At 36.9% G+C, this 72,089-nt stretch overlaps 3 protein-coding genes across 4 annotated transcripts; 2 read left to right on the plus strand and 1 right to left on the minus strand.

Moving 5' to 3' along the window:
- Positions 1–17,276: 17,276 nt before the first annotated feature.
- LOC112911034 (olfactory receptor 2T33-like) lies at positions 17,277–27,187 on the plus strand. 2 transcript variants are annotated; one of them, XM_072762664.1, is made up of 2 exons: positions 17,277–18,180; positions 27,156–27,187. In XM_072762664.1, exons 1-2 carry the CDS (start codon positions 17,277–17,279, stop codon positions 27,185–27,187), a joined length of 936 nt encoding a protein of 311 aa, XP_072618765.1. The 2 variants fall into 2 exon arrangements, with proteins under 2 accessions (XP_072618765.1, XP_025843136.2); XM_025987351.2 differs by lacking the exon at positions 27,156–27,187 and having other exon boundaries at positions 17,277–18,215.
- A 13,693-nt stretch (positions 27,188–40,880) lies between these two features.
- On the plus strand, positions 40,881–61,145 carry LOC112911024 (olfactory receptor 2T33-like). Its single transcript, XM_072762709.1, has 3 exons — positions 40,881–41,784; positions 47,640–47,713; positions 61,068–61,145. The coding sequence occupies exons 1-3, from the start codon at positions 40,881–40,883 to the stop codon at positions 61,143–61,145; spliced, it is 1,056 nt and encodes a 351-aa protein (XP_072618810.1).
- A 7,515-nt stretch (positions 61,146–68,660) lies between these two features.
- On the minus strand, positions 68,661–69,653 carry LOC112911025 (olfactory receptor 2L13). The gene has a single exon (XM_025987343.2). The coding sequence runs from the start codon at positions 69,651–69,653 to the stop codon at positions 68,661–68,663; it is 993 nt and encodes a 330-aa protein (XP_025843128.2).
- Positions 69,654–72,089: the final 2,436 nt, after the last annotated feature.

Here is a 72,089-nt window from a genome sequence, read left to right on the forward strand (position 1 = left end):
ATTTATTTATTCATGAGAGATTCACACACAGAGGCAGAGACGTCGGCAGAGGGAGAAGCAGGCTCCATGCAGGGAATCTGATGTGGGATTCAATCTCAGGACTCTGGGGTCACACCCTGAGCCAAAGGCAGATGCTCAACCACTGAACCAACCAGGCATCCCAGGAGACATATTTTAGATATAAAATAACATACAAATGTAAAGGGAAATAATGGGAAAAAAGACATACCATGTAAATACAAGTACAAAGAAAGGCATGGTAATGGTAGCAATGCTTACATTTGACAAAATAGGCTTTAAGAAAAAAGACTAATAATAGACAAAGAATGACATTACATAATGGTACAGTGCTCAATCCAACCATAGGTTATAAAATTAAAAATATCTCAGCACTGGAGCACCTCAATATAGAAAGCAATTTTAACAGCCAACAAGGGAGAAATTGATAGTAGCACAAAAATATAGCTGACTTTAACAACCCACTTGCATCAATGGGAAGATCATTTGAACAGAAAATCAATAAGAAAGAGGGTCATTAAAACACAATTTACCAGATAACATCTAGAGATATATATGGTTCATTTCCCCCTCACAACTGAAGGCATGTTATTTTTAAGTGCACATAAAACAATCTGAAGGATAGAATACAGCAGAGGCTACAAAACAGCCTTACTAAACTTTAGAATGTTGAAATCATGATATGGCATGATAATTTCATACCTGACCACATAGGTATGAAATTAGAAATCAATCACAAGGAAAAAAATGGAATAAAAACAAAAATTCAGAAATGCTAAGCAAGTTATTAAACAGCTAATGGCTCAATAAAGAAATCACAGAAGACATGAAAAAACACAGGGAGATATATGAAAATGAAAACATGATGGTAAAAATTATGGAGATACAGCATCACCAGTTCTAAGAAGGAAATTTATAGTGTCATAAGATTGCCTTAAGAAATAAGAATAATGCCAATAAAAAATATAACCTTACAATTAAAGCTAAAGAAAAATTAATACAAATTGGGTTTTCATCAAGATACAATTTTTTTCACAGCAAAAGAATCAGTTGACAAAACTAAAAGACAACCAACAAAATGGGAAAAGATATTTGCAAAGATCTTACCACATAAAAAGCAAGTACCAAAATCTATAAAGAACCCATCAAATAAATATCCCAAAACAAAACAAAGCCACAACAAACACAGTTGAGAAATAGGAAAAAGACATAAACATACATTACTCCAAAGATGATGATATACAAATTGCCAATAGACACATGAGAAAAAATCCTCAAAATCATTGCATCACAGAAATACAAAACAAACCACAATGAGATACCACCTTATACCAGTCAGAATGGCTAAAATTAATAATTCAGGAATAAGCATATGTTGACAAGGATGTGCAGAAAGGAACTCCTCTTACACGCTTGGTAGAAATGCAAACTGGTACAGCCTGCCTGGAGAACAGTATAAAGGCTCCCTAAAAATTTAAAAATGGAGTTATCCTGACCCAACAATTGCACTACTAGGATTTATGCAGATACAAGCGTAGTGATTGAAAGGGGCACATGCACCCTAATGTTTATAGCAGCAATGTTCACAATAGCCAAAATGTGTGTGTGTGTATGTGTGTGTGTATATATATATATACATATATATATAATAAGAATATATATTCTGATTAATTTCTAATTCATACTTATGTGGAATATATAATATATATAACAATATTATATATATAATGGAATATTACTTAGCTATCAAAAAGAAGGAAACCTTGCCATTTGCAACTATATAATCAGAACTAGTGGGTATTGTGCTGAACAGAATAAATAAATCAGAGACAGAAAAATATGATTTCACTCGTGTGGAATTTAAAAACAAAAGAGATTAACATAGGGGGAGGGAAATAAAAATAAATTAAGATGAATTGAGAGAGGAAGAGAAACCATAAGAGACTTTTAACTCTAGGAAACAAACTAAGGGTTTTTGAAGGGGAGTTGGATGGCAGGATGTGGTAACTAGGTAATGGGCTTTAGGGAGTCCACTTAATGGAAACTGCACTGGGTTTTACGTGCAACTGATGAACAACTAAATATTGCCTCTGAAAACTAAAATATTCTGCATGTTAATTAAATTGTTTTTTTTTATAAAAAAGAGGGAAAAGATCAATGAAATCAAAACCTTGTTCTTTGAAAAAATAAATACATTTGTTAATTCTTTACTCAGACTCATCAAAAACATTGAGAACAGACATCAATACCTTCAGAAACTAAACAGAGGAAATAACCATCGTCTACCACAAAAATACAAATAATTATAAGACGCTCCCAGGCAATAACATATAGAAACAAATTGGACAATCTAAAAGAAATATATAAATATTTAAAAACATACAATCAAAAAAAAAATAAAATAAAAAAAAATAAAAACATACAATCTTCCGAGCTGAATCAGGCAGAAATAGAAAATTTGAGTTGATTAATTATTTAATAATTAAATTACACTCAAATGATAATTTTTGAACACTAACTCTGAAATCAATTACGTACTATATGTTGTCTAATTGAATTTAAATTAAAAAATAAAATATAAAAAAACTAAGTAAATATATTGAATCAATAATCAAAAACACGGGATCACTGGGTGGCTTAGCCCAGGGCGTGATTCTGGAGTCCTGGGATCAAGTCCCACATTGGGCTCCCTGCACCGAGCCTGCTTCTCCCTCTGCCTGTGTCTCTGCCTCTCTCGCTCTGTCTCTCTCAGGAATAAATAAATAAATAAATAAATAAAATCTTTTAAAAAATAATCAAAAGAAACAAAATACTCTGGACTTTGTCTATATACATACCATATGTCACTTATCTCTAAGTATTGATGGATAATTAGATTGCTTCCATGTCTTCATTGCAGTTAATAATGCTACAGTAAATACAGGATTGGTATTTTCTTTCTTGGCTATAAACTCAATAGTGGGATTATTGTATCATACACTAGTTCTATTTTTAAGGTGGCTGGGGATAAGGAATTGGGCTAAATGGATGAAGGGTAATGGGAGATATGCTGTTCCAGTTATGGAATGAATTAATTATGGCAATAAAAGACATGACATGAGGAGTATATTTATTGATACTGTCATAGCAAAATATGGACACGGATGGTAACTACACTCATGGTGAGCATGGTTGTGCCCAAGATTGTGAATCTGAGAAAACCACCAAGGAGTCGATACCGATGCAAACACACGAGGGTTTATTTACAAGCTCGAGCTTGGGTCCAAAAATAGCTGACACAGCCGAACAGGGACTTGGACCCTGAAGTGAGTTACAGCTGGGTCTTATTAGCAAGCTCGAGCTTGGGTCCAAGTATATCCCACACAACAGAGCAGGAACTTGGACCACGAGGGGGGTTACAGCTGGGTTTTTATAGGCTTTTCTAGGGGATTTTCAGAAGGGGTGGAGGAATTTATTAAGCTCTGTTTTCATTCCAGTATGGGACTTTCTGTCTCTGTCAAGGGCGTTCTAAGCTCTGTTCTCATTCTGATATGGGATTTTCTGTCAAGGGCATTAAACTCTGTTCTTATCCTGTTATGGGACTCTCTGTCAAGGGTGTTCTGCGGTTTTTCCTGTGAAGTTCAGCTCTTATTCACAGGGGCCTGAGATGGCTATATTTGTGCTAATGCTAAACTTGAGGTGTAATGGCCTTAATTTTCTCGGCCTCCACAAGCACAATAAAATTTGTAAATTTGTCAAATAAATATGGCATCCACTTGAAACTAATGTAACACTATAAGCCAACTATACTCAAAATAAAAATAAAAATTTAACAATGAAAAATTAAAACAAAACATAACAAAACAACAATCTCCCAACAAATGATGGTCAGGTAAAAATGCCTTCATAGGTGAATTCTACCAAACATTTAGAGAGGAGGGAAACTCTATTCTAATTATATCAAAAAATAAAAGAGTTACTTCCTAATTCATTCTATCAAGCTAGAATTACTCTAATACTAAGATTAGACAAAACTATTACAGAAAAATTCTAGATGAATATCCCTGATGAATGCAAATGCAAACTCCTTAACTAAATATTAGCAATTCACATTTAACAATACCTTGAAGTGCTCATTCATCACAGTTAAATGAAATGTATGCCAGGGATGGAGGAATTGGTCAGTTTTTGCAGTTCAATCAACACAATATATCACATCAATAAAATAAAAACATCTTATGATTATCTCAATAGGTGTGACCAAAACATTGGCAAAATTCATTAATAATAAAAATATTGATTCATAATAAAAACTAAAGTGGGGTTACAGTCTACATAGCACAGTATGATAAAGGATATATTGAAAAATAAGCAAACAATCACAACAACAACAAAACAGTTAACATCATACTCAATTGTATAAAAGTGAGCTTTTCTCAAAGATCTGGAACAAGACATAGATATCTACCATACCACTTTCTTGCCAACATAGTACTAGAAGTCCTAGCCACAGTAATCAGGCAGGAAAATGAAATAAATGTCATCCAAACTGATAAGGAAGCAATTAAACCGCCATCAATTTTGAACATTATACTACATATAGAAAACACTAAAAACTGAAACGGAACACCATGAGATGTGACAAATGAATTCATTCAGGTTAAGAATACAAAATTTATATACAGTAATTGGTTGTGTTTCTGCACACTAATAAAGAAATATTAGACAGAGAAATTAAGGGATGTCTGAGTAGCTCAGTGGTTGAGTGTCTGCCTTTGGCTTAGAGGGTGATCCCAGAGTCCTGGGACCCAGTCCCACATTGGTATCCTGGCATAGAGCCTGCTTCTCCCTCTGCCTATGTCTCTGCTTCTCTCTCTGTCTCTCATGAATAAATAAATGAAATATTTTTAAAAAAGAAAGGGAGATTAAGAAAATAATTGTATTTACAATTGTCCACAAAGAATGGAATATCTAGGGATAAGATTAACCAAGTTGGTGAAAGCTCTATGTTTTGAAAATTATAAAACACTGCTGAAAGAAATTTAAGAGGACAAAAACATTTGTTTTTGCAAATGATTGCAAATGTTACAAAGATATTGCCTGCTATGCATTATTGTTAATATGTCTATAAAATATCCAACACAATCCTCATACTTAATGTAATACATACCAGTTTTCAAAGAACTACAACACATAATTTGAAAATTTGTATTGGAATCACAAAGACTTTGAATAGCCAAAACAATATTTTTTTAAAATAATTTTTATTGGTGTTCAATTTACCAACATACAGAATAACACCCAGTGCTCCTCCCGTCAAGCAGCCAAAACAATCTTGAGAAGAAGAACAAAGCTGTTTATACCACAAACCCACATTTCAAGATATAGTACAAAGTTGTGTAATCAAGAGTATTGTATGGGGCAGCCTCAGTGGCTCAGCGGTTTAGCGCCGCCTGCAGCCCGGGGTGTGATCCTGGAGACCCAGCATCCAGTCCCATGTTGGCTCCCTGCATGGAGCGGGCTTCTCCCTCTGCCCGTGTCTCTACATCCCTCTCTCTCTCTCTCTCGTTCTGTGTGTCTCTATGAATAAATAAATAAAATATTTAAAAATAAAAAAGGAATATTGAACTAGTACACAAATAGAAAAATAAAATAATGGACCAGAATAGAAAGATTCAAAATAAACCCGTGTTTATACGGTCAGTTCATCTGTGGCATGGAAGGGAAAAATATTTATTTATTTATTATTTTTTTATAAATTTATTTTCATTGATTTTCAATTTGCCAACATATAGAAAAACACCCAGTGCTCACCCGTCAAGTGCCCCCCTCAGTGCCCGTCACCCAGTCACCCCCACCCCCCGCCCACCTCCCCTTCCACCACCAAGTTCCTTTCCCAGACGAAGGAATATTTCATGTTCTGTCTCCCTTTCTGATATTTCACACTCATTTTTTGTCCTTTCCTCTTTATTCCCTTTCAGTACTTTTTATATTCCCCAAATGAATGAGACCATATAATGTTTGTCCTTCTCCGATTGACTTATTTCACTCAGCATAATACCCTCCAGTTCCATCCATGTTGAAGCAAATGGTGGGTATTTGTCGTTTCTAATGGCTGAGTAACATTCCACTGTATCCATAAACCACATCTTCTTTATCCATCATCTTTCGATAGACACCGAGGCTCCTTCCACAATTTGGCTATTGTGAACATTCCTGTTATAAACATCGGGGTGCAGGTGTCCCGGCGTTTCATTGCATCTGCATCTTTGGGGTAAATCCCCAACAGTGCAATTACTGGGTCGTAGGGCAGGTCTATTTTTAACTCTTTGAGGCACCTCCACACAGTTTTCCAGAGTGGCTGCACCAGTTCACATTCCCACCAACAGTGTAAGAGGGTTCCCTTTTCTCCGCAACCTCTCCAACATTGGTGGTTTCCTGCCTTGTTAATTTTGCCCCATTCTCACAGGTGTAAGGTGGTATCTCATTGTGGTTTTGAGTTGTATTTCCCTGATGGCAAATGATGCAGAGCATTTTCTCATGTGCATGTTGGCCATGTCTACGTCTTCCTCTGTGAGATTTCTGTTCATGTCTTTTGCCCATTTCATAATTGGAATGATTGTTTCTTTGCTATTGAGTTTAATAAGTTCTTTATAGATCTTGGAAACTAGCCCTTTATCTGATACGTCACTTGCAAATATCTTCTCCCATTCTGAAGGTTGTCTTTAAGTTTTGTTAACGGTATCTTTTGCTGTACAAAAGCTTCTATCTTGATGAATTCCCAATAGTTCATTTTTGCTTTTTGTTTCTCTTGCCTTCATGGATGTATCTTGCAATAAGTTACTGTGGCCGAGTTCTAAAAGGGTGTTGGCTGTGTTCTCCTCTAGGATTTTGATGGAATCTTGTCTCACATTAATTATCTTTCACCAATTTGGTTTGATCTTTGCGTTTGGTGCAAGAGAATGGTCTAGTTTCATTCTTCTGCATGTGGATGTCCAATTTTCCCAGCACCATTTATTGAAGAGGCTGTCTTTTTTTTTTTTTCCAGTGGATGGTCTTTCCTGCTTTGTCGAATATTACTTGACCATAAAGTTGAGGGTCCACTTCTGGGTTCTCTCTTCTGTTCCATTGATCTATGTGTCTGTTTTTGTGCCAGTACCACACTGTCTTGTTGACCACAGCTTTGTAGTACAACCTGAAATCTGGCATTGTGATGCCCCCAGCTATGGTTTTCTTTTTTAATATTCTCCTGGCTATTTCGGGTCTTTTCTGATTCCACACAAATCTTAATGATTTGTTCCAACTCTCTGAAGAAAGTCCATGGTATTTTGAAGGGATTGCACTAAACGTGTAAATTGCCCTGTGTAGCATGGACATTTTCATAATATTAATTCTTCCAATCCATGAGCATGGAATTTTTTCCCATCTCTTTGTGTCTTCCTCGATTTCTTTGAAAGTCTTCTGTAGTTTTTAGGTTATAGATCCTTTACCTATTTGGTTAGGTTTATTCCTAGGTATCTTATGCTTTTGGATGCAATTGTAAATGGGAATAACTACTTAATTTCTTTCTTCGGTCTCATTGTTAGTGTATAGAAATGCCACCGATTCTGGGCATTGATTTTGTATCCTGCCACACTACCGAATTGCTGTATGATTTCTAGCAATCTTGGGATGGAGTCTTTTGGGTTTTCTATGTAGAATATCATGTCATTGGCGAAGAGGGAGAGCTTGACTTCTTCTTTGCCAATTTGTTTTTTTTTTAATTTTTTTTAAATTTTTTATTTATTTATGATAGTCACACAGAGAGAGAGAGAGGCAGAGACACAGGCAGAGGGAGAAGCAGGCTCCATGCACCGGGAGCCTGATGTGGGATTCGATCCCGGGTCTCCAGGATCGCGCCCCAGGCCAAAGGCAGGCGCCAAACCGCTGCGCCACCCAGGGATCCCTTCTTTGCCAGTTTGAATGCCTTTTATTTCTTTTTTGTTGCCTGATTGCTGATGCTAGGACTTCTAGTACTATGTTGAATAGCTGTGGTGACAGTGGACATCCCTGTCTTGTTCCTGATCTTAGGAGAAAAGCTCCCAGTATTTCCCCATTGAGAATGATATTTGCTGTGGGCTTTTCGTAGATCACTTTTAAGATGCTGAGGAATTTTCACTCTATCCTTATACTCTCAAGAATTTGATCAGGAATGGATGCTGTATTTTGTCAAATGCTTTCTCTGCATCCACTGAGAGGATTCTATGGTTCTTGTTTTTTCTCTTGCTGATACAATGAATCACATTGATTGCTTTACGAGTGTTGAACCAGCCTTGCATCCCGGGGATAAATCCTACTTGGTCATGGTGAATAATTTTCTTAATGTACCGTTGGATCCTATTGCCCTAGTATCTTGTTGAGAATTTTTGCATCCATGTTCATCAGGGATATTGGTCTATAATTCTCCTTTTTGGTGGGGTGTTTTGGAATTAAGGTGATGGAGGCCTCATAGAATGAGTTTGGAAGTATTCCAACTCTTTCTATCTTTCGGAACAGATTTAGTAGAATAGGTATTGTTTTTTCTTTAAACGTTTGATAGAATTCCCTGGGAAGCCATTGGGCCTGGACTCTTGTGTCTTGGGAAGTTTTTGATGACTGCTTCAACTTCCTTACTGGTTATTGGCCTGTTCAGGTTTTCTATTTATCCTGTTCCACTTTTGGTAGTTTTTGGTTTTCCAGAAATATGTTATTTCTTCTAGATCGCTTAATTTATTGGCGTACAGCTGCTCATAATAAGTTTTTAAAATCGTTTGTATTTCCTTGGTGTTGGTGGTGATCTCTCCTTTTTTTATTTATGATTTAATTAATTTGAGTCTTCTCTTCTTTTTAATAAGGCTGGCTAATCGTTTATCTATCTTATTCTTTCAAAGAACCAACTCTTGGTTTTGTTAATGAGTTCCACATTTCTTCTTGTATCTATTTCATTCTGTTCTGCATGATTCTTTATTACTTCTCTTCTTCTGCTGGATGTAGGATCTATTTGCTTTTTTTTTCTCCATCTCCTTTAGGTGCAAGGTTCGCTTTTGTATTTGAGTTATTTCCATTTTGTGGATGGATGCTTGTATTGCGATGTATTTCCCCCTCAGGACTGCTTTTGCTGTATCCCAAAGGTTTTGAACATTTGCATCTTCATTCTCATTAGTTTCCATGAATCTTTTTAATTCTTCCTTAATTTCCTGGTTGACCCTTTCATCTTTTAGCAGGATGGTCCTTAACCTCCATGTGTTTGAAATCCTTCCAAACTTCTTCTTGTGATTTAGTTCTAGTTTCAAAGCATTATGGTCTGAAAATATGCAGAGGATGATCCCAATCTTTTGGTATCAGTTAAGATCTGATTTGTGACACAGTATGTGGTCTATTCTCGAGAAAGTTCCATGTGCACTTGAAAAGAATCTGTATTCAGTTGCATTTGGATGTAAAGTTCTGTAAATATCTGTGAAATCCATCTGGCCCAGTGTATCATATAAAGCTCTTTTTCTTGGAGTGATTGTGCTTAGAAGATCTGTCGATTGTAGAAAGCACTGCTTCATGTTACAAAGTATATTATTATCTAAGTATGTCTTAACTTTGGTTATTAATTGATTGCTATACTTGGCAGCTCTAACATTTGGGGCATAAATATTGATGATTGTTAGACCCTCTTGTTGGATAGATCCTTTAAGCATGATGTGGTGTCCTTCTTCATGTCTTACTACAGTCTTTGTGATAAACTTTATCTGATACAAGTATGGCTACCTCCGCTTTCTTTTGAGGAACATTTGAATGGTAAATTGTTCTCCAACCTTTTATTTTCAGGCTGTAGGTGTCTTTATGTCAAAATGAGTCTCTTATAAACAGCAAATAAATGGTCTTGCTTTGTTATCCAGTCTGAAACCCTGTGCCTTTTGATGGGGTCATTAAGCCCATTCATGTTCAGAGTTACTATTGAAATATATGAGTTTAGTGTTATCAGTCCCTGTTTTTGTGGATTGTTTCCTTGGACTTCCACTTTCTTTTACAGGGTTCCCCTTAATAATTCTTCCAGAGCCAGTTTGGTGGTCACATATTCTTTCAGTTTCTGCCTGTCTTGGAAGCTCTTTATCTCTCCTTCTATTCTGAATGAGAGCCTTGCAGGATAACGTATTATTGGCTGCATGTTCTTCTCATTTAGGACCCTGAATATATCTTGCCAGCCCTTTCTGCCCTCCACATCTCTGTGGAGAGGTCTGCTGTTATTCTCGTACTTCTCTCTATAAAGGTTATGGATTCCTTTTCTCTTGCTGCTTTAAGGATCTTCTCTTTATCTTTGGAATTTACAAGCTTCACTATTAAATGTCGATTCATTGATTAGTTTTTTTTTTATTTGGGGGGGTGGTCTCTCTATCTCCTGGATCTGAATGCCTGTTCCCCTTCCCAAGTTTGGGGAGTTCTCAGCTATGATTTGTTCAAATACAGTCTCTGGACCTCTGTCCCTCTCGGCGCCCTCGGGAACCTCAATTAAACGTAGATTTTTCCTCCCGAGGCTGTCATTTATTTCCCTTAACCTATCCTCATGATCTTTTCATTGTTTTTATCTTTTTTCCTCAGCTTCCTTCGTTGCCATCAACTTGTCTTCTATGTCACCCACTCATTGTTCTACCTCGTTAACCCTCATCGTTAGGACCTCCAGTTTGGATTGCATCTCATTTAATTGATTTTTAATTTCTGCCTGATTAGACCTAAATTCTGCAGTCATGAAGTCTGTTTCATTCTTTAAGCTTTTTTCTAGAGCCACCAGTAGATTTATAATTGTGCTTCTAAATTGTCTTTCTGACATTGAATTGTAATCCAAATTTTGTAACTCTGTGGGAGAAAAGACTCTTTCTGTTTCTTTCTTTTGTGGTGAGTTTTTCCTTTTAGTCATTTTGCTCAGTATAGAGTGGCCAAAAACAAGTTGTACTGGTAAAAAGGAAAAAGAGGGGAAAAAAGGGGAAAAAAAGAAAAAAAGGGTAGTGGAACAAACAGAAAACAAAAAACAAGGTGGGGTACCCTCTGATTCTAAAGCAACTTATTAGTTGCTTTTCCTCTGTCCTTCTAGCTTGTCGTCTGGGGGAGGGGCCTGCTGTGCTGATTCTTAGGTGTGTGCACCTGGGGGAGATGCCCAGCTCCCTTCCAGGTGCAGGGCTCAGTCAGAGCTATTTATCCTATGAGGCCCCTGTTCAGTCCCAGGTGCAGGGTGACACCAGAAGGAACAACATGGTGGCAGCCAGAACTCCAGCCTGGAGTCAGCTCCCGTAGTAACTACCACAGCTCCCAGTCCTCAGTGACCCAGATGTTCCAGGGTAGGGGCTTCCCTGTGGCAGGACCATCCTTGCTGTCCTGTGTCCTCCCGGCCTCGGCCTGTCCTGGCCGGGGCGCGGGGGCGGGGGGGCGAGCGCCAGATCTTGGGCTGTGTCTTCCAGCGCCTTGGGCTCCAGGCCTGCACCGCTGGAATTTTGCTCCCCGGGCCTCGGAGCCTCCTCTGAGCTACAGCATGCCAACTTCTGTGGACTGAATCCAAGAGTCCCCTTCACTGTGACTTCTGATCGAGTGTAGCTCATGGATTGTGGTGTCAAAACATCCTGTTGCTAATATGGAGGTCTGGTACAACCTCTTTATGGGTTCCCACAGTTATACTCACCCATTTATCAGTCCTAAATTAATGTCAATTTAGACACCCAGGTTCTTTATATTTTAAATGTAATTTTCTTATATAGTTCTGAGTTGTCTGTGACTTTCCTGCTCTGTCTTGAAAATTATCTCTTCCTCATTTTCCTGTACATGGAGAATCTGCAGAGCATTTGATCTATATAGCACACAGTCTATTTGCCCTATCACACAGCGGCAGCCCTGTTTTACTAGAGCGTTGTTTGACAGCCCATTGGCCTGAGGCACAGCCAAGCCCAAAAAAGAATAAAAACTGAATTATTACTGAAAATTATAATCCCACACATGCTGAAAACCTTACTTATAACTTTATACTACCTATCATTACTTCTCAGACTTGGCTAGGGGCCTGTATATTTGTCCAGAAAATATTAAAGCTTGACTTATTGTAGATTTCACTCAGGCGGTCCATATGTTGTAAACCTGAGTAGAATTTGCCACTTTTTAAGATACCAATCTGAGGCAGAAACTTAACTAAAATCTACCATGTGCTTCCCTCCTAGTCAAATAAATGACATCTTACATCTCACATGAATTAAACAATTATTATCTCACATTTGTACTTAGGCAGAATTTTCTATCAACTATATAATGAGATTCTCTTTCAATTTTACAATTATGGAATGTTTTTTATATATATAGTGATTATATTATATATATTATATATATTATATATATATAACTTCTTAAAGTTCTTATTTAAATTCCAGTAAATTAATGTACAGTATAATATTAGTTTCAGAGATTCAACACTTCTGTACAACATCTGGTGCTCATCACAAAAATAATGTTCTCCTTATCTCTAATTGTTATATGTAGTCTTAGGTCAACCACGGCAAATGATGAGGTAAAAGTGTAGCCAGCAACCAAGGTTTTCTTAGAAACTGAAGATACGTAGTACTAACAATAAAAATCTTTAAAAATAAGCCATGTTAAAAAATGGAAAGGAATTGATGCAATAAATGCATTCTGCTCTCTTGATGTGATCCTAGATTTTACAACTTACCTACAAATACAATAAAAAATGAAATTGTAAATATACTAGCTAACAAATTTATAACACAATGATCAAATTAAGTTTAACTAGAAAAAATAGTTATTTTACCATGAGCTTCATCATTTTAATTATAACCAAATAATGATAAAAGTTAATTTGACAAAAGTTAGTCCCTCAATAATGCACTCAGTAACCTTCACCATCAAAGTTTTCAAAGTAGATCAAGTATCACATTAATTCATTCATTTGAATATTTTAATTCATTACTTTTCATAGACACTTATTTACATTTTACTTTTGCTTGTGGATGTATCTTAATTTAATATTTCTTTATTCTTTTGAGAGAGAGATAGAGGGAAAGAGAAAGAGCAAGCAAGGAGAGGGACAGAGGAAGAGGGAGACATAATCTCCAGCAGACCCCACATTGATTGGAGAATGAGAAGTGGGGCTTGATCCCATGGTCCTGAGATTATGATCTGATCTAAAACCAAGAGTTCAAGCCTTAACTAATTAGGTCAACCAAGTGTCCCTCTCTTATTTTAATTTTAGTGAATCACAGCTTTCTGAAAGGATGTAGGTATCTGGAAATCCTTTAAATATTTGAAAATTAAACTTTGTTTTTTCATCTAAAGATTCAAATTGATGCAGGTCTGCTATACTAATAAGGTAGCATTTTTAGCAAAAGGTGTCAATAGGACACACCCCTGAAGTGTAGACACTGGTCTGAGTAAGTTTGATGCTACCAGACTCTATAAGATCCTTCCTCCTCCTGAGAGATATTTTAGAATAACCTTGTTCAGAGGGGATACAGATTCAGCTTGTTGAAGTCATCATCTTTATCTATGTGAGTAGGTCATAGTCATCTCTAATGTTTAGTAATTTATCAGTTTTGAACTCTAGAAATCCAAAGATACATGACTTTGTCTATGTAGTTTTACAAATAAAATTATTGTTTTATCTTACAATTTGAAAAACTAAAAGGTATGCTAGACGATGCAATCATCATGAAAATCCATGCAGTAACTTTTCAATTTGGTCACATAAATGATTTAGCTGTTATTACATTATTAACTATTGACTGGTTTGTCATCCCAATATTCTGAGGGGAAAATATTACAGTTTTTAGATTAGGTTTGGGCAATGGGGATCAGAAAAATATGGAAGCAATATTAACAGTGTGCTCAACTTTACTGTTATTATACTGAGAAAACAAAGGAATATGTATATATATATTTTCTATTAGAACAAAAAAATATCTTATAATTAAAGACACAAAATTTCATTGTCATTGGTAGTAAAGGACTAAAAAAACAAGAAATGATAGCTGTTTTATACCAGAGAAGGAAAAAAAATCAGACTACTACATTTTGCAATTCCTACACAAGTCAGTTTATACCTTTCTGTCTTCCAATTAATGACATTTTAGATATTTTATTTATAGGATAAATTAATTTATCATCTGGATTTTCAATCACTATATATACATAGTTAATTAGGAGATATCCTGTAGAATCATATTTCATTAGATTTATAAATATTTTAACTATGAAAATTGTGTCTATTGTATAATACTGAAATAACAGTTAAGAATTCTAATTCAACACATAATTTAACATTATTATTTCTTGGAAAAATATGATTTCCTGACATTGATTTTAATTAAATGATGCCTTTAGTTGATTTCTGGTATCAGAAAATATCATAAAACAAATATCATGTTGAATAGACAATTAGATATTATCCTATATGTTGGCAAATTGAACACCAATAAAAAATAAATATGTAAACAAAAAATAAAATAAAGTGAAAAAGATATATAATGATGATTTTTTTATACATATAATAAAACTTAAGCTAATTCATAGGTACATATCTAACTCCATTCAAAAGTTAAACACTAATATTTCCATATTCAAAAGAAACACAAAATTAGAAACTACAAAAAAATAAGAAAAAGTACACTCCCTAAATTAAATTTTCTTGCATGTGTGTCAAAAAGTAAAAACAAAATATAGCTCTATTATTAGATATATTTGTTCATATTGATTTTTTTAAATACCAAGGATTTCATTAAATTTAACATTAAATAGAGAATTGACGTGAATGGAAGCAGCTCAAATATCCATAGATAGATTGAGTTAATAAAGGCAATATTGTATGTACATGTAAAGGAATATTATTCTCCTTAAAACAGAAGGAAATTATAACACATGATACCACATGAAAGACTTTTGAGGACATGATGTTGTCAAACAAGCCAATCACAAGAAGACAAATTCTGTGGAAGCCCACTTATCTCAGGATCCTCTAGGTAGTCAAATTTTTAGAGCTAGAGTAGCAGAATGGTGGTTGCCAGTTCCTAGGGACATGGTGAAACAGGAAATCATTGCTTAATGGATCTAGAGTTTCTGTTATAGAGTCCTGGAGTTATATATTTGTCAAGGTTGCAGAATAATGTAAATATACATAATGACACTATAGTGACATACATTTAAAGACAGGTAAGATTATAGCAAAAGTTATATTAAGAAACTTGCCCAACAATTAAATTACAGCTTGACTTTAAGCTAGGTTAATTACAGCTTGACTTTAAGCTAGGTTTATGTGTTTAAGATTTTATTTATTTATTCATGAGATATGGAGAGAGAGAGAGAGAGAGCCAGAGAGAAATACAGGCAGAGGAGAAGCAGGCTCCTCCCAGGCAGCCCAATGTGGACTGGGTCCCAGACCCAGGGATCATATCCTGAGCCAAAGGCAGATACTCAACTGCTGAGCCACCCAGGTGTACCCTAGTTTTATGTTTTAACATTTTTCAAAAATGAGAAAGTTTAGAATAGTGGAAATAAGAAAGCTTTGAGTCAAATAAAAGAGCTAGAAGGGTTTTAATTTTTCAAGAAAGCAGTAGAGAGATCCATAATTAGAGAGTCCATAGAGTTACTAGGTGTGCAGGGTCCAAGTGTTACTAATATGAGGGTGTGCAGATAATAATGGTTTGGGAAATGCAGTGAGGAGGAAGTGTGCTTCCATTTAGAATGTTTAACTTTGAAACAACCAACCCTGATGTAGAATGCTGTCAGAACACTAATGATTCTGAAGCAATGGATTTAGGGATTGAGTGAGCCCTTTTCACTTTCTATGTCTTGATTGGCATTCTAGTACTGGAGGCATATGGAAAATGCAGACAAACTAATTGACCATAAAAGAGATGGAATCCTTCCAGGCCCTTTCATTATTAATTTGGAATGTATCTCTGAGATTGAATTAACATCTTCATCTCCTCAACTATGATCCTATTTATTCATCATTCTAGAACAATTTCAGGACTTTCAGATCAGGAATGAAAATGCCTGTGGAGATGTAGATTGTCTTAGGAAATAAGAAAATGAATTTTTAAAAAAATATTTTATTTATTTATTCATGAGAGACACACAGAGAGAGAGGGGCAGAGACACAGGCAGAGGGAGAAGCAGGCTCCACGCAGGGAGCCCGATGTGGGACTGGATCCTGGGTCTCCAGGATCACCCCCTAGGCTGAAGGTGGCGCTAAACCACTGAGCCACCCAGGAAGCCCTAAGAAAATGAATTTATCTCTGTATTGGTTACTAATAAGTTTTATATTTACATTTTCCCTGAAAAGATCATGTACCTGTGACTTTCAGGAGAAACAAAATCATTATACAAAATCCCTTTATATAGTTAATGAATTACTGCATGTAGTATCATAATCTTTCTTTGGGGGAACATATCCTAATAAGGAATTTACTATATTCTTTTCATAACTTGATAAAATCAAACTAAATACATTAAAATTTCCAAATTAAGTAATTTTTCTATCTATTCTCAGCATCTGAGAATATTACTTACCTGTTTTGGAAAGTAAAATGCCTTCCCAAATTATTTAATATCAAGAAAATGATCCAATTTTAGTGATTTCAAAAACTTATGATATGTTAGATGCATAGCTCTCATTAATAAGCATCTAGCGTTTATAATGCTGATCACATTGATTTAATTCAGCTGCTAAGAATGTTGACTATGTATGATAAAAGCACACTAAGGAAAATTACAAAGTGAATATTTCATTTCATTATGTTGATATCAAGTAGCATAAGATGTGCTGAAAACTTACATTAAATTTATCAAGAAACTTTATTCATGATTCCAATTAAGCAAATAAAAATCTGAGAAGTGTTTCTTGTGAAAAAATTTTTTTAAAGTGGATTTAATTTTGTGCCCAAGTAAAAAAGATCTTGCAGACCTCTGATGAAGTATTAGGAATAGGTTTCAATTTTTTTAAAGATTTTACTTATTTATTCATGAAAGAGAAAAAGAGAAGCAGAGATATAGGTAGAGGAGGAAGCAGGCTCCCTGCAGGAAGCCTCATTCAGGATTCAGTCTCTGGAATCCAGATAACTCCTTGAGCCAAAGGCAGATGTTCAACCACTGAGTCACTCAGGTGTCCTGGTATGAACATTTCAACACAATTTTTGTCATGAAAGATATAACTGAATAGAGCATTGAAAATGATGAAAACTCTGTCAACTATTTCTGCATTTGCAGTGGTATTCCTTTATGAAATCATGAAAATTGGGAACTCCACCTCAGATTTCATTCTCCTGGGACTCTTTAACTACACAGAAGCCCACCTGTTTCTCTTTGTGATGATTCTGACAATTGCTTTCAGCTCCCTGGTGGGCAATGCCCTCATGATTCTCCTGATTCACCAAGATTTCCATCTCCACACACCCATGTACTTCCTACTGAGTCAACTCTCCCTCATGGACATGATGCTGATCTCCACCATTGTGCCCAAAATGGCAGCTGACTACTTGAGTGGCAAGAAGTCCATCTCCCCTGCTGGCTGTGGGTTGCAGATATTTGTCTTCCTTACTTTGGCAGGGGGCGAGTGCTTCCTCTTAGCAGCCATGTCCTATGACCGCTATGTGGCTGTTTGCCACCCACTGAGGTACCCCACTCTCATGAGCTGGCAATTATGTCGGAGAATGACCATGGGGTCCTGGTTCTTGGGGGCAGCTGATGGGCTCATGCAGGCTGCTGCCACCCTGAGTTTTCCATTCTGTGATGCACATGAGATCAATCATTTCTTCTGTGAGGCCCCCACTCTGGTGCGTTTGGCTTGTGCTGACACGTTTGTTTTTGAGTATGTCATGTATATCTGCTGTGTATTAATGCTGCTGGTTCCATTTTCTCTCATCCTGGTTTCCTATAGCCTCATCCTTGCTGTGGTTCTCCAGATGCGTTCTAGAGAAGCCCGCAAGAAGGCTTTTGCCACCTGCTCCTCACATCTGACTGTGGTGGGACTCTTTTATGGAGCAGCTATTTTTATTTACATGAGACCCAAATCCTACAGGTCAGCTAACCATGATAAAGTGGTGTCAGCCTTCTATACTATCTTCACCCCAGTGCTGAACCCCATTATCTACAGTCTTAGAAACAGTGAAGTCAAAGGAGCCCTGAGAAAGTGTATGGGTCAATGTGCTACCATAAATCATGAGTAAGAGTACATTTGTTTGCACTAAATTTCTAGCTCTTACAATATTGACTGTGTGAGATTTCTGAAAGAATAGTTATATATGCAGTATGTCTGTTAACTGTTAACATTTTGCTTTGAAATGCAGGCACAACTCTATATTTACCATTTTTCGTGTATTTATTGTATTTAAAAATTGTTTATTTTTTCAAGATTTTATTTAAATTCCAGTTTGTTAACATGCCATGTAATATTAGCATCAGGTGTAGTATTCAGTGATTCAAAACTTATATAGAACGTTCCATGCTCATTACAAGCACACTCCTCAATCCTCATCACCTAGTTAACCCACTTTGCCCCCCACAACCTCCCATCCAATTACCCTCAGGTTGTTTTATATACTTAAATGTCTGTTTCCTGGCTTTGCTCTTTTTTTCCCCTGATTTTGTTTTAAATTCCACTTATGATTGAAATCGTATCGTATTTGTCTTTCTCTGACTGACCTATTTTCCTTTGCATAATACTCTCTAGGTCATCCAAGTCATTAAATAGCGATATTTTGATATTTCATCCTTTTTATGGCTGAGCATTATTCCACCTCTTTTTATCAATTCATCAGTTGATGGACATTTGAGCTGATTCCATGATTTGAATATTGCTGATAATACTGCTATGAACATTGATTTGTATCTCTTTGAATCAGTATTTCTGTATAATTGGGTAAATACTGAGTAGTGCTATTGCTGGGTTCTAGGGCAGTATTTTTAACTTTCTGAGGAAACTGTATTCTGTTTTCCTTAGTGGCTCCATCAGCTTGCATTCTCACCAACAGTGTAAGAGTTTCCCTTTCTCCCCATGCTCGCCAAAATCTATTGTTTCCTCTATTGTTAATTTTAGTCCTTCTGATAGTTATGAGGGGATAATTCATTGTAGTTTTCATTTGTATTTCTATGATGATGAGTGATGGTGTGCATCTTTTCATGTGTCTTTTGGATTTCTATATATCCTTTTGGGAGTAATGTCTAGTCATGTCTTTTGCCCATTTATTGACTATATTTTTTGTGGGATTTTTGGTGTTGAGTTTGGCAAATTCTTTATAGGTTTTGATATCAACCATTTATCAAATAGGCCATTTGCAAGTATATTCTTTCATTCTGTTAGCTGTCTTTTAGTTCTGTTGATTTTTTCCTTCACTGTGAAGAAGCTTTTTTGGGGCACCTGGGTGGCTCAGTCAGTTAAGTACCTGGTTTTGGTTTAGGTCTTGATCATGGTGTCCTAGGATCAAGCCTTGTATCAGGCTCTCTGATCAGCAAAGAGTGTATTTCTCCCTCTCCCTCTGCCTGCTACTCCTCCTGCTTATGCTCTGTCTCTCTCTCTGTCATATAAATAAATAATATTTTCAAAAAATAAGCTTTTTTTTTAATCTTGAGAAGGTCCCAATAGTTCATTTCTGCTTTTGTTTTGTTTGCTTCTGAAGATGTGTCTAGTAAGATATTGCTATGGCCCAGGTCAAACAGTTCACTTCCATGTTCATCTCTAAGTTTTTGATAATCACATTTAACTCTCTCATCCATTGTGAATTTATTTTTGTATCTGGTGTAAGAAAGTGGTTTAATTTCATTTTTCTGCATATTGATATCCAGTTTTCTCAACATAATTGAGGAGAGTGTCTTTTCTGTGTTGGATATTCTTTCCTGTTTTGTTGAAGATTAGTTTGCATAGAGTTGAAGGTCCGTGTTGGGTTCTCTATTCCGCTCCAATGATCTATGTGTTTGTTTGTTTGCTTTTGCGATGGGACCATACTGTTTTTTTTTTTAAAGGTTTATTTATTTATTTATTCATGATAGACAGAGAGAGAGAGAGAGAGAGAGAGAGGCAGAGACACAGGCAGAGGGAGAAGCAGGCTCCATGCCAGGAGCCCGACGTGGGACTCGATCCCGGGACTCCAGGATTGCGCCCTGGGCCAAAGGCAGGCGCTAAACTGCTGAGCCACCCAGGGATCCCCCCCCCCTTTTTTTTTAAAGGTTTATTGGGACCATACTGTTTTGACTATAGCTTTCTAATATAGCTTGATCAAGAATTGGATCAAAGCCTCCAGCTTTGCTTTTCATTTTTAGGATTGCTTTGGCTATTTGTAGTATATTCTGGTTCCATGAAAATTATTGAACTGTTTGTCCTAGCTCTGTGAAAAATGCTGGTGGTGTTTTGATAGAGATTGCATTAAATCTGTACATTACTTTGGGTAGTGTAGACGTTTTATCAATGTTTGTTCTTCAAATCCTTGTGGATGGAATGTCTTTCTATTTCATTGTGCCTCTACAATTACCTTCATAACTGTTCTATCTTTTTTTCAGTACAAATATTTTACTTCTTTAGTTAGATTTATTCCCAGTATCTTATTGTTTGGGGTGCAATTGCAAATGGGATCAATACATTTACTTATTTTTCTGCTGCCTCTTTACTGTTGTTTAGGAAGACAACAGATTTCTGTACACTGATTTCATAGTTTGCAACTTTAATGAACTCATGTATTAGTTCTAGCAAATTATTGGTGGTGTCTTTCAGGTTGTCTACATAGAATATCATGTCATCTGCAAGTAGGGGACTTTGACTTAGTCCTTGGGGATGTGGATGCCTTTCTTTCTTCTTGTGTTCTGAGTCATGAGGCTAATACTTCCAGGGCTATGTTAAATTGTAATGGTGAAAGTGGAGACTCTTTTCTTTTTTCTTATCATAGTTGAAAAGCTCTTTGTTTTTCCTCAGTGGGATGAATTCAATTGTGGTTCTTTCATATATGCCCTGTATTATTTTGAGATATGTTCCTTCTATACCTACTCTGTGGTGGTTTTTATCAAGAATGGTTGCTTTATTTTGTCAAATACTTTTTCTGAATCTCCTGATAGGATAATATGGTTCTTACCCTTTCTTTTAGTAATGTGTTGTATTATATCAATTGATTGTCAAATATTGAACAAATCCTAGAGCCCAGGAATAAATCCCCCTTGATCAAGGACAATAATTTTTTAATGCACTGTTGGAATCACTTTTCTAGAAGTTTTTTGAGAATTTTTGAATCCATATTAATCAGGGATTTTAGACTACATTTCTCCTTCTTAGTAGGGTATTTGGTTTTGAAATCAATGTAATGCTGGCCTGGTAGAATGAGTTTGGATTTTCTTTCCATTTCCACTTTTGGTAACATTTTGAAAAGTATTGGTATGCAGTGTTCTTTAAATGTTTGGTAGAGGCAAACCTGGGTGGCTCAGTGGTTGAGTACCCAACTTGGCTTGGGTCATGATCCTGGGGTCCTAAGATCAAGTTCCACTTTGGCTCCCCATGTGGAGCCTGCTTTCCCTCTGCTTATTTTCCTGCCTCTCTCTGTGTCTCCCATGAGTGATTGAATGAATGAATGAATGAATGAATGAATGAATGAATAAATAAATAAATAAATAAATATTAAAAGTAAATTTTGGTAGAATTTCTCTCAGAAGTCATCATACCTAAGACATTTGATTGTTGCGAGATTTTCTTTTGTCCTTGTTGTTGTCGCTGTTATTGTGAAATTTTTGATAACTGATCAAATTATTTGCTGGTTATGTGTCTTGTTCAAATTCTCTATTTCTTCCTGATTCAGTTTTGGAAGATTGTATCTTTCTGGAAATTTATCTATTTCTTCCAGATGCCTAATTTGTCAGCATATAATTTTTCATAATACTCTCTTATAATCGATTGTATTTCTGTGTTGTTGGATGGGCTCCTTTCTCTTTCATTCATGATTTTATTTATTTGGATCTTCTCTCTCTCTCTGACCCCCTCTTTTGCTCTCTCTCCTCTCTCTTTGATCAGGGATGTCTCCCCTTAGCAGGACCTGCATTTTTTTTGTTCCCTAAATCACCACTCCAAGATTTCTACCTTCCATAACGTGGATGCTTTACTCCATCTAGATGTGCTATTGGTTCTCTCAGTCCTATGATTGATTTATTGAGTGTTCAGAATGATTCAATATTTATCTAGCTGTGTTCAAGGGATGAGGGAACCTTAAGTTTCCCCTACTTCTCTTGTATCTTAACTCCTCCCCATTTATTGCCACTTTGATCTTAATTATTTTCTTCATTTTGCTAACTCTGGGCTATTTCTTCTTCCTCTATTTCTTTGAGATATCAAATTCGGTCACATATTTGAGGTCTTTCTTTTTTTTTTTTTTAATGGAGTCATTTGTCCGTATAAATTTCACAAAGAACTGCTTTTGCTGTATTGCATAAGTTGTGATGTGTTTTTTCCCTTCATTTTTATTTGTTTTAAAATATTTGTTTTTTCTTTTCTTTGATTTCTTCATTGAATCAATTGTTGTTCAGGAGTGTATTGTTTTACTTCCACATATTTCTGAATTTTTCATTTTTCCTCATTTTTTCTGATTTTTAATTTCATGAAATTTTGATCAGAAAAGAATATATTTGTTCTGATTTCAATGTTGTTAAATTTACCAGGACTTTTCAGTGTCCTGTGATATTTTTCTCTTAAAGACTGTTCTGTGTCCCTTTGAAAAGAATGTGTATCTTGCTACTTTTGAATGGAATATTTTCTCTGTATCTTTTAGGTCTATCTTCTCTAGAGTATGATTCAAAAATCAATTTTTTCTTATTTTCTTCTGGAAATTCCACTTATTATTAAAAAAGGATATTAACATGACTGCTACTGTTGTATTGTTATCTGTTTTTCTTTTGTGTCTGTTAATATTTGACAATTGTATTTGGATGCTCCATAAAAGAGTAGTCTAAGTGTTAAAAAAAAAAACCCTGCAATCTAATTAGAAATCATTTGAGGTGATTTATTTGTTTATAAGATTATGGTAAAAATTGCATAATGTACATCTCATATTAAATCATATGTTCTATTCTTTAAGTGTACAATATAATTATTTGTCATACTTTAATAAAATAAATCTTTTAAAAATGAGGAAAGTTTAGTTTTAGCAACTAATAATGGTAAACACTAAAAATATTAGAAATAAAGAGGTGAATTATATGAAATGAATTATTAAATATCCAGTCTCCCTTTCAAAGTTTGTATTAATATTTGGAGTAAAAAAGTCACTACTTTTATCACTGTCACCTACACAGACTGATAAATAATAAGTAATTGGTAAGTAATCCAACTGTGCATCAAAAAATGTATTGAGGGATCCTTGGATGGCTCAGCAGTTTAGCGCCTGCCTTCGGCCCAAGGTGTGGTCATGGAGTCCAGGATCAAGGCCCACATCAGGCTCCCTGCACGGAGCCTACTTCTCCCTCTGCCTATGTCTCTGCCTCTCTGTCTCTCTCTGTGTCACTCATGAATAAATAAATAAAATCTTTAAACAAAATGTATTGACCATGATCAATGATCAACTGAAGCAAATCAATTAATGCAGTTTCTCTTTATTAATTATCTTAGTTATGTAAGATAATTATTTTAATTATTAAGTATCTTGATTATTTATAGGCTTCATAATATGATATTGACAGTATTTAATGAATTCTAATTATTAATAAGCTCCCTGTAGAACCAAGAGTAAAACAAAATAAATAAAAAACATAAAACAAATTCAGGGAAATGGATAAGCCATAATATATGGATAATTTCAGAGGAAAATATTTTAGAAACTAGTAATAATTATAATACAGTAAAAATAAGGGACATAATTGAAATACTATGATGAATAAATATTTCCACTGTATTTGTATTTTCTGCTAAAACATGTCGAATGTTGGGACACAACAAATATCAAAGTAGATGATTCATAATTTTACTGGGTGAAGATTAAAACCTAAAATCTCATATAATGAATTTTATTCAAATCATAATCACACCTAAAATTGCTTTCTTAATTCTATTTTAGGATTTTATTCGCTTACTTTTTAACTTTTTTTTCATTTCAAACAAGGACTGTTTCGGGGAATAATTTTAATATTCATATTATGTAGTTATTCATTTTTGCATTAATGATAACTTTGAATTCATGTAAAACTTTAATAGGTAAAACTATATTTCTTTAAATTTATTAACAAATTCTGGTTATTTGGGGGACCTGGGTGGCTCAGTCAGCTGAGCCTCTGCATTAAGCTTGGGATGTAATCCTAGGGTCCTGGGATAGAGCCCCATGTCAGGTTCTCTGCTAACTGGAGAGCCTGCTTCTCCCTTTCCCTCTGCCTGCAACTCCTACACTTGTGTTCTCTCTCTGTCTCTGTCAAATAAATAAATAAATAAATAAATAAATAAATAAATAAATATAAATAGTAAATAAAATCTTTAAAAAAATAATTCAAATTATTTAACAAAAGTGCAACATTAATTTCAGATGTATAATATAGTGATTCAATGCTTACAACCCCTGTGTTAATCACAAATGCACTATTTAAAGATGTAATGTTTTCTGTCTTGGCAGAGTGTGCATTTCAAAAACTGAACAAGTATTATTATCATCTAGGAATTAAAAGTACATTTTATATATTACATCATTAAGCAAGAACCCATTTATGATATTTTTGCTTTCAAAGATATTAGTGATTTAAAGTAAGGAAATAGCCAATTTATATTTGTTTTTAGTTATGGAACTATATCCTTTTTTTCCTATCCAATATTTAACATACCTGGTTTATATTGGTAAACATATACAAGTTATCTACATGCATATATACATTTATTCTATTGCATTTTATTTTTAAGATTTTATTTATTTTTTCATGAGAGACACAAACAGATAGACAGACACATAGACAGATGGAGAAGCAGGTCCCTGTGAGGACCCTGAAAGGACTCCATCCCAGGACTCAGGATCATGACCTGACCCAAAGACAGACACTCGACCACTAAGCCACCCAGTTGCCCCTATTTATTCTCTCTAATGAAAGCGTTGTATAATTTTGAATTCACATTTTATAGACTTCATATTCATCATTTTCTGACAGCTCTGCTGAGAACCCTAGAAACATCCTTGTTTCACGGAATGTATATGGATGGCTTAAGCCCAGAAGACAGAAACTACTTCTTCCTTTTCAGGGGACTGGTTGGGTCTTGGTAAAATGTACCTGATGATGGCAGCTCCATGGAATAGGGACACAAAAATCAAATGAGAAGAACAAGTAGTGAACATTTCCCTGAAGCCCAGGCTTCAGTCTATGCCTATAGAGTGGAAAATATGCTTCCATAGCAGGCCAGAATGACACAGATGGGAGGAAGGAGAAAAATCACACCAGGGACAAAAAGACCCTTTTCCTATTTTGAAGTGTCAGTATAGACAAGTTTTGATAGAGCTTGGATCTCTTACATACACACACAAATGGTGGGATTCTCCAGAGGTACAGTGAGGGAGAGTCAGAGTATAGATGACATGGATCAAGTAATTGAGCAGTGCACCCACCCAGGACACAAGCACATTGCAGAAGCATATACAGAGGTCTGTATAGACCACCAAGAACAGGAGGATGGGGTAATGTAGTGAGTTGCAGATGGACACATAGTGGTCATAAATCATGACAGCTAGTAGTAAGCATTCAGCTGCCACTAAGATAATGAAGAGGGATAGATGAATGCCACAACCAATGAAGGAAATGCAGTGGTCTTCAGACAGAAATCTCAGGGCTTTGAAGACAAATGTAGAGGTACACAAAGAGATCCATAAGTTATAGCTGGTTAAGCAGATAATACATGGAGCTGTGGAGAAGAAAATGAGCCTGAATGAGGAAAATTATAATAATGTCACCAAAAAGGGCCAGGAGAACTACCAGTATGGTGAATATAAAGAAGTTCCTGAGAGCATGAGTAACATGAAATAGGTCCAAGAGAACACTATCACTCCCTGAAGTCTGGTTGCTATGCCATTCTGTTCTCTTATTCCTAATTTATACATTTCTAAAGTTTCAAGAGGATTATAACACACTCTATAGATGATTATACCTAATTACATCATGAACCCCTTTCCAAAATCTTAAGTCCATTTTCATCCCAGTTATTTATTGTTCAGTTGTAGTAAATAAATATATTTGTTTTTCAAAAATTCTATTAAGGAGGGGCACCAGAGTCAGAGAGTTTGTTAAGAGTCTGATCTTGATTTTGATTCCGACCATTATCTCAGGGTTATAGAATAGAGACCTGGGATGGGCTCCACCCTCAGTTATGACTCTGTTTGGGATTTTCTCTTTCCCTCTCCCTAAGCACCTCTCTTGGCACACATTCTCTGTCTTTCTAAAATAAATAAATAAGTCTTTATGGTTTGGGAGAATTAATATTGTGAAACTGTCAATGTTACCCAGGGCAATTTACATGTTTAATGCAATACCTATCAAAATACCATGGACTTCCCTCAGAGAGGTGGAAAAAATCATCTGAAGATTTGTGTGGAATCAGAAAAGACCCCAAATAGCCAGGGGAATATTAAAAAAAAAAACTAGGGGCATCACAATGCTAGATTTCAGGTTGTACTACAAAGCTGTGGTCATCAAAACAGTGTGGTACAGGCACAAAAACAGACATATAGATCAATGGAACAGAATAGAGAATCCAGAAGTGGACCCTCAACTTCATGGTCAACTAATATTTGACAAAGGAGGAAAGACTATCCACTGGAAAAAAGACATTCTCTTCAATAAATGGTGTTGGGAAAATTGGATATCCACATGCAGAAGAATGAAACTGGACCCCTCTGTTTCACCATACACAAAGATAAACTCAAAATGGATGAGAGATCTAAATGTGAGAAAAGAGTGCATCAAAATCATAGAAGAGAACACAGGCAACACACTTTTTGAACTTGGCCACAGTAACTTCTTGCAAGATACATCCACAAAGGCAAAAGAAACAAAAGCAAAAATGAACTATTGGGACTTCATCAAGATAAGAAGCTTTTGCACAGCAAAGGATACAGTCAACAAAACTAAAAGACAACCTACAGAATGGGAGACGATATTTGCAAATGACGTATCAGATAAAGGGCTAGTTTCCAAAATCTATAAAGATTTATAAAGAACTTATTAAACTCAACACCAAAGAAACAAACAACCCAATCATGAAATGGGCAAAAGACATGAAGAGAAATCTCACAGAGGAAGACATGGACATGGCCAACATGCACATGAGAAAATGCTCTGCATCACTTGCCATCAGGGAAATACAAATCAAAACCACAATGAGATACCACCTCACACCAGTGAGAATGGGGAAAATTAACAAGGCAGGAAACAACAAATGTTGGAGAGGATGCAGAGAAAAGGGAACCCTCTTGCATTGTTGGTGGGAATGTGAACTGGTGCAGCCACTCTGGAAAACTGTGTGGAGGTTCCTCAAAGAGTTAAAAATAAACCTGCCCTAGGAGCCAGCAATTGCACTGTTGAGGATTTACCCCAAAGATTCAGATGCAATGAAACGCCGGGACACGTGCACCCCGATGTTTCTAGCAGCAATGTCCACAATAGCCAAACTGTGGAAGGAGCCTCGGTGTCCATCGAAAGATGAATGTATCAAGAAGATGTGGTTTATGTATACAATGGAATATTACTCAGCAATTAGAAACGACAAATACCCACCATTTGCTTCAACGTGGATGGAACTGGAGGGTATTATGCTGAGTGAAATAAGTCAATCGGAGAAGGACAAACTTTATATGGTCTCATTCATTTGGGGAATATAAAAAATAGTGAAAGGGAATATAAAGGAAGGGAAAAGAAATGTTGGGAAATATCAGGAAGGGAGACAGAACATAAAGACTCCTAACTCTGGGAAACAAACTAGGGGTGGTGCAAGGGGAGGAGGGCGGGGGGTGGAGGGGAATGGGTGACGGGCACTGAGGCGGACACTTGACGGGATGAGCGCTGGGTGTTTCTCTGTATGTTGGTAAATTAAACACCAATAAAAATTAATTAAAAAAAATAAATGGTGCTGGGAAAATTGGGCATCCACATGCAGAAGAATGAAACTAGACCACTCTCTTGCACCATACACAAAGATAAACTCAAAATGGATGAAAGATATATTTTAATTTTTTTAATAATAAATTTATTTTTTATTGGTGTTCATTTTGCCAATATACAGAATAACACCCAGTGCTCATCCCATCAAGTGCCCCCCTCAGTGCCCATCACCCATTCACCCCCAACCCCCCCTCCTCCCCTTCCATCACCCCTAGGTCGTTTCCCAGAGTTAGGAGTCTTTATGTTCTAGATGAAAGATCTTAATGTGAGACAAGATTCCATCAAAATCTTAGAGGAGAACACAGGCAACACCCTTTTTGAACTTGGCCACAGTAACTTCTTACAAGATACATCCATGAAGGCAAGAGAAACAAAAACAAAAATGAATATTGGGACTTCATCGAGATAAGAAGCTTTTGCACAGCAAAAGATACCATCAAGAAAACTAAAAGACAACCTACAGAATGGGAAAAGATATTTGCAAACGACGTATCAGATAAAGGGCTAACAGCCAAGATCTATAAAGAACTTACTAAACTCAACAGCAAAGAAGCAAACAATCCAGTCATGAACTGGGCAAAGGACATGAACAGAAATCTCACAGAGGGTGACATAGACATCGCCAACAAGCACATGAGGAAATGCACTGCATCACTTGCCATCAGGGAGATACAAATCAAAACCACATGAGATACCACCGCACACCAATGAGAATGGGGAAAATTAACAAGGCAGGAAACAACAAATGTTGGAAAGGATGTGGAGAAAGGGGAACCCTCCTGCACTGTTGGTGGGAATGTGAACTGGTGCAGCCCCTCTGGAAAACTGTGTGGAGGTTCCTCAAAGAGTTAGACCTGCCCGACGACCCAGCAATTGCACTGCTCAGGACTTACCCCAAAGATACAGATTCAATGAAATGCCGGAACACCTGCACCCCAGTGTTTATAGCAGCAATGTCCACAACAGCCAAACTGTGGAAGGAGTCTCGGTGTCCATCGAAAGATGAATGGATAAAGAAGATGTGGTTTATGTATACGATGGAATGTTACTCAGCCATTAGAAACAACAAATATCCACCGTTTACTTTGACATGGATGGAACTGGAGGGTATTATGCTGAGTGAAGTAAGTCAACCGGAGAAGGACAAACATTATATGGTGTCATTCATTTGGGGAATATAAAAAAAGTGAAAGGTAATAAAGGGGAAAGGAGGAAAAAATGAGTGTGAAATATCAGAAAGGGAGACAGAACATGAGAGACTCCGAACTCTGGGAAATGAACTAGGGGTTGTGGAAGGGAAGTGGTCGGGGGTGGGGGTGACTGGGTGACGGGCACTGAGGTGGACACTTGATGGGATGAGCATTGGGTGTTTTCTATATGTTGGCAAATTGAACACCAATAAAAAATAAATTTATAAATAAAAACAAAATTAGAGGTCTGCTTTTATAACAAAATCTTTTAAATATATTAGCTCAGAATAAACACAAAAAACTGCTGTAAGAATGGAGTTTGGTCACTCAAAATCACTTTTTATTTAAGAGTCAATTAATGACCCCAAGAAAGACAAAAAAATTAAGAATTTATTTATTCATGAGAGACACACAGAGAGAGGCAGAGACATAGGCAGAGGGAGGAGCAGGCTCCCTGCAGGGACCCCAATGTCTGACTCTATCATGGAACTTTGGGATCACACCCTGAGGCAAAGACAGACACTTAACCCCTGAGTCACTCAGGCATCCCTCTTATTAAAGAATCTTAAGGGGCAAGCCAAAGTTGACATTTGCCAAAACAAGGAAAAGGGGTATAATTATTGTTTGAAGACTTTTTGTTACTAAATTCACCAGAAAATAAAATTTGCATTCAATTATAAAATTTTTCATAGGAGCAAATGATCCTGAAACCTAGAGACATTCATTATTAATTAAGTCAATTAATATTCTCTGGATCGCTTTTTTTTACTCACCTTACGAATAATTTGTACAGAGCAACTATAGAAAAAGGGGGGGGGGTAGAAGCAGAAAAAAAGACACATTAGTCATCAATTAAATCTCTTGCATATAGCCCACTTACTTTCATAATTCAGCCAAATTCTTAAAATTAATGAGTAGTGTAAAGTAATTAATATTTATTGATGTTTTTCAGTTCAATTTGTGCATTAATTAATCTCACAAATAAGTACACTTGCAGAAGAACATGGAAATCTAGCTGCTGGGATCCCTGGGTAGCGCAGCAGTTTGGCGCCTGCCTTTGGCCCAGGGCGCGATCCTGGAGACCCGGGATCGAATCCCACATCGGGCTCCCGGTGCATGGAGCTTGCTTCTCCCTCTGCCTGTGTCTCTGCCTCTCTCTCTCTGTGACTATCATAAATAAATAAATTAATTTAAAAAAAAGGAAATCTAGCTGCTTACATAAGTAATAATTCATATAATTACAAACACTTCTCAAAGGTGGTCTTAATATCTGAAAATTAGGAATAGATTGCAAAATATAATTCTAATGCTTGAATTGAAATCTGAATAATTGTCATGAAGATGGTAGCTCAACGTAGTTAATATATTGCTAGAAAAACCACAAGGTTTTTTGCCATGTTTTGTTTTATTTTACTGCTGTTCTTTTTCTGCTTAGTCATATTGAAAATATTAACTTAAAGTATCTACTAAAATACTATAGAATAGGAACACCTTGTTGGCTCACTTAGTTAACCATTTGTCTTTGGCTGAGGTCATGATCTCAGGGTGTTGGGATCAAGTCCTATGTCAGGTTCCTGGCTCAGAGAGAGCCTGCTTCACCCTTGCCATGCTGCTTGTGCTCTCTCTCTCTCTCTCTCTCAATCTCTTTATCTCAAGTAAATAAATAAAAAGAAAAACTTTAAAAATAAAATATAGAATAGTATAAATTACACTTTTATAAAATTATTTTGTGCATCAATAATGTGATGATTGTGGCTGATGGACATTAAGGAGAGCACTTGTGATGATCATTGGGTATTAGATGCAGTGATGAATCACTAAATTCTAATCTTGAAACCATATTACACTGCATGTTAACCAAGATTTGAATAAAAACTTAAAACAAAAAATAATACAATGATTGTAAAATTTTCATATTTCATATTAGCTTTCAAACTCACTTTTCTCTTGGAGGTGATGCATGAGGAAGAAAAATAATAAATTATAAAAAGTATAGTATTTTCCTCTTTATGTATCATCGCCAATTGACACCTTTCCTGATTCCACACAAATCTTAAGATGATTTTTTCCAACTCTCTGAAGAAAGCCCATGGTATTTTGATAGGGATGGCATTAAATCAGTAAATTGCCCTCGGTAGCCTTGACATCTTCACAATATTAATTCTTTCAATCCAAGAGCATGGAATACTTTTCCATCTCTTTGTTTCTTCCACAATTTCTTTCAGAAGTGTTCTGGTATCGGTTAAGAAATGATTTGTGATCCCGTATGTGGTCTCACAGATATTTACAGAACTTTATAACCAAATGCAACTGCATACACATTCTTCTCAAGTGCACATGGAACTCTCTCCAGAATAGACCTCAGAAGTGTTCTGTAGATTTATAGAAGTTTCTGTAGTGTTCTGTAGATTGTTCTGTAGATCCTTTACCTCTTTGGTTATGCTTATTCCTAGGTATCTAATGCTTTGGGTGCAATTGTAAAGGGGATTGACTCCTTGATTTCTCTTTCTTCAGTTTCTTTGTTACTGTATAGAAATGCCACTGATTTCTGGGCATCTATTTTGTATCTTGCAACACTACCAAAATTCCTGTATGAGTTCTAGCAATCTTGGGGTGGTGTCTTTTGGGTTTTCTAGGTACAGTATCATGTCATCTTCAAAGAGGGAGAGTTTGACTTCTTCTTTGCAAATTTGAATGCCTTTTGTTTCTTTTTGTTGACTAATTGTTGAGGCTAGGACTTCTAGTACTATGTTGAATAGCGGTGGGGAGAGGGGACATCCCTGTTGTGTTCCTGATCTTAGAAGAAAAGCTCTCAGTGTTACCAGTTGAGAAAAATATTTGCTGTGGAATTTTCATAGATGGTGTTTAAGATGTTGAGGAATGTTCCCTTTATCCCTATACTCTGAAGAGTTTTGATCAGGAATGGATCCTATATTTTGTCAAATGCTTTCTCTGCATCTATTGAGAGAATCATATGGTTCTTGTTTATTCTCTTGTTGATATGATCTATCCTGTTGTTTTATGAGTGTTGAACCGACCTTGCATCCCAGGGATAAACCCCACTTGGTCATGATGAATAATATTCTTAATGTACTGTTGTATCCTATTGGCTAGTATCTTGTTGAGAATTTTTGCATCCATGTTCATCAGGGATATTGGTCTATAACTCTCCTTTTTGGTGGGGTCTTTGTCTGGTTTTGGAAGTAAGGTGTTGCTGGCCTCATTAAACGAGTTTGGAAGTATTCCATCCCTGTATATCCTTCGGAACAGCTTTAGTACAATGGTATAGTTTCTTCTTTAAACATTTGATACAATTCCCCTGAAAAGACATCTGGCCCTGGACTTTTGTGTCTTGGGAGGTTTTTGATGACTGCTTCAATTTCCTCCCTGGTACTTGGTCTGTTCAGGTTTTCTATTTTTTTCCTGTTCCAGTTTTGGTAGTTTGTGGTATTCCAGAAATGCGTCCATTTCTTCTAGATTGCCTGATTTATTGGTGTATAGCTGTTCATAATATGTTTTTAAAATGGTTTCTATATCCTTGGTATTGGCTTTGATTTCTCCTTATTAATTCATGATTTTATTAATTAGAGTCTTTTCTCTTTTGTTTTTAATAAGACTGACTAATGGTTTATCTATCTTATTAAGTCTTTCAAAGACTTTCAAAGCCAACTCCTGGCTTTGTTGATCTGTTCTATAGTTTTTCTGGTCCCTATTTCATTGAGTTCTGCTGCAATCTTTATTAACTCTCTCCCTCTATTTCGTGTAGGTTTTATTTACTGTTCTTTCTCCAGTTCCTTTAGGTGCAAGCTTTAGCTTGTGTATTTGAGGCTTTTCCAATTATTTGAGGGATGCTTGTATTGTGATGTATTTCCCTTTCAGTCCTGCTTTTGCTATATCCCAAAGATTTTCAATGTTGCATCTTCATTCACATTAGTTTCCATGAATCTTTTTAATTCTTCTCTAATTTCCTGGTTAACCCTTTCATCTTTTAGCAGGATACTCTTTAACCTCCACGTGTTTGAGTTTCTTCAAAATTTCTTCTTGATTGAGCTCAAGTTTCAAAGCATTATGGTCTGAAAATATGCAAAGGACAAGCACAATCTTTGGAATCTCTTGCGACCTGATTTGTGATCCAGTATGTGGTCTATTCTGGAGAAAGTTCCATGTGTACTTGAGAAGGATGTGTATTCAGTTGCATTTGGATGTAAAGTTCTATAAATGTCTATGAAATCCATTTGATCCACTGTATCATTTAAAGCTCTTTTTTCTTTGGAGATGTTGTGCTTAGAATATCTATCAATTGTAGAAAGTGCCATGTTGAAGTCTCCCAGTATTAGGGTACTTTTAATTATCTAAGTATGTCTTTACTTTGCTTATTAATTTATTAGATATACTTGGTAGCTCCCACAATAGGCACATAAATATTCATGACTGTTAGGTCCTCTTTTTGGATAGATCCTTTAGGTATGATAGAGTGGCCCTATTCATCTCTTACTACAGACTTTAGTATAAACCTTAATTTATCTAAGATTGCTACCTTTGCTTTCTTTTAAGGACCATTTGAATGTTAAATGGTTCTCCAACCTTTCATTTTCAGGCTGTAGGTGTCCTTCTGTCTAAAATGAGTCTCTTGTAGACAGCAAATAGATGGGTCCTGCTTTTTTATCCAGTCTGAAACCCTGCGCCTTTTGATGGGGTCATTAAGCCCGTTCACATTCAGAGTTACTATCGAAAGATATGAGTTTAGGGTCATCATGATATCTATTCAGTCCTTGTTTTTGTGGATTGTTCCACTGAACTTCTTCTTAAAGGGGAATTTTAAGAGTCCTCCTTAAAATTTCTTGCAGAGCTGGTTTGGAGGTCACATGTTCTTTCAGTTCCTGCCTGTCTTGGAAGCTCTTTATCTATCCTTCCATTTTGAATGAGAGCTTTACTGGATAAAGTATTCTTGGTTGCATGTTCTTCTCATTTAGGACCCTCAATATATATTGCCAGCCCTTTCTGGCCTGCCAGTCTCTGTGGAGAGGTCTGCTGTTAACCAATTACCCCATATTAGTTAGGGATCTCTTGTCTCTTTCTGCTTTACGGATCTTCTCTTTATCTTTGGAATTTGCAAGTTTCACTATTAGATGTAGAGGTGTTGAATGTTTTTTATTGATTTTGGGGGTGAATGCCTGTTTCCCTCTCCAAATTAGGGAAGTTCTCAGCTACAATTTGTTCAAATATGCTTTCTGGTCCTCTGTCTCTTTCAGTGCCCTCTGGAACTCCAATTAAACATAGATTGTTCCTTCTGATCCTGTCATTTATTTCCCTTAACCTTTCATCATGGTCTTTTCATTGTTTTTCTTTTTTTCCTCAGCTTCTTTCTTTGCCATCAACTTGTCTTCTATGTCACTCATTCTTCTACCTCATTAACCTTGGTCATTTGGACCTCCAGTTTGGATTGCATCTTATTTAATTGATATTTAATTTCGGCCTGATTAGATCTAAATTCTGCAGTCATGAAGTCTCTTGAATCCTTTATGCTTTCTTCCAGAGCCACCAGTAGCTTTATAATTGTGCTTCTGAATTGGCTTTCTGACATCGAATTGTAATCCAAATTCTGTAACTCTGTGGCAGAGAGTACTGTTTCTGATTCTTTTGTGGTGAGTTCTTCTTTCTAGTCATTTTACTCAGTGCAGAGTGGCTAAAAACGAGTTGTACTGAAAAAGGGAAGGAAAAGAAATAAAGGAGGGGTATCCTCTGGTTCTATATGCTGTAAATCCCTCAACCTTCCCTGGAGCTTTCCAGAGGTGCTTGGTTAAGAACTTGTTCTTCCCCTCTCCTCCCAGCTGGTCTTCTGGGGAGGGGCCCGCTGTGCTGATTCTCAGGCGTGTGTTCCTGGGGGAGCTGCTCCACCCCCTTCCAGGTGCATGGCTTGGTAGGAGCTGTTTATCCTGTGAGGCCTCTGTTTCCTGGGAGCCCCGTTCCATCCCAGGCACCAGGTAACACCAGGAGGAATAACAACACTGTCAGCAGTTGGCAGTCCAGATCTCGAGTCAGCTCCCGCAGTAACTACCACAGCTCCCAGTCCACACTGGCCTAGATGCTCCGGGGGCATGGGCGCTGACCTTCATAGCTCAGGGGCACCCAGCGGCAGGAGATTCCTCTCTGTCCTATGCCCCCCCTGCCTCCACCTGTCCAGGGGGGAGTTCAGGATCCTGGACTGTGCTGGGATCTCAGGCCAGTGCTGCTGCAGTCACGCTCTTTGGGCCGTGGCTCCCGAAGCCACCATCTTTGCTTCTCCTAAGTCCCTGCATGGCATATGCTCCAGCCCTTTACTGAGCTTAGACCACTGTCTGTGGTGTGCTCTCCTCTGGGCACACTTCTTCTGTTAGTGACCCTGGGAGACTGGAGGTTCCACTGTCCCTTCTGTGGTTCTGCCCGAGTTCCCTGCTAAGTGCCTTTCCCTCCAGGAAGAAACTGGTGCGAGTTTTTTTTTTTTTTTTTCATTGTTGTTTCTTCGAGTTCAATTTGCCGACATATAGCATAATACCCAGTGCTCATCCCATCAAGTACCCGCTTCCGTGTCCATCACCCAGTCACCCCAAACCCCCACCTCCCTTTCCACTACCCCTTGTTCATTTCCCAGAGTTAGGTGTCTCTCATGTTCTGTCACCCTCATTGATATTTCCCACTCATTTAGTCTCCTTTCCCCTTTATTCCCTTTTTTATATTCCTCAAATGAATGAGACCCTGTTGGTGGGAATGTGAACTGGTACAGCCACTCTGGAAAACTGTGTGGAGGTTCCTCAAAGAGTTAAAAATAGAACTGCCCTATGACCCAGCAGTTGTACTGCTGGGAATTTACCCCAAAGATACAGATGCAGTGACACGGGACACCTGCACCCCGATGTTTCTAGCAGCAACGTCCAGAATAGGCAAACTGTGAAAGGAGCCTCGGTGTCCATTGAAGGATAAATGGATAAAGATATGGTCTATATATATGCGATGGAATATTACTCCACCATTAGAAACAGCAAATACCCACCATTTGCTTCAACGTGGATGGAACTGTTGGGTATAATGCTGAGTGAAGTAAGTCAACCAGCGCGGATTTTTAAAGTTACTGCTTCTCTTGGACTGGGATTTCCTGTCCCCAGAGGCTTTTGCCTCCTGGCCTTAGCCAGTCTCTTTGCAGGGGCCCCTCCCCCGCTTGATTCTTTTTTTTTTCCCTGCCCTCCTACCTTGTTAGAAGTGCAAACTCTTCTCTCTGTCGTGTTCCACCTATTCTTTCTTTAAATCTCAGGTCGATGTGGTTTATGTATACAATGGAATATTACTCAGCAATTAGAAACGACAAATACCCACCATTTGCTTCAACGTGGATGGAACTGGAGGGTATTATGCTGAGTGAAATAAGTCAATTGGAGAAGGACAAACTGTATGTTCTCATTCATTTGGGGAATATAAATAATAGTGAAAGGGAATATAAAGGAAGGGAAAAGAAATGTTGGGAAATATCAGGAAGGGAGACAGAACATAAAGACTCCTAACTCGGGGAAACGAACTAGGGGTGGTGGAAGGGGAGGAGGGCGGGGGATGGGGGTGACTGGGTGACGGGCACTGAGGGGGGCACTTGAGGAGATGAGACTGGGTGTTATTCTGTATGTTGGTAAATTGAACACCAATAAAAATTAATTTAAAAAAATAATAAAAAAAAGAAAAAAAATAAATCTCAGGTCGAATGCATAGGTTTTCAGGATTATTTGAAAGTTTTCTATGTAAGTTGGTAGGGACAGGTGACTTGGGGACTCTACTCCTCCACCATCCTTCCCCACACCCCCCATGTATTTTTAAATCATTACTTTTCAAGGAGACTTATTTACATTTTCCTTTTGCTTGTACATAATTCTTAATTTTTCCTTAACTATTTATTCATTTATGTGAGAAAGAGAGCAAGAGTAAGCAGAGACACCAAGGGAAAGGGAGATATAATCTCCAGCAGACTCCACATTGATTGCAGAGTGAGACTTAGGGCTTGATTCCATGGCCCTGAGATCATGATCTTATCTGAAATCAAGAGTCCAAGCCTTAACTGATTAGGCGACCCAAGGACCCCACTCTTATTTTAATTTTAATGAATCACAGCTTTCTGATAGAATGTAGGGATCAGGGAATATTTAAAACCTTTTAAAATAAAACATTTTAATCATCCAAAGATTCAGATTTATGCAAGTCTGCTACACTAATAAGTTAGCGTTTTTAGTGTAAGATGTAAATAGGCCACACCCCTTAATTGGAGGCACTGATCTGATCGAGTTTGATGCTGCCAGAAGTATATAAGATCCTTCCTCCCTCCAAAAAGATGTTTTAGGATGACCCTGCTGAAAGGGGCTATAGATCCAGCTTTTTGAAGTCATCATTTTTATCTATGTGAGTAGATCATAGTCATCTCTAATATTTAGTAATCTGTTTATCAGTTCTGAACTCTAGAAAATCCAAATATGCATTATTATCTCTATGTAGTTTTATAAATATAATTAGTTATTTGTTTATTTATCCCACAATGAGAAAAACTAAATGTTATGCTAGCTGAAACAATCATCAGGTAAAATCCATGCAGCAACTTGTCAATTCAGTCACATAAATGATTTAGCTGTTATTGTTAACAGAACCTATTGATTGGTCATCCCAATATTATGAGGGAAAAGTATTAGTTTTTAGATTACATTTGGGCAATGAGGATCAGAAAAATATGGAAGAAATATTACCAGTATGCTCTGAATTTTTTATTATATTGATGGAAGAAAAAGGAGTATTTATACCCATATGCATCTATAATCATTGAAAAATATATTAGTTTATTTCTTGAAATAAAGACATAGAATTCAGGCACCAATCCAAAAGATGAGTATAGAAGGAATGATAGCTGTTTTACACCAAAGAAAGAAAACAAAATCAGACTAATACATTTTGCGATTCCTATACTAGTGAGTGTTTACCTTTCTCTCATCCACTTAATGACATTATAGGTATTTTATTTATAGGGCAAGTTAACTTCTTATCCTGATTTCCATCCATTTTATATGCCTAGTCAGTTATTTAGAAATAATCCTACAGAATCCTCTTTGATGGATTTATAAATGTTAGTAGCTTAACTAACAGTGAAATTGTGTCTCTTGTATAATGTTGAAATAATAGTTAAGAATTTTAATGTGACCTATAATTTAACATTATTATTTTTGGAAAGAATATAATATCTATCACTGATTTTATTTAACTGATGTCTGTAGCTGATTTTATTAGTAAAGTATAAACAAATAGCATTTTGAATAGACCATTAGATCCATGTGATGAATTTTTATACATACAATTTCAGCTGAAAGTAATGCATAGGTACATACCTATCTCAATTGAAAGTGAAACATTAATATTTCTGAATTAAAAGTAAATCCAAAATTATAAACTGCAGAAGAAAAAGTATCATAAAAAGTATTTGCTAAATGTAAAATAATTTTAACTTTTGTAATGTCTTTGATCTCTCCTTCATGTCTGTAAAGCAGAAAAATTAGCTCAAATTGGTGTATTATTAAGCTCTATTTATTCATATTATAAAAATTTAAAATATATATTTAAAAACTCATTAAAGTTATTTAAAATATACAATTGAAGTGAATGATATTAACTCAAATGTCCATTGATGGACTGAATTAATAAAGAAAATGTTGTACATACATGTAAAGTAATATTAATCACCTTCGAACAGAAAGGAATTCTGACACGTTACAACATAATGACCTTTGAGGACATGATTTTAAGTCAAAGAAGCCAATCACAAAAAGGCAAATTCTATGGAATCCCACTAATCTCAAGATCTTTGAGTAGTCAATTTTTTAGAGCCAGAATAGGAGAATGGTAGTTGCAAGTTCCCAGGGACAGAGTGAAACAGGAAATTGTTGTTTAATGGGTACAGAAATTCAGTTTTAATTATGAAGAGTCCTGGAGTTGTATACTGGCCATGATTGCAGAATAATGTAACCATAATAATGACATTATAGTGACATGCATTTAAAATGGGTAAGATGATAGCAAAAGTCGTTTTAGTAAACTTTTTAGTAACATTTTAGTAAATCTACCCAACACTCTGCAATTATATTACACATTGCCTTCAAGTAAGTTTTACATTTTTCATTTTTCAGGAGTGAGAAAATTTAGAATTATGGAAATAAGAAAGCTTCAAGTCAAAGAAAAGATTTAGAAGGGTTTTGAGTGTTTCAGGAAAGCAATAGAGAGATCCATAATTAGGGAGTTCATAAAGTTACTAGACTTGCAGGGTGCAAGTTTTACTGATAGGACAGTGTGTAGATAACAATGTTTTGGGAAATGTGGTAAGGAGGGAGTGTGTATTTAGAATGTTTAACTTTGAAACAACCAATTAAACCCCTGAAGTAGAATGCTGTCAGGACAATGAGGATGCTGAAGCAAAGGAGTTACGGATTGATGAGTTTTTTGCACTTTCTCTGTCTTGACTGGCATTTCAGTATTGGAGGCATATGGAAATTGCAGACAAATTAAATTAAAGAAGTGGACTCCTGCCATACCCTTTCATTATTAATTTAGAATGTATCTTTGATATTGAATTAGCATCTTCATCTCTTCAAGTATGATCCTATTCATTCAATATGCTAAAACAGTTTCAGTACTAGCAGATCAGGGATGAAAATGCTTTTAGAGATTTAGATTCTCTTGGGACTAAAGAAGAAATGAATTTATCTCTGTATTGGGTACTAATAAGTTTTATTTTCACATTTCCCCCTAAAAGAGCATGTATCTGTGACTTTTAGGAGATATTTATCAGTATATAAAATCCCTTTATACAGTTAATGAAATGTTGCATTTAGTATCATAGTCTTGCTTTGGGGAATATATTCTAAGAAATGAATTATTATATTCAGTTTATAACTTGATAAAGTTAAATGAAATGCACTAACAATTATAAATTAGGTTACTATCTACAGACTAATTTCTTCTAGTTCTGACACTTTAAAATATAACTTCTCTTCTTCGGAAAGTAAATATGCCTTCCAAGATTAATCAATGTAAGGAAAAATATCTATTTGTTAGGTTAAAATAAATTTTTGTATGTTAGTTATGTATGTGAAACATTTACATGTACCTAGCTTTTATATTTCTGAACACATTGATTTAATACAGCTTCTACAAATATTTACTATGCCTGATAAAAGCAAACACAAATATAAATGATAGAATGAATATTTTTTCACCATTATATCAAGTACTACAAGACATACTGACAACTTACATTCAACTTATCAAGAAATTTTATTCATGATGCCAATTAAGCAAACAGAACAGTTTATAATCTATTTTTAAAAAGCACAATTAACATCATGTCCAGGTTAAAAAGACTTTGGAAATCACAGATGAAAGATTTTGAAAAGATTTCAACATTTTCACGCAAAATTTTTTCATGAAAATTTTAATTCAAATAGAGCATTGTAAACGATGAAAACTATCAATAACTCTTCATTTGCAGAGTTATTCCTTTTTGAAATCATGAACATCTGGAACACCACCTCAGATTTCATTCTCCTGGGACTCTTTAACTACACAGAAGCCCACCTGTTTCTCTTTGTGATGGTTCTGACAATTGCTTTCAGCTCCCTCGTGGGCAATGCCCTCATGATTCTCCTGATTCATCAGGATGTCCATCTCCACACACCCATGTACTTCCTACTGAGTCAACTCTCCCTCATGGACATGATGCTGATCTCCACCATTGTGCCCAAAATGGCAGCTGACTACTTGAGTGGCAAGAAGTCCATCTCCCCTGCTGGCTGTGGGTTGCAGATATTTGTCTTCCTTACTTTGGCAGGGGGCGAGTGCTTCCTCTTAGCAGCCATGTCCTATGACCGCTATGTGGCTGTTTGCCACCCACTGAGGTACCCCGTTCTCATGAGCTGGCAATTATGCCTGAGAATGACCATGGGGTCCTGGTTCTTGGGGGCAGCTGATGGGCTCATGCAGGCTGCTGCCACCCTGAGTTTTCCATTCTGTGATGCACATGAGATCAATCATTTCTTCTGTGAGGCCCCCACTCTGGTGCGTTTGGCTTGTGCTGACACGTTTGTTTTTGAGTATGTCATGTATATCTGCTGTGTATTAATGCTGCTGGTTCCATTTTCTCTCATCCTGATTTCCTACAGTCTCATCCTTGCTGTGGTTCTCCAGATGCGTTCTAGAGAAGCCCGCAAGAAGGCTTTCTCCACCTGCTCCTCACATCTGACTGTGGTGGGACTCTTTTATGGAGCTGGCATTTTTACCTACATGGGACCCAAATCCTATAGGTCAGCTAACCACGATAAAATAGTGTCAGTGTTCTATACAATCTTTACTCCTTTATTGAACCCCCTGATTTACAGTATGAGGAATAGTGAAGTCAAGGGAGCCCTGAGAAAGTGTATGGGTCAATGTGCTGCCTTAAGTCATAACTGAGATTACATTGTATATATGTGATTTCAAGATTTAAAAAAATGGTGTGTGATTTTCTAGAGAAAAGTTACATATGCATTAAATCTATAGCTGTTAATATTTCACTTTGAAATGCAGACATAACTGCATGTTGGATCATTTTTTCATGTATAATCATTATATTATTTTTATTATTTTTTATCTTAATATTTTTTCTATTTTTATTTAAATTCCAGTTAGTTAACATACAGTGTAATACTAGTGTCAGGTGCAGAATTTAGTGATTCAACTCTTACATACAACACCCTGTCCTCATCAGTATGTGGCCTCCTCAACCACCATTACCTATTTAACCCATCCCTTCACCTACCTCCCCTGAAGTAACCATCAGTTTGTTCTGTATAGTTAAGATTATTTCTGTTTTGTTTCTCTTTATTTCTCTCTCTCTCTCTTTTTACCACTCTGTTCATCTGTTTTGTTTCTTACATTCCACATATGAATGAAATGATATAGTATTTGTCTTTTCCTGACTGACATTTTTGCTTAGAATAATAGTCCATAGCTTCCTTCAGGTCATTGCACTTGGTAAGATTTCATAATTATCTGTGACTGAGTAATATTTTTATTATGACTTTTTTACATTATTACAACTACAACTTTTTTTATCAATAAATCAATTGATGAGCATTTGAGATATTTCCATAATTTGGCTATTATTGATAATATGGCTAAAACCTTTGGGTTGTACATGCCCCTTCAAATCACTGTTTGTATCCTTTAGGTAAATACCTAGTAGTTCAATTGCTGGGTCATAGGATAGTTCTATTTTTTATTTTTATGAACCACCATTCTGTTTTCCATGCTGGCTGCACCAGTGTGCTTTCCCAACAACCATGTAAGAGTGCTTCCCTTTCTCCACATCCTTGTCAATGCCTATTGTTCTTTGTCTTATTAATTTTATCTAACAGATGTGATGCAGTAACTTATCCTAGTTTTGATTTGTAGTTACCTGATGCTGAGTGATGATGGGCAACGTTACCTGTGTATGTTAGTGATCTGCACATCTTCTTTGGAAAAATATTTATTTCACTTTGTTAATTTTAACAGAATTATTTATTTTTTGGCCATTGAGTTTGATAAGTTCTTTATACATTTTTGATACCAACCCTTTATCAAATATGTCATTTGCAAATATCTTTTCCATTTTGTAGCTTGTCTTTTAGTTTCATTGATTTTGTTTCCTTTACTAAGCAGAAGATTTAATCTTGATGAAGTTTCAATAGTCTGTTTTTCCTTTTGTTTCCCTTGCATCAGGAAGCATATTCAGAAGTTGCTATGGCTAATTCAAAGAGGTGAGTTGCCTGTGTTCTCCTCCAGGTAATTGATATTTTCTTATCTCACATTTAGGTCTTTAATCCATTTTGAGTTTGTTTTTAATGTATGGTGTAAGAAAGTGGCTCAGTTTCAATTTTTTGCATGATGCTGTCCAGTTTTCCAAGGACTATTTGTTGAGAAGGTGGTCTTTTTCTCTTTGTATATTCTTTCCTGATTTGTTCATTAGTTGATCATATACTTGTGGGTTCATTTCTGGGTCTTCTGTTCCATTGATCTATGTGTCTATTTTTGTGCCAGTATCAGACTGTCTTGATTGCTGCAGATTTGTAATATAAATAGAAGTCTGGAATTGGGATGCCTCCAGCTTTGCTTTTCTTTTTCAAGATTACATTGGCTATTTAGGGTCTTCTGTGGTTCCACACAAATTTTAAGGTGATTTGTTCTAGCTCTTGAAAATTTTTGGTGGTATTTTGATAGGGATTGCATTAAATGTGTTGGGACACCTGGGTGGCTCAGTGGTGGAGAGTCTGCTTCAGTTCAGAGCATGATCTCAGAATTCAGGATCGAGTCCAGCATCAGGCTCCCTGTGAGGAGCCTGCTTTCCCCTCTGCGTTTGTCTCTGCCTCTCTCTCTGTGTCTCTCATTAAATAAATAAATAAATAAATAAATAAATAAATAAATAATATTTTAAAAAATAGAATAAATATGTAGATTATTTTGTGAGTATAGAGACTATAATAATATTGGTTTCTCCAATCTATGAACACCTTTGGTTAGGTTAATTCCTATGTACCATATGGTTTTTAGTGCAATTGTAAATAGGATTATTATTTGATAGTTCTTTCCGCTGCTTCATTGTTGGTGTATAGAAAGTCAACAGATTTCTATACATTTATTATGTATCCTGGAACTTTAAGAAATTCATGTATCATTCTAGCAATGTTTTGGTGGAATCTGCAGGATTTCCTCAATAGAATATCCTATCATGAAAATAGTGAATGTTTGTCTTTTTTTTCCTTTCTGATTTAGATGTGTTTTATTTTCTTTTGCTGTCTGATTGCTGTGGCAGGACTTCCAGTTCTATATTAAATAACAGTTTTGAGAGTGGACATACCTTTCTTATTTATGAGTGTAATGGAAAAGCTCTAAGTTTCTCCCCATCAGAAGGTATTAGCTACGGGGTTTTTTGTTTTGTTTTGTTTGTTTTGTTTTTTGCTTTGTTTTGTTTTGTATTTGACCTCTATTATGTTTAAGTATGTTCCTCTATCCCTACTTCTTTGACAGTTTTTATCATGAATGAATGTTGTACTTTATCAAATGTTTATTTTTCGTATATTGAGAGGATCAGATGTTTCTTACCCTTTCTTTTATTAATGTGGTGTATCACATCGATTGATGTGTGAATTGAAATACACTTACAGCCCAAGAAGAAATCCCACTTGGTCTTGGTAAATGATTCTTTTAACGTATTGTTGAATTTGATTTGCTAGTATTTGGGGGAGAATTTATGCATCCATGCTTATCTGGGATATTGGTCTGTAGTTCTCTTTTTTAGTGGAGTCTTTGTTTAGGTTTGTGATCAAGGTAATGGTGGCCTCATAGAATGAGCTTGGTAGTTTTTCTTCCATTTCTATTTATTGGAATAGTTTGGAAAAGATAGCTATTAACTCTTTAAGTTTCCCCTGTGAAGCCATGTGGCACTGGATTTTGTTTATTGTGAGATTTATTTTTTAATTATCATTTAAATTAAATTTAATTGATATATACCATATTATTAGTTTCAGAGATAGAATTTAATATAATTTAATTTTAATTTAATTTAAAAATTTACTGTATTATTAGTTTCAGAGTTAGAATTCAGTGATTCATCAGTTGCATACCAAACCTAGTATTCATTACTTCAAATACTCTCCTCAATGTCCATCATGCAGTTACCCCATTCCCCCACCTACCTCCCCTTCCAGTAACCCTCAGTTTGTTCCTTATAGCTAAGAGTCTCCAATGGTTTGCCTCCCTCTCTGTTTCCCTCTTATTTTATTTTTCCTTCCTTCCCCTATGTTTATCTCTTTGGTCTCTTACATGACTCATATGTGTGAAATCATATGGTATTTGTCTTTCTCTGACTGACTTAATTCACTAAGCATAATACCCTCTAGTACCACCAGTGTGGCAAGATTTCATTCTTTTTTTTTTTTTTTGGCTGAGTAATATCTATATCTGTCTATCTATTTGTCATCATCTATTTTCTTTATCCATTCACCTATTGACAGACATCTAGACTCCATATTTTGGAAATTGTGAACATTGTTGCTGTTGCTATAAACGTTGGAGAGGTATACCCCTTTAAATTGCACTATGTTTGTATCCTATGGATAAATACCTAGTAGCGCAATTGCTGGGTCATAGGGTAGCTCTATTATTCTTTTTTAATTTTTAAGGAGCCTCCATACTGTTTTCCAGAGTGGCTGCACCAGTTTGCATTCCTGCCAACAGTGAAATAGGGTTCACCTTTCTCTGCATCTTTGTCAACATCTAGTGTTTCCTGAGTTGTTCATTTTAGCCACTCTGACCAGTGTGAGGTGATTTTTACTGTGATTTTGATTTCATTTCCCTGATTCTCACGAGATTTTTGATTTCTGATTTAATTTCTTTGCTTATTATCTGTCTTTTTAAGTTCTCCATTCTTCCTGGTTCAGTTGTGGTAATTCATATGTTTCTAAGAAGTTATATATTTCTTCTAGATTGTCTAATTAGTTGACATATAATTTTTTGTAATAGTCTTTTGTAACTGCATATCAATGGTTTAGGTTTTGAGTTCTCTCTCATTTGTGATTTAATTTATTTGGGTCCTTTTTAAAAAATTCTTTTTAATAAGTCTATCTAGTGGTTTATCAAACATTAATTATTTCAAAGAATCATCTCCATTTCATTGTTCTTGTTTATTTGTTTGTTTGTTTGCTTTTTAGTTTCTACATCAGTTATTTCTGCTGTAATCTTTGTTGTTTTCCTACTTCTTCTGGCTTAAGACTTTGTTGTTCTATTTCTAGCTCCTTTAGGTGTAAGGTTATGTTATTTATTTGAGATTTTTCTTGCTTCTTGTGGTAGGCTGTATTGCTGGGAACTTCCCTCTTAGGACTACTTTTCTTCATCCCCAAGTTTTTGGACCATTGTGTTTCCATTTTCATTTGTTTCCATATTTTTAAAATTTCTTTTTTAATTTTCTGGTTGACTCATTCATTCCTTACTAGCATATTGTCTAATCATCTTCTATTGGTAGTCTTTCCAAATGTGTTCCTGTGCTTGACTTCAAGTTTCATAGTGTTGTGATCAGAAAATATGTGTGATATAATTTCAATATTTGTGTATTTGTTGGACTGATTTGTGACTTATTATGTGATATATTCTGGAGAATATCCCATACACATTCCAAAAGAATATGTATTCTGCTCCTTTACATGTAATTTTCTGAACATATATCTTATGTCCATCTACTCCAGTGTGTCATTCAAAGTCATTGTTTCCGTGTTGATTTTCTTAGATGATATCTCCATTGTTGTAAGTTAAGTGTTAAAATCACTTACTATTATTGCATTATAATTAATGAGTTCCTTCATATTTGTTATTAATAGTTTTATGTATCTTGGTTATCCCAAATTGGGTGCATAAATATTTACAATTGTTACATCTTCTTGCTGGATAGATCTCTTTATTATGATAGAGTGCTCTTCTTTGTCTCTTGTTACAGTCTTCATTTTAAAATATAGTATGTCTAGGGGTGCCTGCGTGACTCAGTTGGTTAAGCATACAACTCTTGATCTCAGCTCAGAACGTGATCTCAGGTGTGTGAGTTCAAGCCCAACATTGGTCTTCATGCCCAGTGTGGAGCACACTTAAAAGGAAAGGGGGATACGTCATTTGCAAATATCTTCTCCCATTCTGTAAGTTGTCTTTTAGTTTTGTTGACTGTATCCTTTGCTGTGCAAAGCTTCTTATCTTGAAGAAGTCCCAATAGTTCATTTTTGCTTTTGTTTCTTTTGCCTTCGTGCATGTATCTTGCAAGAAGTTAATATGGCCTAGATCAAAAAGGGCATTGCCTGTGTTCTCCTCTAGGATTTTGATGGAATCTTGTCTCACATTTAGATCTTTCCACCATTTTGAGTTTATCTTTGTGTATGGTGAAAGAGAGTGGTCTAGTTTCATTCTTCTGCATGTGGATGTCCAATTTTCCCAGCACCATTTATTGAAGAGACTGTTTTTCTTCCAATGGATAGTCTTTCCTCCTTTATCGAATATTAGTTGACCATAAAGTTGAGGGTCCACTCCTGGATTCTCTATTCTGTTCCATTGATCTATGTGTCTGTTTTTGTGCCAGTACCGCACTGTCTTGATGACCACAGCTTTGTAGTACAACCTAAAATCTGGCATTGTGATGCCCCCAGCTATGGTTTTCTTTTTTAAAATTCCCCTGGCTATTTGGGGTCTTTTCTGATTCCACACAAATCTTAAAAGGGCTAATTTCCAAGATCTATAAAGAACTTATTAAACTCAACACCAAAGAAACAAACAATCCAAACATGAAATGGGCAAAAGACATGAAGAGAAACCTCACAGAGGAAGACCTAGACGTGGCCAACATGCACATAAGAAAATGCTCTGCAAAAAAAAAAAAAAAAAAGAAAGAAAAAGAAAAAGAAAATGCTCTGCATCATTTGCCATCAGGGAAGTACAGATCAAAACCACAATGAGATACCACCTCACACCAGTGAGAATGGGGAAAATTAACAAGGCAGGAAACCACAAATGTTGGAGAGGATGCAGAGAAAAGGGAACCCTCTTACACTGTTGGTGGGAATGTGAACTGGTGCAGCCACTCTGGAAAACTGTATGGAGGTTCCTCAAAGAGTGAAAAATAGACCTGCCCTACGACCCAGCAATTGCACTGCTGGGGATTTACCCCAAAGATACAGATGCAATGAAATGGCAGGACAACTGCACCCCGATGCATCTAGCAGCAATGTCCACAATAGCCAAACTGTGGAAGGAGTCTCGGTGTGCGACAGATGAATGGGTAAAGAAGATGTGGTTTATGTATACAATGGAATATTACTCAGCCATTAGAAATGACAAATACCCACCATTTGCTTCAAACTGTAATGTATTATGCTGAGTGAAATAAGTCAATTGGAGAAGGACAAACATGGTATGGTCTCATTCATTTGGGGAATATAAATAACAGTGAAAGGGATAGAAGGGAAGGGAGAAAAAATGGGTAGGAAATATCAGAAAGGGAGACAGAACATGAAGACTCCTAACTCTGGGAACTGAACTCGGGGTGGTGGAAGGGGAGGAGGGCAGGGGGTGGGGTGAATGGGTGACGGGCACTGAGGGGGGCACTTGATGGAATGAGCATTGGGCGTTATTCTGTATTTTGGCAAATTGAACACCAATAAAAAATAAATTTATTATTTAAAAAAAAGGAAAAGGGGAAAAATCTAGTTTGTCTTATATAAGTATTGATATTTTGGCTCCTTTTTTGAAATCATTTGCATGATAAATGTTATCTAGCTCTCCCTTTCAAGCCAGGTGTCTCTTGTAGGTTTCTAGTTTTTATCCATTATCACACCCTATCTTACTTAGATCTTTTACTAAGTTGACATCAACACATCAAATTGTGGATTGTTAAAAATCTGTTAATCACAAATCATTAAAATATTTTCACATCACACTACACCATTGATATTTGTGCAAAGAATGAACCAGATAGTGAAAACAAAGTGTTCAATGTTAACTGTTAATATCTTTTGAATTCTGGTATAACCTACAAACACTGGAAAACTAGATTTACCTTTCAGCTAGTTTCAATAACATAGGCTTGTACAGGGCTTATCCCTGTAGCAAAAGACAATTTTCACCAGATTTGAAATGTTTTCTATGCCCTGATCCAGTAAAACCACTCAACGATGATACAACCACTGATAATATTTGCATCTCTATCCTGTAGTTTGGACAATTCTAGAATTTGGTTCAATTAAAAAATTGTACTTTCTTTATATCTTCTATTTCTCAAGTTAATATGTTTTTAAAGAATCTGCCACAATTCTACATTTTTAAAAAATTTCTTTTATTGGAGTTCAATATACGAACATATAGCATTAAACCCACTGCTCAGCCCATCAAGTGCCCAACTCAGTGCCTCTCACCCAGTCACCCCAATCTCCGACCCACCTCCCTTTCCATCACCCTTTGTTCATTTCCCAGAGTTAAGAGTCTCTAATGTTCTGCACGCTCTCTGATATTTCCCACTCATTTTCTCTCCTATCCCCTTTATTGCCTTTCACTATTTTTTATATTCCCCAAATGAATGAGACAATATAGTGTTTGTCCTTCTCCGATTGACTTATTCACTCAACATAATAACCACCAGATCCCTCCACATCGGAGCAAATGGTGGGTATTTCTCATTTCTAATGCCTAATATTCCATTGTATACATAAACCACATCTTCTTGATACATTCATCTTTCGATGGACACCGAGGCTCCTTCCACAGTTTGGCTATTGTGGACATTGCAGCTAGAAACATCGGGGTGCAGGTGTCCCGGCGTTTCATTGCATCTGAATCTTTGGGGTAAATCCCCAGCAGTGCAATTGCTGGGTCGTAGGGCAGGTCTATTTTTCACTCTTTGAGGAACCTCCATACAGTTTTCCAGAGTGGCTGCACCAGTTCACATTCCCACCAACAGTGTAAGAGGGTTCCCTTTTCTCTGCATCCTCTCCAACATTTGTGGTTTCCTGCCTTGTTAATTTTCCCCATTCTCACTGGTGTGAGGTGGTATCTCATTGTGGTTTTGATCTGTACTTCCCTGATGGCAAGTGATGCAGAGCATTGTCTCATGTGCATGTTGGCCATGTCTGTGTCTTCCTCTGTGAGGTTTCTCTTCATGTCTTTTGCCCATTTCATGATTGGATTGTTTGTTTCTCTGGTGTTGAGTTTATTTTTTTTTATTTTTTATTTTTTTTTGGCAGGGTGCTCATATTCTTTTTTTTTTTATTAATTTTTATTGGTGTTCAATTTACCAACATACAGAAAAACACCCAGTGCTCATCCCGTCAAGTGTCCACCTCAGTGCCCGTCACCCATTCCCCTCCAACACCCGCCCTCCTTAATAAGTTCTTTATAGATCTTGGAAACTAGCCCTTTATCTGATACGTCATTTGCAAATTTCTTCCCCCATTCTGTAGGTTGTCTTTTAGTTTTGTTGACTGTATCCTTTGCTGTGCAAAACCTTCTTATCTTGATGGAGACCCAAGAGTTCATTTTTGCTTTTGTTTCTTTTGCCTTCGTGCATGTATCTCGCAAGAAGTTACTATGGCCTAGTTCAAAAAGGGTGTTGCCTGTGTTCTCCTCTAGGATTTTGATGGAATCTTGTCTCACATTTAGATCTTTCATCCATTTTGAGTTTATCTTTGTGTATGGTGAAAGAGAGTGGTCTAGTTTCATTCTTCTGCATGTGGATGTCCAATTTTCCCAGCACCATTTATTGAAGAGACTGTTTTTCTTCCAATGGATAGTCTTTCCTCCTTTATCAAATATTAGTTGACCATAAAGTTGAGGGTCCACTCCTGGATTCTCTATTCTGTTCCATTGATCTATGTGTCTGTTTTTGTGCCAGTACCGCACTGTCTTGTTGACCACAGCTTTGTAGTACAACCTGAAATCTGGCATTGTGAAGCCCCCAGATATGGTTTTCTTTTTTTAAAATTCCCCTGGCTATTCAGGGTCTTTTCTGATTCCACACAAATCTTAAAATAATTTGTTCTAACTCTCTGAAGAAAGTCCATGGTATTTTGATAGGGATTGCATTAAACGTGTCAATTGCCCTGGGTAACATTGACATTTTCACAATATTAATTCTGCCAATCCATGAGCATGGAATATTTTTCCATCTCTTTGTGTCTTCCTCAATTTCTTTCAGAAGTGTTCTATAGTTTTTAGGGTATAGATCCATTACCTCTTTGGTTAGGTTTATTCCTAAGTATCTAATGCTTTTGGGTTCAATTGTAAATGGAATTGACTCCTTAATTTCTCTTTCTTCAGTCTCATTGTTAGTGTACAGAAATGCCACTAACTTCTGGGCACTGATTTTGTATCCTGCCACACTGCCAAATTGCTGTATGTTTTCTAGCAATCTTGGGGTGGAGGCTTTTGGGTTTTCTATGTAGAGTATCATGTCATCGGCGAAGATGGAGAGTGACTTCTTCTTTGCCAATTTGAATGCCTTTAATGTCTTTTTGTTGTCTGATTACTGAGGCTAGGACTTCCAATACTATGTTGAATAGCAGTGGTGAGAGTGGACATCCCTGTCTTATTCCTGATCTTAGGGGAAAGGCTCCCAGTGCCTCCCCAATGAGAATGATATTTGCTGTGGGCTTTTTGTAGATGGCTTTAAGATGTCGAGGAATGTTCCCTCTATCCCTACACTCTGAAGGGTTTTGATCAGGAATGGATGCTATATTTTGTCAAATGCTTTCTCTGCATCTAATGAGAGGATCATATGGTTCTTGGTTTTTCTCTTGCTGATATGATGAATCACGTTGATTGTTTTACGAGTGTTGAACCAGCCTTGTGTCCCGGGGATAAATCCTACTTCATAGGATAATTCACCGTCATGCTGAATAATTTTCTTAATGTATTGTTGGATCCTATTGGCTAGTATCTTGTTGAGAATTTTTGCATCCATGTTCATCAGGGGATAAATCCTACTTCATAGGATAATTCACCGTCATGGTGAATAATTTTCTTAATGTATTGTTGGATCCTATTGGCTAGTATCTTGTTGAGAATTTTTGCATCTGTCATGGTGAATAATTTTCTTAATGTATTGTTGGATCCTACTGCCTAGTATCTTGTTGAGAATTTTTGCATCCATGTTCATCAGGGATATTGGTCTGTAATTCTCCTTTTTGGTGGGGTCTTTGTCTGGTTTTGGAATTAAGGTGATGCTGGCCTCATAGAACGAATTTGGAAGTACTCCATCTCTTTCTACCTTTCCAACCAGCTCTAATAGAATAGGTATGATTTCTTCTTTAAACATTTGATAGAATTCCCCTGAGAAGCCATCTGGCCCTGGACTCTTGTGTCTTGGGAGGTTTTTGATGACTGATTCAATTTCCTCCCTGTTTTTGGGCCTCTTCAGGTTTTATATTTCTTCCTGTTCCAGTTTTGTAGTTTGTGGCTTTCCAGGAATGTGTACATTTTTTCTAGTTTCCCTAATTTATTAGCATATAGCTGTTCATAATATGTTTTTAAAATCGTTTGTATTTCCTTGGTGTGGTAGTGATCTCTCCTTTCTCATTCATGATTTTATTAATTTGAGTCTTCTCTCTCTTCTTTTTAATAAGGCTGACTAATGGATTATCTATCTTATTAATTCTTTCAAAGAACCAACTCCTGGTTTTGTTGATCTGTTCCATAGTTCTTCTGGTCTCGATTTCATTGAGTTCTGCTCGAATTTTAATTAACTCTCTTCTTCTGCTTGGTGTAGGGTCCATCTGCTGTTTTTTCCCTAGCTCCTTTATGTTTAAGGTTAGCTTTTGTATTTGAGTTCTTTCCCGTTTTTGGATGGATGCTTGTATTGTGATGTATTTCCCCCTTTGGACTGCTTTTGCTGCATACCAACAATTTGAATAGTTGTATCTTCATTCTCATTAGTTTCCATGAATCTTTTTAATTCTTCCTTAATTTCCTGGTTGACCCTTTCATCTTTTAGCAGGATGGTCCTTAACCTCCACGTGTTTGAGGTCCTTCCAAACTTCTTCTTGTGATTTAGTTCTAATGTCAAGGCATTATGGTCTGAGAATATGCAGGAGATGATCCCAATCTTTTGGTATCGGTTCCGACCTGATTTGTGACCCAGTATGTGGTCTATTCTGGAGAAAGTTCCATGTCCATTTGAAAAGAATGTGTATTCAGTTGAGTTTGGATGTAAAGTTCTGTAGATATCTGTGAAATCCATCTGGTCCTGTGTATCATTTAAAGCCCTCGTTTCTTTGGAGATGTTGTGCTTAGAAGACCTATCGAGGGTGGAAAGAGCTAGATTGAAGTCAACAAGTATAAGTGTATTATTATCTAAGTATTCCTTCACTTTGGCTATTAATTGGTTTAAATATTTGGCAGCTCCCACACTCGGGGCATATATATTGAGGATTGTTAAGTCCTCTTGTTGGATAGATCCTTTAAGTATGATATAGTGTCCCTCTTCATCTCTCACTACAGTCTTTGGGGTAAATTTTAGTTTATCTGATATAAGGATGGCTACCCCTGCTTTCTTTTGAGGACCATTTGAATGGTAAATGGTTCTCCAACCTTTTATTTTCAGGTTTAAGGTGTCCTTCTGTCTAAAATGTGTCTCTTGTAGACAGCAAATAGATGGGTCCTGCTTTTTAATCCAGTCTGATACCCTGCGCCTTTTGATGGGGTCATTAAGCCTGTTCACATTCAGAGTTACTATTGACAGGTATGAGTTTAGTGTCATCGTGATTTCTATTCAGTCCTTGTTTTTGTGGATTGTTCCACTGAACTTCTTCTTAAAGGGGAATTCTAAGAGTCCCCCTTAAAATTTCTTGCAGAGCTGGTTTGGAGGTCACATATTCTCTCACTTCCTGCTTGTCTTAGAAGCTCTTTATCTCTCCTTCCATTTTGAATGAGAGCCTTGCTGGGTAAAGTATTCTTGGTTGCATGTTCTTCTCATTTAGGACCCTGAATATATCCTGCCAGCCCTTTCTGGCCTGCCAGGTCTCTGTGGAGAGGTCTGCTATTACCCTAATATTCCTCCCATAAAAGTCAGGGATTTCTTGTCTCTTGCTGCTTTAAGGATCTTCTCTTTATCTTTGGAATTTGCAAGCTTTATTATTAAATGTCGAGGTGTTGAACGGTTTTTATTGATTTTGGGGGGGGGACCTCTCTATTTCCTGGATCTGAATGCCTGTTTCCCATCCCAGATTAGGAATGTTTTCAGCTATGATTTGTTCAAATACGTATTCTGGCCCTCTGGCCCTTTCGGCACCCTCGGGAACCCCAATTAAACGTAGGTTTTTCTTCCTCAGGCTGTCGTTTATTTCCCTTAATCTATCCTCATGGTCCTTTAATTGTCTGTCTCTTTTTTCCTCAGTTTCCCTCTTTGCCATCAACTTGTCTTCTATGTCACTCACTCGTTCTTCCACCTCGTTAACCCTCATCGTTAGGACTTCTAGTTTGGATGGCATCTCATTCAATTGATTTTTAATTTCTGCCTGATTGGATCTAAATTATGCAGTCAGGAAGTCTCTTGAGTCCTTTATGCTTTTTTCTAGAGCCACCAGTAGCTGTACAATAGTGCTTCTGAATTGGCTTTCTGACATGAATTGTAATCCAGATTTTGTAACTCTGTGGGAGAGAGGATTGTTTCTGATTCTTTTGAGGTGAGGTTTTCCTTGTAGTCATTTTGCTCAGTGCAGAGTGGCCAAAAACAAGTTGTATTGGGAAAAGGAGAAAAAGAGAGGGAGAGAAGGAAAGAAAAGAGAAAAAGAAAAAAGGAAGAAAAAAAGGAAAAAAGAGAAGAAAAAGAGAAAGAAAAAGAAAGGTGAAAAAAAGGGGTGGGGGAAGCAATTAGTAATCAAAAAGAAAAACAAAACAAAAACAAAAACCACGGGGGAGTATCTTCTGATTCTGTATACTTTAAGTCCCTTGACTTCCCTTGGAACTGGTCCGTCCAGCTGGTCTTCTGGGGGAGGGGCCTGTTGTGCTGATTTTCAGGTGTTAGCACTTGGGGGAGCTGCTCTGCCCCTGCCCGGTGCGGGGCTCAGTGGGGGGTGTTCACCCCGCGAGGCCCCAGGAGGAACAACCACAGTGGCGGGGCCAGCTCTGGAGCCCTGGAGTCAGCCCCCGCAGTAACTCTGGGGCTCTCCGTCTGCAGGGCCTGGAGGCTCCGGGGCGGAGCCTCCGCCCGAGCCCCTCCGAGCTGCTCCGGGTCCCGCCGTGCGCGCTGCAGCCCTTAGGGAGCTCGGCGCACTCTCCCGGGGCGCAGGTGCCTGTTAGTGTCCCAGGGAGCCCGAGGGCATCCCCGCCCTCCTGGGTCCTGCTCTAACTCCCTGCGGGCCCCTTTCCACCCGGGAAGGTTGGTGCAGCTCCTGCTCCTCCGGGACGGGGCTCTCCTGTCCTGGGGACACTCGCCCCGGCCTCAGCCCGGCTCCTCGCGGGGCCCCTCCCCCTGGGAGGCCTTTTGTTTCTTTATTTCTTTTTCCCCCGTCTTCCTACCTTGATAGAAGCGCGAACTCTTCTCACTGTAGCTTTCCAGCTGGTCTCTCTTTAAATCTCAGGCTGAATTCGTAGATTTTCAGGATGATTTGAAGGTTATCTAGGTAATTTGGTGGGGACAGGTGATTTGGGGACCCTACTCTTCCGTCATCTTGCCCCTCCTCTTCATGTTTTCCCTTCCTAAAGAACAAGATATTGTCAATGAAGCCCTTCCATTGGGTCAAGTAGCTAAAATTTCATGGGGAAATGATGTTTACATTAGAATGTGAATTCTGACACCAGAACTTCAGGACTTGAAACTTTTTATCAACCCAGATAACCTGGGTATATTGTATAATTTCTGTAGGTCCATACAGACCTTCAATGATAAATAATTAACAAATATAAGATGCTGATAAATGCTAGATGCTTAAAATAGTGCCTGTCATTCACAAGTGCTCATTAATGTATGGGTACCATAAGAGCTAAATATAAGACAAGTACATGTTCTTGTTTACTTTCATATTTAGTATACTTTTTAATCACTCATGAATCTATCAAAAATGAAAATAAGTATAATCACTTAGAAAAAAAATGTCTATCTTTTACCTGTCTCTCTGTAGTAGTCTGTGTGATAAGTAGGTTCATTCATTGACTGCAAACATCCAGGAGACTCTCAATACTTCAGCAGGTGAGGTCAGCCAGTGACCTTTCCTAGAACTTCTATCTAATGTAAGAGACAGGCCATACAATGTTCCTTTAACAATGTGCTTGCAGGTCCTTCAGAATGGGAATAAAATATGCTAAGAACAGAGGTTATAATGGGAAAGTTTTCAAGAGGGTAGGATTTGTTTTCCTTAATAAATGCTTCATCTCACTTTTTTTAATCAATCTGAAGTGAACTATCACCATTCTCTCTTTGACACTAGGATTCTTCTACTCTGCCCTGAGGAATGTCTGCCTCAGTGCCCCCACTGCACACCATCTAAATTATTTCATCATGTTCCCTTTACGTCCCTCCCTAGTTGTGCCCTGGGTACATGACAAATCAAATCATCCATCAAAGGGTGGCTATTCTCTTCTTCAGAAGCTACATGACACAGGCACAGGGCTTCAATGTAGTTGGTGTGCTCCCTGTTCTTCCTTATTCTTCCCAAACCATTTATCACATCTGTCCTTCCAAACTCTCAGCTGTTTTGAAGCAAATTCCTGGATTTAGGCATCACCTCATGCCTCTCAGTCACTCTAGAAGTGACATTGAAAGAGACTCCTGGAATGCATGAGCAATGACCAGACATCAATGAGAATGGGCTTGTTGGTACCCTCTGGGAAGCCCATGAGCCCAGTGTGTTATATGTGAAAGAGCTCATCAACAATGTTCTGTCCTAGGAGGTGTTAAAGTTTAATGAGGTGAGAGAGGTTGGACCTTGGGAGACATTAGGGGCCAGGAAAGGAAGAGCTGAGTAGGTTACATTCAGGGTGCATAGAGAAAACATAAAGTCAGACAGAGAAACTGTAGATCAAACAGGATGTACCCAGCAATTGCACTGTTGGGGATTCAGGTGCAGTCCAGGTGGCTCAGCAGTTTAGCGCCACCTTCTGCCCAGAGTGTGATCCTGAAGACTTGGGACCGTGTCCCACATCCAGCTCCCTGCATGGAGCTTGCTTCTCCCTCTGCCTATGTCTGTGCGCGCTCTCTCTCTCTCTCTCTCTCTCTCTGTCTCTCTCTCTCTCTCTGATTTCTCTTATGAATAAACAAATAAAATAAAACAAACGGGATGTAGATAGTGAGCTGTCCAGTTCTAAGTAAGAAAGAGAAGCAAGGAAGAATGGTAAAGAGAGCAAGGAAGTCACCACAGAAGGATATTTTGACATGAAACCTTAGAGATTGGAAGACTTCAAAGACCTTAGAAATGGTGATAAAAACTATTTATGTGGAAGAAAGGATATAGGTGTGGCAAAGCAGTAATGAAGACAATATCATGTAAATATAGTTTCAATGGAAATGGGAACTAGAGATAAGGAGATCTTTTTGTTTACAAAATTAATTGATTGGGATTTTTGCTTGTTTTTTTTCAAGCTTTTATTTAAATTTTAGTTAGTTAACATACAGTGTATATTAGTTTCAGGGGTAGATTTTAGTGATACATCACTTGCATGTGATATTCAGAGCTCATTACATCAGGTGCCCTCTTTAATGCCCATCACCCACTTACCCCATCCTCCAACCACTCCTGCCCAGCAACCCTCAGTGTGTTCCCTATTGTTAAAGGCCTCTTATGATTTGCCTCCCTCTCTGATTTTATCTTATTTAATTTTCTTCCCTTTCCCATATGTTCATCTGTTTGTTTTGTTTCTTAAATTCTGCATATGAATAAAACTGTATGGTATTTTCTTTCTCTTACAGACTTATTGTGTTTAGTAAAATATCCTCTAGTTCCAGCCATGTCATTGCAAATAACAAGATTTCATTCTTTTTGATAAACAATAGTTGATCTTTATGTAAATGGAATGGAATATTCATGGATTGTGACCTAGCAGATTACCTGCATGCTCAAACTGTGTTCCAGAAAGAATACCTTAGGGTAGACGAAAAGTGTATTTATGGGGGGAGAAATGGGAGGTGATACTTGCTTGAAATATCATTGCAATATTATAATCCTTTGAACCTCTATGTCATAAATTCAAGTGTTATGCTTTTTGAAAAAACATACTAGAATTATTCTAGATATGTTGCCCAAACTTTATATGTTCCCAACTTGTATAATACAGTAGGAATGTTAAGGATAGCAAAAGTGTATCACCAGGTGACCTCTTGACTTTTCCTTTCCTAAATTATTTTTTAACAGTTTGATGAGTTATTCTTCATTAATATTTAGCATTATCAATATACAAAGTATATAGGCTATTGGCTTGCATCTTTCTGCTTCTAGATTCTTGGATTTCATTTCCAATACACCTATTCCAGGATGAAATCAAAATTGCGCAGTATCCCATGTAGGTGAAACCAGCAAAGAATAAGAAGAATGTATGCTTCTGGCCCCTATACCCTACCATTATCCAAACTTTATTTGAATAGCTACACTGTACTGATTTTAAGAAAAGCTTGAAGTATGTGATCAGATGAGAATGATACTAAACCCACACAGGAGTGTTCAATTGAAAAGGAAAAGAATAAATGCTTTAGAATCACCATGACCATACACAATATGTAGTGCCATGAGAGGGAATAACCCATGAGAGGCATTTATATAGATAGAATTGGTAAGGGGTGGGGATTTTCTTTTTTTTTGTTTGTTTGTTTTTTGTGTTTTTTTTATAATAAATTTATATTTTATTGGTGTTCAATTTGCCAACATACAGAATAACACCCAGTGTTCATCCTGTCAAGTGCCCCCCTCAGTGCCCATCACCCATTCACCCCCACCCCCTGCCCTCCTCCCCTTCCACCACCCCTAGTTCGTTTCCCAGAGTTAGGAGTCTTTATGTTCTGTCTCCCTTTCTGATATTTACCACACATTTCTTCTCCCTTCCCTTATATTCCCTTTCACTATTATTTATATTCCCCAAATGAATGAGACCATATAATGTTTATCCTTCTCCGATTGACTTATTTCACTCAGCATAATACCCTCCAGTTCCATCCACGTCGAAGCAAATGGTGGGTATTAGTCATTTCTAACGGCTGAATAATATTCCATTGTATACATAGACCACATCTTCTTGATCCATTCATCTTTCGATGGACACCGAGGCTCCTTCCACAGTTTGGCTATTGTGGACATTGCTGCTAGAAACATCGGGGTGCAGGTGTCCCAGCGTTTCATTGCATCTGTATCTTTGGGGTAAATCCCCAGCAGTGCAATTGCTGGGTCATAGGGCAGGTCTATTTTTAACTCTTTGAGGAACTAAAAGACAACCTACAGAATGGGAGAAGATATTTGCAAATGACGTATCAGATAAAGGGCTAGTTTCCAAGATCTATAAATAACTTATTAAACTCAACAGCAAAGAAACAAACAATCCAATCATGAAATGGACAAAAGACATGAAGAGAAATCTCACAGAGGAAGACATAGACATGGCCAACATGCACATGGGATGGTAATTTTCTTTTTTTTTCTTTTTTTTTTTTTTCTTTAAATGTTTTATTTTATTTTTTTAAATTTTTTTTATTTATTTATGATAGGCACACAGTGAGAGAGAGAGAGAGGCAGAGACACAGGCAGAGGGAGAAGCAGGCTCCATGCACCGGGAGCCCGACGTGGGATTCGATCCCGGGTCTCCAGGATCGCGCCCTGGGCCAAAGGCAGGCGCCAAACCGCTGCGCCACCCAGGGATCCCTGGGATGGTAATTTTCATATGGAGGAGTGCAGAGGTAAAGAAAAGTTAGGATTTTTTTTTCTGATTTTTGGCTCGGGCTATTGTAAAGGTCAGGGGATGTTGGCAGTGGAATGTTGGTCATGGTGGGATCAGTGTCACTGTAAGATAGTACTCACCAGACTCACTTAAACTGGCATGGCAGTAAGAAGGAACAGATATAAGATCACTTTGCAATGATTGCTTGATGTATGATTCTGGGCCCCAGCATGACAAGACAGTGAAAAATGGTTAATTATAACATAAAATGGCTAGCAAAAAAATGAAATTGTGAGCATTTCAGCTGATTAATTTCATAATAAGGAGAATTGCTTTGCTCCCTCACAAACCTGTATGTGTGTGACGCAAACCTACACATTCTTCTTCAACATATCACATTTTCTTTTCCCTCAGAAAGCCTCATGGACCAATTTAACCAGGCAGTGGGTATACAATACACTTCCAATTCACCACATTGAATTTTATTTCACTTTACTTGGTTATAGTCTCTCATAATGGAATATTACTCTTTTTGGTGCATAATAGCTTAAATTATTAAACATATATATATAAGTAATGATAACAGCAATAATAAAATTATTGAAGTACTGATATAGTAATTATAGAAGCAATAATAATAAAAAAATAGTAATAATTATCATCTCTGTGTACCTAATATGTGCTAAGCTCTGTTTTACATGCTTTTTTCACATGTATGTACATGGGTGCCTGTGTGTGTTATTTATTGTGTTGTGTTATTTATTCATTTATAAAATTTTAAAAAGATTTGATTTATTTATTTGACAAAGCATGAGGGAGAGGGCCAGGGAGCACAAGCAGGGGAACAGCAAACAGAGAGGAAGAAGTAGGCTCCCCACTGAGCAGGGAGCCTGAAATGAGGATTGATTCTATTACCTGAGCTGAGGCAGCTGTTTCACTTACTGAGCTACACAGGAGCCCCTAAAGTGTTCTGTCATTTAGGCTTCAATGAAACCCTATAAGGCGATAACCATTATGATCTTGATCTTATAAAAATTCATTTCAGATATAATTTCATGTCTGATCTGTTGTGTTAAAATAAGGAACAATATGAAATATTTAAAGATACTGTATTTTCATTAAATTTCCCTGTTTATCCCTTCAAACCATGACATTTTTAGCTAATATTGCTACTTTCTTAGTATAAATATTTGGGTCAATAAAATACCCATTCATATGCAAAGTCGTGTTTATTACCAATTTTGGTATGCATTTCCCTTGTCTGCTCCTTTAAATAGCCAGTGATTTTATTCTATTTATATTTAGGATAATTCGTTGTTAGACTTCTACCTCTTCTGTGATATTTCATTACAGTTGAGTGGATTATTAGTAACAACCAGATAATTTGAATCATGTGCACAACTACGGAATTCTGATATTTAAAATTTCATGATAGAAGTTATAATTAATTTACCAAGTGGGTCACTGATATTATAGGTACCTATATATTTTTTTTAATTTTTAAAATACCAAAATTATTTCTTATTTAAATTCTAGTTAATTAAAATATCTGAAAAAGTAGGCTTTAGGGATAGAATTTAGTGATTCATTATTTATAAGTTATATAATATATATATGATATATACTATATATATACCCAGTGTCCATCAAAAGTGCCTTCCATATTTTCTGTTTTAGACTAAAAAATTAGATCTTATATTTTCAATTATCTATGCTTCTTTTTTTTGAATATTTTTTATTGGAGTTCGATTTGCCAACATATAGTACAACACCCAGTGCTTATCCCATCAAGTGCCCCCCTTAGTGTCTGTAAACCAGTCGCCCCATCCACTGTCCACCTCCTCTTCCACTACCCCTTTATCGTTTCGCAGTTAGGAGTCTCTAATGGTTTTTCTCCTCGTCTGATTTTTCTCACTCCTTTTCTCTCCTTACCCCTATAATCCCTTTCACTATTTTTTATATTTCATGTATGAGTGAAACCATATGATGATTGTCCTTCTCCGATTGACATACTTCACTCAGCATAATACCCTTCAATTCCTTCCACATTTAATCAAATGGTGAATATTCGTAGTTTACAATGGCTGAGGAATATTCCATTATATACATAGACCACATCTTTATCCATTCATCTTTCAATGGACACTGAGGCTCCTTCCACAGTTTGGCTATTGTGGACATGGCTGCTATAAATATTGGGGTGCAGGTGTCCTGCCATTTCACTGCATCTGTATCTTTGGGGTAAATCTCCAGCAGTGCAATTGCTGGGTCACGGGGCAGTTCCATTTTTAACATTCTTTGACAAACCTCCACACAGTTTTCCAGAGTGGCTGCACCAGTTCACATTCCCATCAACACTGCAAGATGGTTTCCCTTTCTCCACATCCTCTTCAACATTTGTTGTTTCCTGTCTTGTTAATTTTCACCATTCTCACTGGTGTGAGGTGGTAACTCGTTCTAGTTTTGATTTGTATTTCCCTGATGGAAAGTGATGCAGAGCATTTTCTCATGTGCTTCTTGCACATGGGTATGTTTCCTTTAGTGACATTTCTTTGGCCCATTTCACAAATGAATTGTTTGTTTCTTTGATTTAGAGTATAATAAGGTTTTTATAGACCTTGTATACTAGTCATTTATTTGATATTTCATTTGCAAATATCTTCTCCCATTCTGTCGGTTGTCTTGTAGATTTGTTTCTTTTGCTATTGTTTCTTTTGCTGAAGCTTTTTATCTTAAGTTCCAATAGTTCATTTTTCCTTTTGTTTCACTTGCCTTCATAGATGTATCATGCAAGAAATTGCCATGGCCAAGTTCAAAAAGGGTGTTGCCTGTGTTCTCCTCTAGGATTTTGATGCAATCTTGTCTCACATTTAGATCTTTCATCCACTTTGAGTTTATCATTGTGTCTTGTGTAAAACAATGATCTAGTTTCATTCTTCACAATGTGGCTGACCAATTTTTCCAGCACAATTTATTGAAGAGACTGTCTTTTTTCCAGTGGATAATCTTTCCTGCTTTATCAAATATTGGTTGACCATAGAGTTGAGGGCCATTTCTGGGTTCTCTATTCTGTCCCAATGATCTATGTGTCTATTTTTGTGCCATTACCATACTGTCTGGATGATCACAGCTTTGTAGTACAACTTGAAATCCTGCATCGTGATGCCCCAGCTCTGGTTTCTTTTTTAATATTCTTCTGGCTATTTGGGGTCTTTTATGATTCCACACAAAACTTAAGATGATTCGTTGCAAGTCTCTGAAGAATGTCCATGGTATTTTCATAGGGATTGCATTTAACATGTAAATTGCCCTGGGTAGCCTAGACATTTTCACAATATTAATTCTTCCATGCCATGAGCATGGAATATTTTTTCATCTCTTTGTGCCTTCCTCTATTACTTTCAGAAGTATTCTGTACATTTTAGGGTATAGACTCTTTACCACTTTGGTTAAGTTTACTCCTAGGTATTTATGACTTAAAGTGCAATGGTAAATGGGATTGACTAGTTAATTTCTATTTCTTCAGGTTCACTGTTAGCGTAGAGAAATTCCACTGATTTCTTGGCATTGATTTTGTATCCTGCCACACTGCTGAACTGCTGTATGAGAAGCAATCTTGGGGTGGAGTGTTTTGGGTTTTCTAGGTACAGTATCTTGTCATCTGCAAAGAGGAAAGGTTGAACTTCCTCTTTGTAAATTTGAATGCCTTGTATTTCTTTTTGTTGCCTGATTTCTGAGTGTAGGACTTCTGGGAATATGTTGAATAACAGTGGTGAGAGTGGACATCCCTGTCACCTTCCTGAACGTAGGGGAAAGGGTCTCAGTTTTTCTCCATTGAGAATGATATTTGCTGTGGGCTTTTCGTTGATGGCTTTAAGATGCTGAGGAATGTTGCATCACTGCACTCTGAAGAGTTTTGATCAGGAATGGATGCTGTATTTTGTCAGATGCTTTCTCTGCAACTATTGAGAGGATCCTATGGTTCTTGTTTTTTCTCTTGTTGATATGATCTATCACACTGATTGTTTTACGAGTGTTGAACCAATCTTGCATCCTGTGGATAAATCCAACTTGGTCATGGTGAATAATCTTCTGAATGTACTGCTGGATCCTATTGTCTAGTATCTTGTTGAGAATTTTTGTATCCGTGTTCATCAGGGATATTGGTCTATAATTCTCCTTTTGGTGGGGTCTTTGTTTTTTTTTTATAAATTTATTTTTTATTGGTGTTCAATTTGCCAACATATAGAATAACACCCAGTGATCATCCCATCAAGTGCCCCCCTCAGTGCCTGTCACCCAGTCACCCCCAGCCTCCACCCATCTTCCCTTCCACCACCCCCCCCCCCAGTTTGTTTCCCAGAGTTAGGAGTCTCTCATGTTCTGTCTCCCTCTCTGATATTTCCCACTCATTTTTTCTCCTTTCCCCTTTATTCCCTTTCTTATTTTTTATATTCCCCAAATGAGACCATATAATGTTTGTCCTTCTCTGATTGACTTATTTCACTCAGCATCATACCCTCCAGTTCCATCCATGTCAAAGCAAATGGTGGGTATTTGTCATTTCTGATGGCTGAGTAATATTCCATTGTATATATAGACCACATCTTCTTTATCCATAAAGAAATGTTGGGAAATATCAGGAAGGGAGACAGAACATAAAGACTCCTAACTCTGGGAAACGAACTAGGGGTGGTGGAAGGGGAGGAGGGCGGGTGTTGGAGGGGAATGGGTGACGGGCACTGAGGCGGACACTTGACGGGATGAGCACTGGGTGTTTTTCTGTATGTTGGTAAATTGAACACCAATAAAAATTAATTTAAAAAAAAGAAAATTTAAAAGTTACAGAGTGAAATTTCTTTACAAGTAGTAGCTGTGATAGAATTTTACATTTTGCTGCATTTTCAGATTTTTAAAAATATTTTATTTATTGATTCATGAGAGACACAGAGAGAGAAGCAGAGACACAGGCAGAGGGAGAGGTAGGCTCCATGCAGGGACTTGATGTGGAACTCGATTCCGGGATCCCAGCAGATTAATTGACCTGAGCAGAAGGCAAATGCTCAACCACTGAGCCACCCAGGCATCCCTTATTTTAAGATATTTAAACTGGGGCTTCCTTCACCTGGATCGCCAAGCAGATGGGGACAATCACACTTTAGAAGATATTTCCCTGCAGGGATTCCACTATGTTTAGAATACAGACCACATTTCTTACCCTGACCTGATGGCAAAACTGCTCTGTTTCTCACACTTACTGCTTTCTGCTGCCCTTCAGCTTTCCAGGGTTTGGGGACTTCTTTTTGAGGTTAAAAGACCAGACTCTGTATCATGTCAGAGTAGCCTTTCTGACTACTGTACTTGATAAATGTGACATTTTCCCCCTGACATTATTAATGTCCAGTATTACTTTATAATGTGCACTTATAAGTGTATGGCTTACACCGGCATGTGGAGTCCACAAGGCCAGAGGATGTATCTATTTTTCCATAACTTTTCCATAGTAAAAAGATTGCTATGCAGCACATATCTAGAATTAATAAAGAGTTAGTAGAGATAAATGAATTTCTAAAATAACCTTCCAGTTGCATGTGGCCAAGAAGTTCTAGTCTACTTTTGCTAAATGAGTAATCATATTATCGCGGAGTTTAGAGATCATACCAGTAGTATAAAGTCTAAAAAAATAAAACTAAAAACTAAAAAGTAACCTTAAATATCACATTCAAAGAAAAAAAGTATTCTTTTTAATTCAGGAAGAAAATCTAGCTGGAGTAGAGCAAATAAATGAGATGTATCATAGACTGAAGAATTTGGCTTGCACTTCACTGCTTATCTGAATGGTAAGGGGAAATTTTGGAACTGAACCCTTAACTTTGTGTAGAAAAATTATTCAGGTATATGTTCCCTTGAATGTGTCATATAGCATGTTCACAATTTCCCTGAACTTATATCACATTTCAATAAGTGCAGTTAGTCCACAAAAAAATTCAAATAAATGCCCCCAGGATTTGCATGACATAGCACTCCATTTTTCTGTGGAGGACACTACAATATCTGTGTGTATTTCTTTTCACACCACCAAGCATTTAACTCAATTCTCCTGGTACACTGAGTAGGTCTTCCACAAACTCAACTCAATTCTGATACTATATGCCTGAAGATAGCATCATATTCCATCAGTTAGTGGCTCGAACCCACAAGACTCTTCTACTTCATGTGTCAAATGCATACTCACATTGTTACCTGTGCTTGTGATCTACCAGCTATAACTTGGAGGTTTCCACAAGCCTCTCCTTGGATTTAATTAATCTGCTAGAGTGAGGTAAAACCTCAGAAAATTATATTACTTACCAGAATGCTGTTTTATTAAAAGCATATTAAAAGGTACAAACAAACAGCCAGATGAAAAGGTACATAGGGTGAGATCTGGAACAGTCTCAAACACAGGACCTTCTGTCCTCATGGAATTAGGGACCCACACATGGATTCATTCTAGTTCCTTAAACGGGAAGCTCTCTGAACCCAGGCCTGAACCTGGGTTTTGGTGGAGGCATCATTACATTGGCAAGGTTGATTAAATCTTTGGCTACCTGTGATTGAAGTCCACATTCAGCTACTTATCCCATCCTGGAGGTCAGGGGAGTGGGATTGAAAGTTCCAAGTTTCTCCTGGCAACCAAACGTCATTCTTAGGTAATTTAAGGATTTTCAAAAGTCACCTAATCTACACAGCAATCTACAAATTTATAGCTCTAGTCAGTTGGAAAATTCCAGGTGTTGTAGGAACTCTGTACCAGGAATGGGGAATGACAAAGATGAATAACATAAGAAATTAAAAGTGGCCAGAGAAAGATATTGGGAGATTGGAGTTGGGCAATGAATAAAAAGTTGGAGAATAGACTCCTAAATATTAACTTTTTTTCCATAAAAATTAATACTCCTACATATGACATTAACCACCTTTAGGAACAGGCTTGATATAACTTATGTGTGTTAGTAAAACACCAGTAGTAAAGCTTTTATGCTATATAATTTAATGTCACAATAGCATATAATTTCAAGCTATGCAAGGTCATATTTATATTTTAGATGTTGTAGCAGAAACCTTGAGTATTTATGATTTCATTTTATATGGTTCATGCTGTAACTTCCTAACTATTTGTCTGCATAATCCTGGGGGCATCACAATGCAGATTTTAGCTTGTACTACAAAGCTGTGGTCATCAAGACAGTGTGGTACTGGCACAAAAACAGACACATAGATCAATGGAACAGAATAGAGAACCCAGAAGTGGACCCTGAACTTTATGGTCAACTAATATTCGATAAAGGAGGAGAGACTATCCATTGGAAGAAAGACAGTCTCTTCAATAAATGGTGCTGGGAAAATTGGACATCCACATGCATGATCCTAAATAAATAATTTCCTAAGTATAAACATCTTAAGTTCATTTAAATATATACATTTTTATTTGAATGTACAATAAATTGTCATTTTTCTTGTATTTCTATAAAGAACACTTAATCTCAGTATTTTTATTGACATTTTAAAAAATCCTATATAAAATAAGCCCCTCAAATTAGTTTCATAGGGATGCCTGGGTGGCTCAGTGGTTGAGTGTCTGCCTTTGGCTCAGGGCATGATCCTGGAGTTCTGGGATCCAGTCCCACATTGGGTTCCCTGCATGGAGCCTACTTCTCCCTCTGCCTGTGTCCCTGCCTCTCTCTTTTTGTGCTCTCATGAATAAATAAATAAAATATTTAAAAAATTTAGTTTCATAAAAGGAGGTTAGGATGAGATAAACTTTAGTTGTTAATTATAATTAAGATGCAGTAGAACAACAGGTAAACAAGTTTGTAAACATCACATTTCCTTGCTTGTTTTGCTTGTCACCTCACATCCCACTACCCATATGTTATACATCACAAATATATTTGTATATACCATATGTACTTTTAAAAACATTTTATTGGATGTGTAAATCTATGTGGTCTAACATAGTAGCAATTGGTCCCATCTAGCTTTTGGACACTTGAAATACATATAGTCAAAATTGCAATGTGTTGTAATTACAAAAAAGTTTATGAAGACTTAGACTGAAAACAAAGTAAGATATTACATTGATAACTTTATTTGATTAAATATAAAAGTCATACTATGTTCACATATGTAAAAATATGCACATTGTATGTGATATAGTATATATTATTAATATGTTATTAATATTGTTAATTTCAGTATTAATTTTAATGTTTTTTATTGGAGTTCAATTTTCCAACATATAGCATAACACCCAGTGCTCATCCCATCAAGTGTCCACCTCAGTGCCCGTAACCCCCACCCCACGCCCACCTCCCTTTCCACCACCCCTTGTTTGTTTCCCAGAGTTAGGAGACTCTCATGTTCTGTCTTCCTCTCTGATATTTCCCACCCATTTTTTCTCCTTTCCCCTTTATTCCCTTTCACTATTTTTTATATTCCCCAAATAAATGAGACCATATAATGTTTGTCCTTCTCCAATTGACTTATTTCACTCAGCATAATACCCTCCAGTTCCATCCACATCGAAGCAAATGGTGGGTATTTGTCGTTTCTAATGGCTGAGTAATATTCCATTGAATACAAAGACCACATCTTCTTTCTCCATTCATCTTTTGATAACTCAAAGATACAGATGCAGTGAAACGCCGGGACACCTGCACCCCGATGTTTATGGCAGCAATGTCCACAATAGCCAAACTGTGGAAGGAGCTTCGGTGTCCATCGAAATTTTAATGTTTTTAATTAAATCAATATATTATTTAAATCAATTTCACTTGTCAAATGTGGCTTGTACACATGTTTAATTTTCATGTTTAAGTTACTTGTGGCTCACACTATATTTCTAACAGTGCTGCTCTAGGATGTTCTAATTAACCTGGAAAAGGAAAAGAAGGGAAAGGACAGCCATGACTTTTGTTTCTTGGCAGAGAATATTCCAAACTGTCTTGTCATAGCCCCCAGAACCTCCTTATTCCTCAGGCTGTAGATGATGGGATTGAGCATGGGGGTGAGGATGGTGTAGAAGACTGCCAGGATCTTATCTTCTGCTGGTGAGCGGAGATTCCTGGGCCGCAGGTAGGTGTACACAAAAGGTGCATAGTAAAACGTCACTACAGTTAAATGTGTTGAGCAGGTTGTGAAGGCCTTTTTCCTTCCCTCTTTTGAGCGCATGTGGTAGACAGCAAAAAGAACCCGTCCATAGGAAGCAGTAATGCCAAGGAAAGGAAAGAGGAGAAAGAGACTTGTACTCACAAAAACCATGTACTCATAGGCCCAGGTGTCTATACAGGCCAAGGCCAACATGGCTGGCACATCACAGAAGAAGTGATTAATGGCCCTGGACCGGCAATAAGGAATATGGAGGGCATAGACAGTGTGTGCCAAGGAGTTGATAGACCCCAAAATCCAAGATCCTATGATCATTTTCACACACACAGTTTTACTCATGCGGACAGTATATTGGAGAGGGTGGCAGATGGCCACATAACGGTCATAGGCCATGGAGGACAAGAGTAAACCTTCAGAACATGCCATGGTCAGGAAGAAGAAGCTTTGCACCCCACATCCCAGGAAGGAGATACCTTTCTGGCCAGACAGGAAGTCGAATGCCATCTTTGGGACAGTGGTGGAGATATACATTAGGTCCATGAGGGAGAGCTGGCTGAGCAGGAAGTACATTGGGGTGTGGAGCCGGGCATCTAAGCGTATGAGATGAATCATGGCTGAGTTACCCACTGACGCGACAATGAAGATGAGGAAAATGAGGGACAAGAGAAGCAGGCCACTTTGATTTGAGGGAAACAACCCCAACAAAATGAAATCATTTGAAGTTTGATTCCATTTCTCCATGAAATCTTACTGTTTTAACTCCCTTGAAAGAGAAATAAAAACAAAAACAAGGTGCAGGGCAAGAAATTAAACAAAATAGGAGCATAAAAAAGGAATGTTTATTTTATGAATATTTGTTTAGAATGAATTGTCTTTTTCCAATTCTATAGCTTTAATAGAACCAACTGTAATATCTGAATTAGATGTCCCCCTTCCAATTTTCTATAGTAAGTACTAAAACAAGGGATTTGAAGTATAAAGCCTAGTATTTTAGACAACAAAAATAAATGAGATAACTAAAATGTTATCTGTCTCTAACTCAGCTATGCACATCACTCAGAATTTACAAAATGGCACATGCATCTCTGTATCCCCAGTGTCTGTCAGTTTAACACAGCATATCTCAGTAGGACCTGGATTATGTGACTCAAAAACTTTGCATATGTTAAATTCTAAGTCCTCCATTGCTTAGTCTTTTTCTACGTCTTTAATTTGGGGTCTTTCTTTCCCACATGGCACTACTGCAGCTGTAAAATGTTCATACTCTATCTCTCATAGTCTTTTTCATTTCTTTGCCTTTCCTAAAAATTTATCCACCACCCCAAATCACCCAAAATCACTATCCTGAACTGTATAGATATTGCAGACTTTAGTTGTCCTGAACTGTATAGATATTGCAGACCATGTGAGGTCCACACGAATTGTAAACTATTATTTGAATATTCTCTCTTCTGTAATGATGTTTCCATTTCTTAAGACTTTAAGAATCCAAAGTCAAATGCACATATTTTAATGTCTAATTTTCTTTTATTGAATAAAGAGTATTATTTTAAAGATCTGGCTTAATTCCATATTTTGGACCAGATTAAGGCATTCTGAAATTAGAGTTTCTGTAATTTAGTTTCTATACTGTAGATGGCAGCATAGCCAATCAACTGAAAAACTGTTCTACTAGAAAAGCAGGTATAAGCTGGAAAATATTATTGAATTGTAACTTAAATGTTTGTACCTACCTTCTTTGGGCTTAAGAAGAATGCCAATATTAGTATCCTGTATTAATTACTTAAAACAATACAAAATTTTTCCTTCTTTGAAACATTTTCTAGCTTCTAATGTCCACCCCTTTCCTGAGAATTTTACATTTTAAAAAAAAATTTATTTACTCATGAGAGACACAGAGAGGGAGAGAGGCAGAGACACAGGCAGAGGGAGAAGCAGGCTCCATGCAGGGTGCTTGATGTGGGACTCGATCCTAGGTATCCAGGACCACACCCTGGACTGAAGGCAGCACTAAACTGCTGAGCCACAGGGACTGCCAGAGAATTTTACAACATTTTATAGTTTCTTTCTTTTGCTTTGTCAGCTCAATTCTGACTGTTTTTTTCCTCAGTTTCCCGAAGATGTATAAATTGTGATTTTGGTACTTCTTATACTTCCAATATACATTTAATTTCTTCCTTGATTTGGATTTGGGTTTGGATGGGATTTTCCGTTCTCAGAGCCTCTGCCTGAGGAGACACCTGATGTCCTGTTATATCCAAGATTTGAGTAATATTAGGTTACTGATTTTTCAACAGTAAAGAAAAACAATTAATATTTTGTCATAGTTATTCGCATCTTATGACTTTAAATCAACTGTTACCTCATGCAATTTTAGTAATCATGAGTAAAATTGTGAAAAAGAATTTCTAATAGAAAAATGGGAATACATTTTTCTAATTGTTTAGTTGACACATGGTGATTAACATACACACAATTCTACAATCATGTGATTAAAGTTTAGTGATGTAGAGAACAGAACAACAAACTCTTACTTGGAATCTAATGTTGTGTAGTGATCAGTATTGTAAAGAAAGATAAAATAGTGCAAGCAATGAAAGAGACAGAGGGATATGAGCACTAAAAAAACAGCCACTCTGCAGAGGCAACATTCACACAGGTCTGGTTAAAGAATTTTCAATTTGAGTGAACAGCTGGTGAATAGTGAAACTGATTTAGTATTTCAGAATAATTATGATGACAGTAAGGGTTTTGAAGCACGGGTTATTAGGGCATTTGTATAGGAAATACCAGACCATGATAAAGACTTGGATTTTGTTCTAAGTGATGCAAGAAGCCACTGAAAGTGGCAAGATTTTATCTACATTTCTAGAAATTATGCAAGATACTCTGGGTGATTAGAGATTTGCAAGAAGTACATATAGGAGATTGGTGATGAAGGAATCAAATATTTCCAGAAATAGAATATGGCAGCATTTCTATATGGTAGCATTACAGTTATTCACAGGGGTTAGACAATATACATTTAATGTTGATGCTGCTTCTTGTGACAATTACATTCAATGATAAATTCACATCCCTTGGGATAGACCATGGTTGTGAGTGCAGGATGCCTAACAAGCATTATTCATCTGGGTGCTGGTACAGAAACAGCAGTGAAATGGGTTGGAAATCTCA

This window comes from Vulpes vulpes, chromosome 7 (genome assembly GCF_048418805.1).
Source record: "Vulpes vulpes isolate BD-2025 chromosome 7, VulVul3, whole genome shotgun sequence".
NCBI classification, from domain to species: Eukaryota; Metazoa; Chordata; class Mammalia; order Carnivora; family Canidae; genus Vulpes; species Vulpes vulpes.

Coding starts and splice junctions, on each gene's coding strand:
- LOC112911025 (XM_025987343.2), bottom strand. CDS start 69,653: ATGGAGAAATGGAATCAAACTTCAAATGATTTCATTTTGTTGGGGTTG.
- LOC112911034 (XM_025987351.2), top strand. CDS start 17,277: ATGAAAATTGGGAACTCCACCTCAGATTTCATTCTCCTGGGACTCTTT.
- LOC112911024 (XM_072762709.1), top strand. CDS start 40,881: ATGAACATCTGGAACACCACCTCAGATTTCATTCTCCTGGGACTCTTT. Junction 41,785..47,639: donor CAAGGGAGCCCTGAGAAAGT/GTATGGGTCAAT, acceptor AAATCTTAAAAG/GGCTAATTTCCAAGATCTAT. Junction 47,714..61,067: donor ACAATCCAAACATGAAATGG/GCAAAAGACATG, acceptor ATTTATATTTAG/GATAATTCGTTGTTAGACTT.